Below are 71,833 nucleotides of genomic sequence, written 5' to 3' on the forward strand. Positions count from 1 at the left end.
CGAGTTGCAAAGGGCCTAAGTCCTCGCACGCGGATCCCCTCCCCGGGCTCCGGCTGCAGCGGCGGCCTCGGCCCCGCGCCCGTCCCACCCCGAGCCGGCCCGGCCTCTCCTCGCGGCCCCTTCCCGGCCCCGCCGCTCACCGTCCGGCCGAAACTCGAACTCCAGAAACTCGTGGCCGAACTTGCCCTTGTGCCCCACGTAGTAGCGCAGGTAAAAATCGCTGGCCAGGGCCATTCTGGCGCCCCAAAAGCCCGCGGGAAGGCCGGCCAACGTGCCGCCCGGCGCCCGGCAGTGACGTCACGGCGCGGGCCTGCGCGTCACCGCGGGCGCGACGCTTCCGCCTCCGGAAGCCCCGCCCCTCGCGGGAGCCTCGGGGCCGCGGGCGGGGCCTGCGCGGCGAGAGCGTCGCTCCGCCAAACTCGGAAACAGTTATTTTCAGAATTTAGTGGGTTGCGTCACATGAGCAAAGAACTCGGGGTGAAGGGTTCGCAGTCGCTCCGCCGGCCCGGGACGGTCGCTCTTACTTCCGGCCCCCATTCTCGCGGCTCCCTAGGCTTGGGCGTGGCTTCTTAGGCCTTTCACTCTTTGGGTCTCTTACATATTGCGCTTTTTGTCAGTAATTGGTGAGATGGATAAAGAGAAATTTCAGAAATAATGGCCGACCCGGAATGCAGCCCGTTTCTGCCACCTGATTGATTCCTAATAGGAGATTTGATTTTTTTTTTTTCTTTTGGCAATACTGGGGAGCTCCCAGTACCTCCGAGCCACACCCCCCTGCCCTATTTTTTATTCTTTATTTTGAAACAGGGTCTCACTGAGTTGCAGAGGGCCTCACTAAGTAGCTGAGGCTGTCTGTGAACCGCGATCCTGCTGTCTCGGCCTCCCCAATGCTGGGATGACAAGCGTGCGCTACCAAGACCGGCTAGGTTTTTGTTTGTATTGGGGATTGAACCCAGGGGCATTCTACCTCCGACCTACACCTCCAGCCCTGTTTTATTTTTTGCTTGGAAACAGGGTCTCAGAAACTTGCCGAGAGCCTCGCTAAGTTGCTGAGGCTAGGCTCCACCTTGCAATCCCCCTGTCGCAGCCTCCTAGCTACTGGGATTCCAGATGTGCATCACCATAGCCCGGCTCTAATAGGAGACTGGATAATTGCTATTTAGCGCGCAGCTAAAAGCCTGTACTAATAGAGACGAAATAAAAGGAAGTTTTCAGTTTTGAAAAGCACGTGTGAAAGCTGAAAAATTCAGACAGATAAATGAGTTTTGAACAGAACTTTTAAGACAATTCATTCAGTAAGGTTTAACTTTTTCTTTCTTCTTTTTCTTTCCCTCTTTTTTTTTTTTTTTTTTTTTTTTTTTTTAGTGGGTCTGGGAATTGAATAGAACCCACGGGTTCGACCTCTGAGCTACACCTCAGCCCTATTTTCTATTTTTATTTTGAAACAGGGTCTCACTAAGTTGTGGAGGACCTCACTAAGCCTCTCGAAGGCTGGGATGACGAGCATGTGCCACAACGCCCACCCGGGCAAGTTTAACTTTTAATGATCTGTTTTGGCAATTGGATTTAAGATCAAATAATCTTTTAGTCTATATTTTTCAGCAGATAGAATTAAATTGAGGAAATGAAAGAAAGCTCCAGGATGGGATGGTTTTGAAGAACAGGAAAAGACAGAATGAACTCTTTTACACAAAGTCTGCATACAGTTATTGTTGGTCATCTTTCTGTGCCCAACACCTGGCAGAGTAATCATGTTTGGCGGAAGACAGTCTACACTGGGATTCAGTAGGAAGGCGGGGAATTGATCGGCCAATACTCTCACCACCTCACCTGGGTCGCTATCTCTAAGCCTGTTTGATCATCAACCAAACAGCAAATAAGACCGCAATCAGCTTTGCTGAGCTCACGGATCTATTGAGAAGATCAAAAGAGATAATGTGTGCGGAATTACCTTTCAATATCCTGTGCGTTTTAACAAGCATTCCCTATGTGCCAGAAACGGTGGGACACGGGCAGTAAAAAGATAGAGCCACTTGCTCTTAAAGTCCAGAAAGGAAAACAAGTATCTAAAGGCAAACATTGCCACAAAGGAGGGATGGCTATTATATAGACTGGGTATAAAACATGCTGCCCTATTACAGCAGAGAGAGGAAGTCATTTTATTGCAGATGGAATTTGGAATTTGTAAAAAGGAAAGTAACAAAGAAGGCTTGTGAAGGGAGGTATTATTCCAACCGGATGCTGATGGGTAAGTTCTGTGTATGTTCCGTCGTGGAAAAGCAATTGAATGCGGCGTCTCATAGAATTCGCCAAATGGACGATAACTGACTTTCAAAGGTGCTGTGGGTTATTGAGCTCAAGTTTCTGGAAACTATTCTTGTGGTAAATATGATTCACCCGCTCGCCTTTCTCTTCTTTCTTCTGTAATAGACTTCCATATAGAATTTAGTAAAAAAAAAAAAAAAAAAAAAAAAAAAAAAAAAAGAATTTAGCAACATCCGACTTTTTAACCATTCAATGGTATTGCTTTTTTTTTTTTTTTTTTTTTTTTTGGTGGTACTGGGGTTCCTGGAAACCCTTCTACCTCCGGGCTACACTCCCAGACCTATTTTATATTTTTGAAACAGGATCTCTTAAATCAGCACAGCTGGCTTCGAACCTGCGCGATCCTCCTGTCTCCGCCTCCCAAGCGCGGGGATTACAAGCGTGCGCCACCACGCCCGGCCAATGGTATTGCTTTTTAAATAAGAGAATAACCACCATACAGAAACACCAAACGTTCACACCATTGTTTATCAGATATATTCATATCTGGTGAACACTTGACTCATGAGTCATGATTTATAATTTAATGATACATTTAATTCCATCATTCAATCAAGGAACTTTTTTGTATATAGCATTATTTTATGCTTTACAAATAGAGTAGCCTCTAAAACAAACAAAAACAGTCCATGAAACCAATAATATTAGGCTATCCTCTGGCTCCTTCAAAACAATACTGTACTTGCTACTTTTTTGTTTAAATGAGTATGGTAAAGGAAAAAATGTTTAAGTGATTACCAGATTAAGATTAAGAAAATTTGAGCCAGGCATAGTGGCACACTCCTGTAATCCCAGTACTTGGGAAGCTGAAATAGAAGGATCACAGGTTCAAAACCAGCCTGAGCAACTTAGCAAAACCCTGTTTCAAAAGGAAAAGGGCTGAGGGTGTAACTCGGAGGTAGAATGTTCCAGATTCAGTCCCAATACCGAAAATGAAAATAAAAATATGAAAATTGTATTAACTTTTTTCTTGTAAAATAGTGTGTGAGACTCATTATTCAATTTTAATAGAATGCCTAAATCTGGCCTGGAACCCAGGTTGAGACTATTCTATGGTAATAATGGAAACATCGTTAAGTTTCCATTAGACACTTGACCTAGGTGGATGTGTCTTCAGTTTTAACTGTTGGAATTTTTTCAATCATAAAGCATAGGTTGGGAGAATAAGGCTGTAGGAGGGGACAATCAAAACAATAAAAATTTAGCTGGGCGTGGTGGCTGTAATCCTGGTATTTGGCAGGCTGAGACAGGACCATCACAGGTCCAAGGACCTCGTCCACAGAACAGTAAGACTCAGCAACCTAGTGAAACCTCGTAAAAAAAAGAACTTGGAGCTGGGTGTGGTGGCACACTCTTGTAATCCCAGTACTGGGGAAGCTGAGACAGGAGGATCGCGCAGTGAGCCTCAGCTACTTAGTGAGGCCCTTTGCAACTCAGTGAGACCCTGTTTCAAAATAAAGAATAAGAAGATAGGGCTGGGGGTGTAGTTTGGAGGTAGAATGCCGCTGGGTTCCATCCCCAGTACTACAAAAAGGAAAAAGAAAATAACTCGGGGTGCAGCTTGGAGCTAGAATATCCCTGGATTCAATCCCCAGGACCACAAAAAAAATAAATAAATAATAAATGGTAACTTTTAATTCTCTTTTCTATCATTAGCTTGGGAATACCTAATTTGGCTGATAGGTCAAGGATGCCAAAAATACGATCTAAGAAGTATTATCTTCCTTTTTGACAAAGCCTGAATGAGTGAGAGGAGCGCCACTGTTTACAGAACAAAAGTCACTTTAACCACATCTCCAGACCTGCATTCAGAGAAGCCAATTGGTGAACATTTAAGATGCCAGTTATCTGCTTCTTTCCCTCCCTCCGACCAAAACACACGCCAGCACAGAGTAAGAAAAAGCATCTCTAGGGCGGGGAGAGGAGGGAACCACGCCAAGAGATGTGCCGTGCACGTGTGTCACTCTGAATCTTACGTCCATGCTCAGTTACGCTGCACCAAGAAAATTTTGAAGAAAGAAAGCACGCAGTCCCCCATCTCAGGACGTGTCACCTTCCCTTTAACAGGATGCTGCAACCCCTTCAAACAAGCAAGGCTTTTTGAGGCCTCCATTTAAACACAGATGTGTCCACTCCTGGGAAGTTCTCAGTCTGTCTGGCTTCCCTGCACAATCTTAAAGTCTCCGATTGTTTTTTTTTTTTTAATTTTTTATTGGTGCATTGTAGTCATACATCTTAATGGGGTACAAGATGGCGGAGGCACACATGCACACATCGCTCATTTAGCCCTTCCCTGGTGCCCACCCCGTGCCCTCCCCCTCCCTCCTGCTCATGTGTGGCTTAGTGATTGATGTGTTTGTAAAAGTCTCAGTTTAAATGTCACTTCTTCAGGGAATGAGTAAGTTTGTTTTTCGGTACTGGGGATGGAACCCTTGGGCATTCTGTCTTGTAGCTACACTCCTTGCCCTATTTTATTTTATTTTATTTATTGTGGAGGGGGGGGCTTTTGACCTCTGAGCTACACTCCCAGACCTATGTTATATTTTATTTGGAAACAGGGTCTCACCAAGTTGCTGAGAACCTCACTCAGTAACTGAGGCTGGCTTCGAACCTGCGCAATCCTCCTGTCTCAGGCTCCCAAGTACTGGAATTACAAACATGCACCATCACGCCTGGCTCCTATTTTATTTTTACTTTGAAGTGGTGTTGCTAGGTTGATAGTCTCACTAAGTTGATGTGGTCTTGTTGAGGCCATCCTCAAACCTTCATCCTCCATTTTCAGCCTCCTAGGTACTGGATTTACAGGCGTGCACCACCACACCCGGCCCAGCCCTCTTTATTTTTGTTTTGAAAGAGGTCTTCCTACATTGTGCGCTCCACCATGCCCAGCTTCAGGGAGGTTTTTATTTTTTACACTCGCTTCTACCATCTCGTAATTTTCCCCATAGCATTTAATTTCTGATCAGCAAATGCCCACTTAAATAAATACATAAAGTCGCCTACCTTGTAAACGAATCAAAGCCTCCCTATTTGTTTTATCCAACATCTAGCCCACTGCATGGCATGGTAAACTTTGTTAAATTTTTAGTTGTAATTTAAAAAATATTTAAATAAATGAATACTTAGTCATTTTGATTTAAATGAACGTTTCAAAGACAGCGGCAGGATCGCACGGGGTATTCCCATTTTGTGTGAAGCCCCGCTACCTTCTGTCTCCCTGCTGCCACTTGCTGATTTAAACCTTGATTGTTCCCTGTGGCTGGCACACGGGGCCAGAATCGTCCTTCATTTAGGTGACTCAGAGCCACCAGGATCCTGTTTTCTGTAACATTGTCAGCTTCCAGTTTTCTTTCCTATAGCAGCCTTGCATGTCTCTTCTCGGAAGTCACAGATCACCACATTCAACACCGTTCTCTCATAGTGATATTTTCATTTTGAAATAGAAGGATGCCAGGCACGGTGGCCCACACCTGTGATGCCAGGGTTTAGGAGGCTGAGATCGGAGGATTACAGGTTCCAGGGCAGCATCGGCAAGCAGGGAGACTCTCATCAACCCAACACCCTGTTTCAAAATAAAAATAAAATAGGGGTGGGAGTGTAGCTCGGAAGTAGAATGTCCCTTGGTACCCAGTATCATCCACACACACAAAAAAAAAAAAAAGGAAAAGAAAGAAAAGGGATTACTAGCATCACCATGAGATCGAGAAATTATCACAAAAATAGTAATTTTATGATTTTTAGTCATGTGGTACCTATATTTTACCATCATTTTTAGACATGTTCTTCTCTGCAATATCATAGTTCTTCTCTTGACCACGGTATCTTTTAAATAAAAAAAGATTTGAAGCCAGGCGTGTTTGCACAAGCCAGTAATCCCAGTACTTGGGAGGCGGAGACAGGAGGATCACAGGTTCACAACCAGCCTCAGCTACTTAGTGAGGCCATGTTTCAAAATAAAAAATAAAATTGGGCTGGGGTATAGCTCAGAGAACGGAGAGAGGAAAGGGTTTATTTGTCCAATAATTAGAAGTTTTCCTTTATACTTCTCTGCCAACCCCACATATAGGAACCAGGACTGGAGAATTTTATGTCCCTTGAGGCTTCTCTTTGAAGGGAGTTTTGGTCCACAACTCCATCTTTGAGCAAATAAAACCTTAAATCTTATCATTAATTCTTTTATTGGATTTCTCTTCCTTCATTTCAACCCAGTTTCTTTGAACTTTGTTAAGAGTTCAAACCGATGAGGAACATGTCTCCTGCGTAGATGAAGACATTTTTAAGGAGGAAAGCAGCCTGGTGTGGGCAGAACCAGCCTTTTTGTACCATGCTAAAACAAACCTGGCAGATATTTTTAAAATCTTTGTTGCATTGACACATCCTCCACTTTTACCCAGGACCTTCAGTATTGGGATAGAAATATAAGACCGACAGTATTTCTCTGACATAGAGAGCCTCAGCCAGCATCTGTTCACATTTCTAGGGAAATATATAGGTGGAGATGCGGATCCATGTCCTCCCCCCTCCTTCTGTCTCACTAGAGTCCGTGCTCGGTTCTTCAAGGGATTGGTTCCAAGAGAGTATCTTGGAATGGCTGGAGGTCTTCAAAGGATGCTGTAGCTGTAGGAAAGGCTCTCTGTGCTGATGCCGGCCACCGCTGCGTACAGTTCAGGCACCACCAGCTCTGGGACTTGCAGCACAGCCTTGTCATCCGCAGTTCGAGCAGCAGTTTCTAGGCGAGCACGCAGCTCTCTGGGTAAAGGGCGGTTGTCCTCACTCCAGCGCCAGCAGGACTTCATGATGCTGTACCTGAGAGTGGGTAGGAGAGACAAGCAAACCGATAAGGAACACGTCTCCTCACCAGCAAACCTTGAGGAAACAGCAAAACCCTGCAGCTTTCAGCTTCTCTGTCCTGCATGTCATCTTATTTCCAGAGACTGCAGCTCCATTTCACCTTCCTATCATCTTCTCAATGGGACTTTTATAATAAGCATAACTGGAAAGGCAGGCGTGGTGGCGCACACTTGTCATCCCAGTTCTTGGGAGGCTGAGACAGGAGGATCACAGGTTCGCGGCCAGCCTCAGCTACTTAGGGAGGCCCTCCGCAGCTTAGTGAGACCTTGTTTCAAAAATAAAGAATTAAAAACGTAGGGCTGGGGGTGTATCTCAAAGGTAGAATGCTGCTAGGTTTAATCTCCAGTGCCACAAAAATAAAAGAATGAATGAAGAGTTTTCAAACTACAATAGATGTAATTTCCACTGCACATTGTGTATTGCCTTGTAAACAAGGGCCACACACAAAAGGCTCAGGGTCAGGACTACCCATATCTTCCTCATTCTATTATATGAGATGGAGATTTTAATCACCCTGTACTACTGCACACTGTTGATTTCATATCCATCTCTCCTCATCAAGTGTTAAATTCAAGGTCAGGTAGGCGCTTTGTCAAGTGTCCACTATCAATGACAATCTTTCACGCAGGGAAGGCCTGCAAGAAATACTTGTCTGTAGTTTAATTATAGTATACCCTGCCAGCATTACTGTGTCTGTACATGCATGTTCATGTATGTAGTCAAGACATTTAAACTTTATAATCTGCTTAATGTAGTATTCTGTGTGTGTGTGTGTGTGTGTGTGTGTGTGTGTGTGTGTGTGTGTGTGTTATACTAGGGATGGAACTCAGGGGTTCTACCTTTGAGCCACACCCCAGCCCACTGCATTTTTTTTTTTTTTTTTGGAAACACAGTCTCACTAAGTTGCCAAGACTGGCCTTGAGCCTGCCATCCTCCTGTCTCAGTCTCCCATGTACTGGGATGTGCTATCCCCCCCAGCCTTTGATGCAGTATTCTTTACTGTAGGTAAAAAAAAAAAAAATAGTGTTTACACAGAAAGGGAAATGTATCCTTTCTGTGGTGAAAATTTTACAAAATAATGGCAATTCTAATAGAAATGTTCATTAACATAGTATTTCTCCTGCCTTTGTAAACATAAGTTAGCCTTTTCTTAGTTTCCTTAACAGCCTCTTTTTGGATTTTATTAATTAAAATGTCTGCATTAATTCTTTCCATTTTCTGCCTTTAGATTGGTTTACCAAAATCTCTTTCTTCTGAGAATATTATATCTTCCTTCTGACTTTCTAATTTCTCCTAATTCCTCCCCCAAATTTTTAGTTGGCTTCTACAATGCTAAAAATTGGGGAAACAGAGAGTTGAGTAGTTTTTAAAAAATTAAAAAATAAGAGACAGTGTACTCTGTATGGATAAGTCTAGTGCAATGGATTTTGTGGCAGCTATCTTCAAACTCAGGTTGGTAAAAGACTAGAATTTAGACGAAACAATACTGTATTTACATTGCATTTGGTTCATTTCCTCTGTAATTCAGAAACATCCTGTGGAATTAAACTAATTTTATCAAGATTGGATTCCGAATACAATTCTCAGTGGTCGCCTCAACATGGTATAGGATGTGTGCGTGTATACTTGCTATGTAGGCATACAGGACATACAAGCAGATGTGTTAGGGCAAGGGTTTGGTCTAAGGCTGTGTTTAAAACACAAGGGTAACTAAGGATTGGGATTAGGAAAAGCAGGCCTCCCAAAGCCACTTACATAGTGTGTTTGCAGCTACTGGGTCTCTTCATGATTTTCCTTCTCTGAAGGTACTGTAGGATGCTGGTAGGAGGGACCTCAGGATATGGAGGAGCCCCTGTCAATATGGAGAGGAGAGCAGCAAGATCATTTTAAGGTGTTCTAAAATATAAACTTTACAGAAAGAACTGATGAAAGAAACAATTCAAATTCTGTTATGCCCACATATGGAGGTATCACTACCAATCTCACTGTTACACACATAGCAAGTTTCAAAATGTTTATTACTACTCTTTTAAAAAATATGAATGTCAAACAACACTATTCTACATCTATTTGGGCCAGTTGCCAAAGATAAGGCCTTAGGAAGAATATTAGAAACGATACAGTCGTTCCCTCCTGATCGAGTAAAAATATAACAGTGAATTTTTAGGCAAGGTGATTTGGGGAAAAAAGCCTAAAGGAAAATCTTTAAACTTTAGGTAAGTAATAAAATAAGAAACCAGACCTGCCCTCCACTCTTCATAACAGGGGAAGGTGCTATAGTTTATTAGTTGAATTGATGAATAGAGAACATTTTTATGTTTACACAAGATCACTGTAGGGAATTACCCTGTGAATTTAAAAACATCCCTTGGAATGATATTGTTGGAATAAAAGAGAGGAAGAAAGAAAAAAAGTTAAAAGAAAGTTAAAGACAAGGAGGGCATCATCACTTTACAAGACACGTCAGGAGTCAGGCAGGTTTGGGATTCGACTTAGCCCAATTCAGTCTTTGGAAGTGTTCAATACTTTCTCTCCCGCCCCCAAGGAAAATCACCCCCAAGAAACATACTGCATATTACATATAGATGCACACTCTTTGAAGGTTTTCCTTACCTAGAGTCACCATCTCATAGAGCAGGATCCCAAAGGACCAGCTGTAAAAGAAACAAGCCATCAACTTAACGTCCATTTTCCTTTTCTTAAAGAAACAAGACCTGCCCTCCACCCTTCATAACGTGGGAAGGCACCTAATATCAGCAGCCTTCTGTGAGAGCCCCATAAAGAAAACACTGAAGAATGGTCAAGGGCATCCAAGAAGAATCAGCAAAGCAACGAGACAATTAGAAATCATTTCTAGGTGGATGTGGGGGGATACACCTGGTATCCCTGCAACTCAGGAGACTAGGGCAGGAATATCACAAGTTCAAGGCCAGCTTAGACAACTTAACAAAGCACTGCCTCAAAAAATAAAAAGGGCAGGGCTGGGGACATAACTCAGTGAAACAGTACCTCTGGGTTTAATCTCCAGCATTTGGGGGGCAGAAGAACATTTCTGTTCTGTTCCCTTAAGTTCTGATCTCTTTGGGGACTGGATCTATGTCTTCATTGTATTTCAAATCAATAGATGTCTATTATTACTTTCTAACTCGCATGTGTGTATTGTGTACACGCAGTCACACAAATCCATTCACCCAAACATGGAACTTTTCTGTGTACCTTTCTTATCTTTTTCATCCCTCTCTGCTAAGATTTTAGCCTTTGTTCGTAGCAGAAGGCCAAAGGAGTTTTATCATTTGTTCATTGTTTTCTCAGTAGATCTCACTGACCCACGCTAGGAAAACGTATTAAGAGAGTGAGCTTTAGATATTTTATAACAGGTATTGTGCCTAAGCAATATGACTTGAAAGATGTATATTTCACTATTCTATCATCATTAAATGACCAGTAGCTTATGATTAAGCTTATTGCCTGCAGGTCTCTATAGAAAAGCAGATATGAATGAAGCATCATTTGAAATCTTTTCATTTAGAACATGTTTACTGTTCTAACATCCCTTTGCTACTCATGATGCTCCTACTAATAGGATATTCAACACTTCATCCATGAGCTTCATCAAGCGCTTGAGTTAGATGATTACCAAAAGTCCATTGTGATTCTTTGCAACTCTGGTTATACCAATTGTACATGGACCTGTAATCCCCGCGCTTAGGAGGCAGAGACAGGAGGATCGCACAGGTTCGAAGCCAGCCGCGCTGGCTTAAGAGACCCTGTTTCCAAATAAAAATATAAAATAGGTCTGGGAGAGTAGCCCAGAGGTAGAAGGGTTTCCATGAACCCCAGTACCACCAATAAATAAGGAAGAAAGAAAGAAAGAAAGAAAGAGAATGTAGCTAAAAGGAAGAATGTCCCCGAGTTCAATCTCCAGTGCAGCAAAAATAAATGAATAAATACACATGTGTATGTTTTAAGTTAAAACTAGTTGAAGTGTGCATATTTTTGTTTTAGTAATTCCTAATTTAACTGTTTTTATTTATTTATTTATTTTTATTTCTTGGTACTGGGGATTGAACCCAGGTACATTCTGCCTCTGAGCTATACATCCTTCAACCCTATTTTCTATTTATTATTATTATTATTATTATTACTACTACTACTATTTTGGTGGTACTGGGGGTGGAACCCAGAGGCTTTCCACCTCCGGGCTATACTCCCAGACCTATTTTATATTTTATTTGGAAACAGGGTCTCACTAAATTGCTGAGAGCCTCACTAAGTAGCCGAGGCTGGCTTCAAACCTGTGCGATCCTCCAGTCTCAGCCTCCCAAGCACGGGGATTATAAGGGTGGACCCACCATGCCCAGCTCTATTTTTAATTTTAAAATAAAGTCTCAATATTTGCCAAGGCTGGTATCCACCCTGTGGTCCTCAGGGATTACAGGCTTGCACCACCATGCCCAGCTACTTACTGGCCTTTTGAGTCATAGATTTTCAAGGTCTGTGATACCACCTCCAGGTGAGGTGGGAAGGGGGCTGGACATATGGGGGGCATTAGTGGCCTCAGGTGCCATTAGAAGGCTTTGAAAAATAAGGGGGTGAATAGAAACACACAGGGGGTTGCTGAGTAATTTTTTTTTCAGTAAAGGGGGTGGTACACCAATAAATTTGAGAATCTCTGGATTAAATGGACCCACACCCTTCAAATCAGAGCCAAATTATTAGGATTAAAGTCCTCAAATATTGCTGTATTTACTTTTCATTTTTCTTTTTTCTGTCTTAATGAAAGCTTCTTAGCTAATGCAGAAACAATATTTTTTTAAGAAAGCACTGAAAGGGATTTTCACAGATGCCAGACATGAACTCTGTCCCGAAATACTTGTGCCTGAGAGTGTGCCTGGCTTCCAAGCAGAGATCTCAGCCCTAGACATAACTGACTACACACCCAGTCCTATTCAGGGTGCACACCCAGGTCATCAAGAAAGGAGATCCAAAGGGCAGGGACAGACTTACATGTCTCCTCGGATGCCAGAGGGCCTCAGGAGAAGCCGCTCTGGGGCCAGCCACTTGAGAGGTATGTTCCGAGCAGAGGAGATGGTCCCGTGGGTGTGGACTTCATACGCCACGCCCAGGCCACAGAGCTTAGCAGTCAGATCGCTCTGAATCAGGATATTCCTGGCGGCCACGTCCCCGTGGAACACATGCTTATCCTGCAGGAATTCCTGTCAGCAGAAGATGAAAGTTAATAGGCTGACTGAAGGGCACTGATAAGAGAGACAGTCCTGGGGAGCCTTTTCCACACTAAATAAATTCTCCTTAGCAATGGCTTCAATTTTAAAGTGTGCTGATGATCAGACATTCTTTTGCTTTAGGGTTAGTATTACCATTTGAGCAAATATTCCAGATGACGTTAATACAGGATTTATTTGTTTTTTAATTGGGGACCGAACCAAGGCTTCATGCATGCTAAGCAGTGATATTACATCCCCTAGCCCTAACACTGAATTTTGAAAATATAAGTCTTCTCTGATACTTTCCTTTTTGTAAATTAATTTTTGAGGTATATAAATTATTTGTTTATTTATTTATTTATTTATTTTGGTGGTACTGGGGTTCTTATATCCCCTCCTACCTCCAGGCTACACTCCCAGACCTATTTTTATATTTTTATTTGGAAACAGGGTCTCTTAAGCCAGCGCGGCTGGCTTCGAACCTGCGCGATCCTCCTGTCTCCGCCTCCCAAGCGCGGGGATTACCAGTGTGCGCCACCACGCCCGGCAATTTTTTTTTATTTTTTAATTAATTAATTAATTTTCATTTTTATGTGGCTCATATTGAAAATGGCATACATTCAGACTGTGCTGGGTGCCGTCTCCTCCCCCCACTTCCCCTTCTCCCCTCCCAGCAACGAGAGTCCAGGTTGATCACGCTACATTCATACTTTTATTTCAAACTCCATCTTCAATAAAATGACTTCTTTCCTCTGCTGTACTGGGGCGGCATGATTTTGTGTATAGTCTGTTATAGCAGTGCTCTTTTGCCACACATCTCTGCTTTCTCTTCTGAACTTCAGGTACAAATAGCTCTATCTTCTTCTTAGTAGCGTCCAACCGCTTCACACCTACAGAATGCTTGTTGAGGCTCACTGTGTAAAGTTCAGGGCTTATACTTTACATACATTATCTGTGAGCTTATCAAAGTTGATTAGCATCTATTTGGTTGATGATCAAACAAGCCTAGAGACAGTGATTTGTGTTAGGATTAAACTCCACATCTCGTGCCCAGCACTTTCTACTAAATCCCACTGAAGATGAATTTTTACCCACTACATAGGAACCCAGTTAGATACTGGATCCAGTTAAACTGAAAAGGGGCTGGGTCCCACAGCAAAACCATAGAAAACCTCATAATAATGAGTTTATGCAACGTTTTACATCATCTCGTTTTGTCTCTGGATGTGGTTAGTTAGGGGAATATCTTTTAGGTAAATCCAAATGATAGCACAAATTCACACAGTTACTGTGTGTTAATGACTAGAAACAGGTATTCTAAGAGTCTAATAAAACTCTACTAATAATACTCAAACCAGACTCCAAATTAAAATTGCCTGAGAGCTTTTCACCCTAGATTCACTAAACCCTAACCTACAAAGAGAACCCTGATAGCCTATACTTTACAGAAGTATGAACATGATTTGAATGTGGCCAGCAAAGCATTTGAGATCCACCACAGCTGAGACAAGACCTTCTGGGGCCTCTTCCTCCAGAAAGATAGCACAGGAGATTAAAAGGTTAAACTGAGCCAGGCGTGGTTGGTGCACACTTGTGATCCCAGTACTTGGGAGGCTGAGGCGGGAGGATTGTAGGTTCGTGGCCAGCCTCAGCTACTTAGTGAGGCCTCTGCAACTTAAGGAGACCTTGTTTCCAAATAAAGAATAAAAAATAGGGCTGGGGGTGGTGTAGCTCGGAGATAGAATGCCCCCAAGTTCAATGCCCAGTACCCCCCTCCAAAAAAATAGTTAAGCTGATGGTGTCCAATCCTCACGGAAGAAGGAAACAGTGACTAGCAGTTTTCTGTCTCTCAAGTGGTTTTAGAACAAAAACATTATACTGCCCTGAGAAGAACTAAGAAGTGAACTTTTGAAGTTGTTCAAAATAATAACAGTCTATTTCCTTGTTCCAGGTAACATGAGACCCTCCGTAATGAATGCACCTGTTTGATTGGGAGCCCTGTAGCGCACCTCTGCAGACGTGGTTCAGAAGCCAGGCAAGGCTGCAGGCTGGCATCCTAACTGTACGGAGGGAGTGTCAGCGCCGAGAGCAAACCTCCTCACACTGCAGATAGTATGTGCGCTCTCCTCGTCTCCTGGGAGCGTCAACTCTAACTACAATTCTATTCTCACTTCTCCCCCCCCCTTTGTCTTTCCTGACTCCTCTTAGACCCCTGGTATATTTTAAACACAGGGAAGACAAGACATAACACGTACTTAAAGTCGTAGGTTCATAGAGTCTTGATTTTCTATAGCAGAATGCTAACCTTCAGCAGAATTATCTGGATGATTTCATAGAAATCATCATCTGAATTCCCCGAGTTATTCTAGTATAGGCAAATGTTCTCTCTTAAGCTCAGAGTCCTCTTACCCCTTCTTTTTTTTTTTTTTTTTTTTTTGGTGGTACTGGGGTTCCTGGAAGCCCTTCTACCCTTCTACCTCTGGGCTATACTCCCAGACCTATTTTATATTTTTGAAACAGGATCTCTTAAATCAGCACAGCTGGCTTCGAACCTGCGCGATCCTCCTGTCTCCGCCTCCCAAGCGCAGGGATTACAAGCGTGCGCCACTACGCCCGGCGTTCCCCTTCATTTAAGTTGAGTGAGGCTTGAAGTCGTACAGACAAACCTACCCACAGTGTGATTCTCCAGGTACTGCCCCGCTACCCACCATTCCACGCATATAAAATTGGTAGTAATGATTTCATAGATGGGCAAAGCATAAATTAGATGATTTATTTTATTGATATACTAACAAAAGTATTTTTTAAAAGAAAAAAAAAGAAAGATAATCTTGGAAGAATTAAAGATACTTGAAGAGCCGGGCATGGTGGCGCACATTTGTAATCCTAGTAGTTGGGAGGCTGAGACAGGAGGTTCACACGATTTGGAAGCCAGCCTCAGCTATTTACTTAGTGAGGCTCTTGGCAACTTAGTGAGACCCTGTTTCCAAATAAAATATAAAATAGGTCTGGGAGGGTAGCCCGGAGGTAGAAAGTCCCAGATTCCATCCCCAATACCACAAAAATAAATAAATAAATAAATAAATAAATAAATAAATAAAACTTAAAAATGAGCTAAATATCAGATGTTATTATAAAACAATTATTAATTTTAGGCCATAGTCAAACTATGCTTTTGGTTCTTATTTTTTGAATGTGTATACTGAAATATTTAGGTATGCAAAATAAGAGTGGTCCCACGGTTGCCCCTCCTTCTTCTCTTGCTCCTTAATCTCTCAGGAGATGTTCGATCATGTTTATTATCAACTCAACCAAACATGTTCTGAACCAGTTTGTTTTGTTTTCCAGGTGGACGTTTGTATACTTTGAGTTCTGTAGCCCTTCACCCAGTCAATTTCTCTTTCCATATCACTCAACTTGCTGCCCCTTTTTCTTCTTTTACATCTATTATTAGAAGTGTAGGTGGGCGTGGTGGCACACACCTGTAATCTCAGTACTAGGGAAACTGAGATGGGAGGATCACAGATTTGAGGACAGCCTCAGCAATTTAACAACTTATGGAGACCCTATTTCCAAATAAAATAAAAAATAAAAAGGGCTGGGGGTGTAATTTGGGAGTAGAAAAGTCCTGAGTTCTATCTGCAGCACTACAAAACAATAAAGAAGCATATATGGAGAAGTAAGACTAGCAAGTAAATAGGAATATAGCTCTTAGACCTGGCCTTGGAACCTTCAAATTGATGAGCTTTTAAAATCCTTCCTGCCAGGTGTGGTGGCGCATGCTTGTAATCCCAGCATTCGGGAGGCTGAGACAGGAGGATCATGGTTCTTGGACAGCCTCAGCTACTTAGGGAGGCCCTTTGCAACTCAGTCAGATCCTGTTTCAAAATAAAGAATAAAAAATCACGCTGGGGTATAGCTCAGAGGTAGAATGCACCTAGAATCTATCCCCAGTTCCACAAAAGTAAAAAAAAAAATATGCCACAACAAATCATATGATTATGTATAATTCTAATATATCAATAAAAGTAAATAAGTAAAAAGAAAAGAAATAATTTCTAGCAATACTATTGCCATTAGGCAGGAGAGAAAACAAATTTGTTCCTTTTATATACCATAGGTTGACTACATTCTTCCTGGAATTACTAATCCTATGGTATATCACCTAAATGATTCCATAAACAAAGAACTAAAACCATTTCTCAGTATGTGCTCACCTCCTCGCCACCTAACTTCTACCAAATTTTTCACAATAGATGCCCTATTTGAGATCATGACTATGACACCAAATACAAGTCTAATAAGAAAACCCCCACCACGTATTTGTATTCTGCCTGGGCTTACTTACCAGAGCCAAAAGGACCTGCTTTCCGATGTGATACACTTGTTTTTCTGTGAGATCGTAGAGGAGACCATCCATGGTCATCACATCCTAGTGCAATGGGGATAAAAGTGTTATTTCCAAGTGGCACAAATGAATTTGATTTTTTTGTGTGTGGTACTGACAATGGAATCTAGGGGCATTCTACCTCCAATCTACACCCTCAGCCCTATTTTTTATTCCTTTTATTTTGAAAAAGGGTCTCACTGAGTTGCGAAGGGCCTCACTAAGTAGTAGCGGAGGCTGTCCATGAACCACGATTGTCCCGTCTCAGCCTCCCGAATGCTGCGATTACAAGCATGTGCCACCATGCCCAGCTCAGGTTTGATTTTTATAAAGTGTGATATAGATACTCTGAACTGCAGGGATGAAAGCAAAGACCTATGAAAACAAAAGAAATAAGAATGAAAAAATCCGGGCTTGGTGACGCGTGCTTGTGATCCCAGGACTTGGGAGGCTGAGTCAGGAGGATCCCAGGTTCAAAGCCAGCTTAGCGAGGCCCTCCGCAACTTAGTGAGACTCTATTTCCAAACAAGAAATAAAAGCGGGCTGGGGTTTAGCTCAGAGGTAGAATATCTCTAGTTTCAATCCCCAGTGACACACACACACACACACACACACACACACACACACACGCACACACACACAAAGAATGAGTGAAGTAAAAATAGCTGCTTCCTCCTGGAACTTATGAAGTTTTAGAAATGTGTGGAGTAAATCAAATAACCATAAACAAGTAGATCGTAGCTGGGTGTGGTGGCGCCTGCCTGCAACCCCAGGACTCGGGAGGCGGAGACAGGAAAATTGCAGGTTTGAAGACAGCGTCAGCAACTTAGCCAGGTCTTCAGCAACTGTTTTGAAGTTAAAAAAAATAGTAATAAAGTAGGACTAGGGGTGTGGCTCAGCTGTAGAATGTCCCTGACTTTAGTCCCTAGGACCATGTTAAATAAATAAATGAATAAAGCAGGACAAGGTGGCGCGCACTTGTCATCCCAGCATTCAGGAGGCTGAGACAGGAGGATCGTGGTTCATGGATAGCCTCAACTACTACTTAGTGAGGTCCTCTGCAACTCAGTGAGACCCTGTTTCAAAATAAAGAATAAAAAATAGTGCTGGGGGTGTAGCTCGGAGGTAGAATGCCCCTGGGTTCCATCCCCATACTGAAAAAATAAAATAAAATAAATGAATAAATAAAATAAATAAATAAATAGATACATAGGTGGTTACATGTCTTTACACGTCATTGGGGAAACACACAGAGAGCTGAGAGAGGATGTGGCAGTGGGATAAAGGGAGTGAAGGCAGCTGGACAGATGGGCACCACGGCCAGTGAGATGTGAAAGAGGAGTGAGCATTGACTGCAAAGAGAAGGGAGATGTTTGACGTGAAAAGAAGAGCATCTGAGGACGACCTTGGTGGGATCCCTTTCTCATATGAACGCAGCTTTGAATAATAGACCACAAAATGCAGGTGGCAGTAAATAATAATAATAGTAGCCCAGATTGATGCGGTAAATTGCGGAGGTTCGTTAACCTTGAACTTGCCCATTAGCAGACGAGAAGCTCGGGAAACAGGTAGCGCTTCCCACAGAGCGAGACGGAGAGAGAAGGAGGGGAAGGCGGGGAAGGGGACTTGCATCGGCGCTGGATACTTCTGAATGTTGCAGTTTTGGAAAATGTGAATTTGAGGTTCAGAAACTCACAAACTGAGTCTCTCCCTTGTCAGCGCGGGTGATGTTACAGGATGGGAAAATGCGCTTAACGGCTAACAGTCACCACACTGCAGGCTTTACTCATCATCGTTATGTTTTTACGCAATTATAACAGATACCATTTTGAATGCTTACTAAGCAGCAGTCACTGCTGTGCTTGCAGATACTAATGTCCTTAGCTGTCAGTGATAATTTACTCTTCCTCTCATTTTCTGCATCGACAAACTCAGGGTCAAAGAGGCAACTTGCCAAAAGTCACAGAGCTAATAGGTAAAGCCACGAGCCCACACACTTTTATTTGGGAGAGGGTGGTGCTAGAGATTGAACCATGGGCATTCTACCTCTGAGCTACACTCCCAGTTCCTTTTATTGTATCTTTTTTTTTTTTTTTTTTGGTGGTACTGGGGTTCCTGGAAGCCCTTCTACCTCCGGGGTACACTCCCAGACCTATTTTATATTTTTATTTGGAAACAGGGTCTCTTAATCCAGCAAGGCTGGCTTTGAACTAGAGTGATCCTCCTATCTCTGCCTCCCAAGCGCAGGGATTACAAGCGTGCGCCACTACGCCCAGCGTATCGTATTTATTTTTATTTTTATTTTTTGTGGTACTTAGGATGGAACCCAGGAGCATTCTACCCCAAGCTACACCTCCAGCCCTATTTTTTTATTCTTTATTTCAAAGCAGGGTCTCACTGAGTTGCCAAGGGCCTCACTAAGTAGTAGCTGAAGCTGTCCACGAACTGCGATCCTCCTGTCTCAGCTTCCCAAATGCTGGGATTACAAGCATGTGCCACCACGCCTGTCTTTTATTATTATTATTATTTTTATTATTATTATTATTAATCTTGAAACAGGATCTCACTAAGATGCTGAGGCTGGCTTCAAACCTGTGACCTTCCTGTCTCAGCCTCCCAGATATTACCAGGGATTACCAGGTGTACACCACCACACCAAGCTGAGGCCACACTCTTAACTCCCGCTACCACTATGGTGGCCATTAACACTTGTATCTGTTCAAACGTACATATTTAAAACACAATGAAACGAAAAGTTCAGTTTCTCAGTCACTCCCACCACATTTCAGGTGTCCAGTAGCCACACGTGACTAAGTGTCTCCAGGGGGGCAGAGCAGATACGAGACATTTCAATCACCGCTTAAGAGTTCCTTTGGACACTGATGCTCCGGTAGTCTGCGATGCCACCCACACTGTCCCTTGTCCCTCTATTTTGCCATCTCTGGTGCTACATGACAGGGGAACGGCTACTCAACCAGGTCAAGACTTTCCCGCTCACTCCTCCACCGCTCACCCGGCGACAGGTCCAGAGGAAGCTGAGCAGGTCCCCGTGGACCACATCCTCCAACACCATGTAGAGCGGCGGCCTCTCCGTGCAGCAGCCCTCCAGCTGCACCAGGTTCTTGTGTTTCCCCAGGTGCTGATAGAATTGGATTTGCCCAATGAAGTCCTGCACCTCGCGGAGCCCGGCCGATTCTGCAGAGAACAGAAGAGCGGGGTGAGTGAGCAGTCAGGCATAACCAGAGAGCCAAGGAGCAGGAGACAGCCTCAGAGGGTGACTCGCAAGCTCCCCCGTGGTGTAAGAGAGGACAAAAAGTAAATAAAAGAGGACCAGTGAGAAGAAACTGATACTCGATGTCACCGATCTTTTTTTATCAATGGTAACATAAGAATCGTTGGTCTTAGAAACAGACAGGCTTAGCCAGGCGTGGTGGTGCACACTTGTAATCCCAGCATTCAGGAGGCTGAAACAGGAGGATCATGGTTCGTGGCTAGCTTCAGCTACTTAGCTGCTCTTTGCAACCTCAGTGAGACCTCGTTTCAAAATAAAGAATAAAAAGTAGGGCTGAGGATGTAGCTTGGAGGTAGAATGCCCCTGAGTTCCATCCCCAATACTGAAAAAAAAAAAGGACAGGTTTTCATCTGCATAAAAGACAACTGTTCTGTCCGTATTCAAACATTCTCACTGCCTGGCCTTTGGATTAACATTCTTGCCTGACTTTTCCCTGTTCTGTATTATGCATCCACGATTACTTGCTCATTGCCTGACTATCAGCAAGAGAGAAAGAGAGTAAAAGAGACAGACAGATAGGCAGGCAGATGGACAGACGCATGGAGAGAGAGATCTCCAGGAAAGGGAATCAAAGAGTGAAAAAAATAGGAAGAAACAACCTAAAAAATTTTAGTCCAAATAGCATTTAATCATAAAAGTCGGTTCCACCAGCCCCAGAAGGTCAAGATGAGCTAAGGCTAGAAAAACCCCAAGATGTACATTTCCCTTTATTTATTTTTTTGGTACTGGGGATTGAACCAGGGGCATTCTACCTCAGAGCTACACGTCCAGCCCTATTGGTTTTTAATTTGTATTTTGAAACAGGGTCTCACTAGGTTAATGATAGTCTTGCTACTTGCTGAGGCTGTCCTCAAACCTGTGATCCTCCTGTCTCAGCCTCCCAAGTTCTGGAATTACAGATGTGTGCCACCACACCCAGCTCAGGAGAAGAACATTTTTGTCTCAAAATTCCACTCTCTAATCTCTTCTCCTCTAAAAAAAATGTGATCACAATGTCCGTTAATGAGTATTTAATATTTGCAAAGCCTTTGGGCATTTATTTTGAGGGGCTCACAGTGGAAAATCAAAACAGAGTAACCTGACAATTCCTTTACCTTTTAAAGCCTTGAGGACGACACTTGTGGCCTTAGCAGGGTCCCCAGTGTGCATCCTGGCTCGATAGATGCCCCCCCAGGTGCCAGTCTGGATCTGCTGCAGGTCTTCCGAGAGCTGCTCCCGGGGCACCTGCAGCTCAGCCAGGGCAGGCCTGGTGGCCCGTAGAAAACCTTCCACTGATGTCTCCTCCAGGGGCACGAACACTTTTCCTTCATGTCCTGTGGGTTCCAGGTTCAGGCCCCTGGATTGCGGCACTGGGGAAATAACTAAAAAAAAGAGGTGCTATCAACCGGCTGTTCCCTGCCCTGGGGCCTGCGGAAAAACCAGAGCCGGGAAGAAGCATGCCACGAAGTTCCTCTAGCAGCCTTCTCTCTGGCCAGCGCGGGGATGTCTTCCTGTGCCTCTGTGAATGACCATCAACACCAAGTGTGTAAAGCCCGAAAGATAATTCCCTCCCCTTCCAGGGCAACTCGAGACGGACCTGTGGAAAGAAGCCAGGACCTTTCCTTTTCTGTCTTCCTCAGGACTCTAATTCAGTATCCCCATGAACGCGATATGGCGACAAGGGTGTTCTGGAAAGGTGTCCAAACCACAGATACCTCAACACAGCGGTAACTGCCAGGGGACTGTCATTTAAGTGAGTCGCACGACCTCCAAAGTCGGGGGAAAGGTGTGGGCAACAACTCAGCTATAAGCTCTCAGTAATCTTCCTTCCTCACCGTGTCTTAAAAGTCTAATGATTCCATGTTCCCTTGAGTGTTGGTCTACAGTCTTCTGACAGCCTCTCCCTTTCTTAGCCAGCGTGAACTTTGCTCCATCTCTAAAAGCTCATTCACTCCTCTCATTAAATCACGATCATTCATTAGTTTATCCACTTACTCAACAAACATGGCCAGCTTTGTGCCAGGTACTGTGGTGGGTGCTGGGGATCGGCAAAGTCCTGACTCAAGCGACGGCTCCTCTCTCGTGGTCAGCCCGACAGGAGGCGATGGGTGTTAGAGAGGAAGATGACCGGAAGGAGGGACACGGTGATGACATTTTATCTACCAAGACCAAGAGGCCTTTCTAATGCGGTGACATTGGGAAAGATTTGGAAACAAGGAACAAAGCATGCTGTTATCATGAGGATGTTATAGTCAAATGGGGTGAGATGGGCAGAGATGCCCAAGGTCGAGACCCGAGGACCACGCAGGAAGTCAGCACCCCTGAAGCCCAGCGGGAGCCGGGGCAGCTGCAGGAGAGCCAACCTCAGGGGCAAAGAGGAGCCTGGGAGAATATTGCCCTGGTCTGCTCTGAGCAAGCCGGAAAGGTACTGGGGGTTTTAAGCAGAGAACTGAAAGACTGATTGATGAATGCTTTTTTTTTTTTTTTTTTTTTGGCGGTACTGGGGTTCCTGGAAGCCCTCTACTTCTGGGCTACATTCCCAGTCCTATTTTATACTTTTTTATTTTTGGAAACAGGGTCTCTTAAGCCAGCACAGCTGGCTTCGAACCTGCGTGATCCTCCTGTCTCTGCCTCCCAAGCGCGGGGATTACAAGCATGTGCCACCACGCCCGGCCTGATGAATGCTTTAAGAGAGTCGTTTTGGTTTCTCTGCGAAGAATGGGCCACAAAAGAGTATAGACAAAATCAGGGAAAGCAGTTAGGAGGGTATCACAGTGATCTATGAGAGGTAAGAGTGGCTTGGGTTTAACTCTTTTTGTGTGTGTGGTACTGGGGATTGAACTCAGAGATGTTCTACCGCTGAGCTACACCCTATCCCTATTTATGTATTTATGTATGTATGTATGTATGTATGTATGTATTTATTTATTTTGAATAGGGTCTCGCTAAGTTGCTGGGCTGGCCTTAAACCTGTGATCCTCCTGTCTCAGCCGCCCAAGTATTGGGATTACAGGCGTTTGCCACTGAGACTGGCCACCTTGGGTTTATTTTACAGATGGCATTGATGAGATTTGCTCATGGATTAGATACAGACTGTAAGAGAAAGAGGACGTCAGCAATATCTGCAGGGTTTAGACTTCTGTGGAAACCTAGCTAGCCATTAGTAAGGTAAGAAAGTTGATTGGAAGGGAACAAGTGTAAGGGAATTTCAAAACCTTTGGGGCATACTACCTATAAAATACATATTATTTTAAAACTGTAAACTAGGTAGGCGGTTTAATATAAGAATCTGGAATTATTGGAACTGCAATCAGAGGACAAAATATATTTGAATCCATAAGAATAAACATATCATTTAGGAAGTGAATTTATACTTTTTTTCTCAACAAGTATTTTTAAAAGAGGAAGTACACGCTGAGCGCATCGGCACACATCTGTAATCCCAAGCTAGTGCACGGTAATTTAGCAAGATCCTGTTTCAAGATGAAAAATGAGAAGGGCTGGGGGTACCAGCCCCAGAGGTAAAGTGCCCTGGGTTTACCACACACATACACCCCAAAGGAGGAGTGCAGAATTAGTCAGTGGTTCAGGTTAGAGGAGTACTAAGACTTATCACCGGGCTTGTCAATGTAGCCGCCATCCGTGGGCTTGGAAAGAGTTGCTGGGGGAAGAGGGACGTATAGTCTCACCTCAGTGGGTTCAAAAGAGAACAAGAGGCAACTGCGCCTAAACAACTCCTGTGAGAAGTTTTCAATAAAAGGGAAGTATAAAAGAACTGGCACGCCATCCAGAGAGGGACTGAGGATCAGCACTGCAGGTCTCCATCACCGCCAGGATCTTCTGTCCTTTTCTTTTACTCTGAGTTTCTTGTAGAGCTGACCCTCTCTCATCACGCGGGTTCCAAAAGAACCTAAACACATCTCTATGACATGATGCTTCCAAGTACTAAGCCCAGCCTTTTTCATCTTATATTTTGTAGGCAAAGAGTAGGGTAGGCGTATCCTAGAGTAAAACGGCAGCCTTCCAGGATGCCAATAAAACCTCGAACTTTACGATTCCGGTCTCTTCCTCCTTGATCCTTAGACATTCACAGAGTCAGCACTTGATCATGGAATAGGACTAAGAGAATCGACACAGGTCACAGCGAGGCCTCCCTCGCCTGCTCTCCAACAGGTGCATTGATGTAGCCTGTGACTTCTAGAACAGAGACACCCTCTGAATCACAGAGGCGCCACGCCTCCCCTGCTGGACACTCCTCTCCCTCCTCTCCCCTTACCCATCTCTCCTGAGCCCAGGGCCAATGTTTGAGCTTTACCTCGAGGTCCAGGATGCCGTTGCTGGGATCTTTGCTCTCGCATGAACAGCCACAGGGTGACGGCAAGCAGGATGAGGAAGAGGCCGACCAGGAGCGTGGGCACGATGATCACCTCGTACTGCTGCTCCTGCACGACTGGGCGACCGCAGGAAGAGCGTGAGACCCCGGCCCTCGCACGGGACAGGCTGCTCCTGCCTTCCCCGAGTTCTACTCCGAGACAACTCCCGGGAGCAGCGCTGTGATCTGAAACCTTAGGATCCCTGTTTACCAGCCCGTCCAGTGAGCACTGAGCCAGGATGCCGCCCCTGCGTGCATCTTTATTTATTTTATTTTATTTTTATTTTTTGCACTACTGGGGATGGAACCCGGGGGCATTCTACCTCCGAGCTCCACCCCAAGCCCTATTTTTTACTCTTTATTTTGAAATAGGGTCTCACTGAGTTGCAAAGGGCCTCACTAAGTAGCTGAGGCTGTCATCGAACCACGATCCTCCTGTCTCGGCCTCCCAAATGCTGGGATTGCAGGCGTCCCCCACCACGCCTGACTCTCTGTGTGCATTTTTTATGCACTCCTCTCCCCACCCCCACAAAGACAAAGGCCTCATCCTGTTTTACCATACTGTCTTTATGCCTACTATGAATCAAGCCATCCTCCCATAATCTATCCAGAATCTGAAAGCCTTTGGGCGCGGGTGCTCACCACACAACTTGTCGCTGAGGCTGCATTCCAGAAGCCTCCGTGCCATGCCTGACTTCTCTCCGGTGCTGCGGGGATGCTGGTCCATTGCCAGGCCTGCGGGGATGCACAGATCGAGGCCGCGACCCAGCGGTTTCCAAGGGTGAAGGGTTCTGAGCAGGAAGACAGAGTACAGAGATTGTGTGTGTGTGTGTGTGTGTGTGTGTGTGTGTGTGTGTGTGCGTCCTGGAGATCGAACCCAGCGGCATTCTACCTCCAAGCTACATTCCCAGCCTTTTTTATGTTTTTGTTTTAAAACAGAGTCTTGCTAAGTTGCTGAGGCTGTCTTCAAACCTGCCTTCCTCCCATCTTGGCCTCCTGAGTACTGGGGTTATAGGTGTGCACCACCACGTCTGGCTCACACATAGAATTTAAAAATTCCCCTGTGGATCACTATTTAGGGGGATCTTTCTCTCTCTCTCTCTCTCTCTCTCTCTCTCTCTGTTTTTGGTACTGTGTATTAAACCCAGAGGCATCCTATCTCTGAACTACACCCCCATCTTTTCTTTCTTTTCCTTCCTTCCTTTCTTTCTCTTTTGCATCCTATACGTGAACCTGCAAGCCTCCTGTCTCAGCCTTCCAAATCCTGCGATGATGAAAAAATAAATAAATAAATAAATAAATAAATAAATAAATAAATCCTGCGATGACAGGCGTGTACCACAGCACCCAGCATGCAGCTACTTTTCAAGCTATCCATGTCTCGCTCCATCTACCTGATATACAGACCAGAAGAATCTTTTATTTTTCTCTTCTGGCATTTTCTCTTCTCTTCCACACAGCTTTCCATTCCTCATGTGCCCTTTTATTTACTTATTTATTTTATTGTGGTACTGGGGATTGAACCCAGAGCATTCTACCTCCAAGTTACATCTCCCCCAGCCTTTATTTTCTTTTCCTTTGTGTTGAAACAGGGTCTCATGAGGTTGATGACTCACTACTTGCTGAGGCCATCCTACAACTTGTGATTCTCCTGTCTCAGCCTCCCAAGTACTCGATTTATAGGCATGCACCAACGCACCCAGCCTGAAATTCTTTTTTTTTTTTTTTTTTTTTTTTTTTTGCAGTACTGGGGATGGAACCCAGGGGCATTCTATCTCTGAACTATACCCCGGCCCTATTTATTTTTTATTTTTTATTTTGAAACAGAGTTTCACTGAGTCGCAAAGGGACTCACTAAGTAGTAGCTGAAGCTGTCCTTGAATCTGCCATCCTCCAGATTGCCCCAGCCTCCCAAGTACTAGAATCACAGGTGCGTGCCACTGCCCAGACTGAAATTCTTTTAAAGGCTCCCTTCCCACCCAAGACTTCTGCTACCACACTCAAGCACCAATTCCTAGCACCATGGTTATGTCGGCAAGATCTCCGTCTTCTATGGCCTGTAAGCTCATCACATATTCTCTAGCTGCACACCACGTTTTTTAAACAAGAGAGATCATTTCATTTTTATGCAAATTTAATGCAGAAAATGAAACACTAGGGGCAGACGTCAGGAGGAATGAATTGCGCCTCATTTCTCTTTCTTTACGTCATAGCCTGTCCTTCTCTGACACGTCCACAACCTCACAAGCAAGGAACACTGGGGTTTATCAACAAGAGCTGCTTAAGCCTTGGCTCTCAGGGCTTCAGCGCGATCCCTCTCACACCAAGAATAAACATATACAAACGTTCCTACTAGGATACAGTTTAGAGGAGGAGTCAGCACCAAGCCATCTTTTCTTTCTCCCCTTTATTCACATGGTTCAAAAATAATAACAGAAAATGTTTGGCATAAAAATGTTTTCTCTCCCTATCTTTCTCCATTAACCTAATTGCCAGTTTTCCTCCAAAGGTACCATAGGTATGAATTTCTTGTTTATCTGGCAAGAGAAGAATCATTATATGCACCACTTTTAAGTCTGTATAAACAGCGCATCTCCCTCCCTCCCTCCCTCCCTTTCTTTCTTTCTTTCTTTCTTTCTTTCTTTCTTTCTTTCTATACTGGGAATGGAACCCAGGGAATTCTACCTCTGAGCCACACTCCCAGCCTATTTATTTTTTATTTTGAAACAGGGTCTCACTGAGTTGCAAAAGACCTCACGAAGTAGCTGAGGTGGTCTGCAAACCGTGATCCTGCTGTCTCAGCTTCCCAAATGCTGGGATTACAAGCGTGCGCCACCATGCCTGGCCAACAGTTCATGTTTCAAATGACTCTTTCCTTCTGCAGAATACTGACAGCTATCACTTTTCCAAGTTTATGTTTTGACCCTGCTTAGAGCCTACTTCTTTAATCTGAAACAAAGTATGATGATTTTTATGCTAAATAATCTCAAATATGTGATCTTATTTTGCTGACTTGATGCAATTTAAAAAATCCAAAGTGTGGCTTTTATGCTAGGATACTGTATTGTACATGTGCTACATTAGATATATTACACCATCTTTATTATTACATGACATGCTGCATTTTATTATTGATACTAATAATTGCAATGTTACTTATCCAGACAGAGGTTCTCTGTGCCTGAAAGACCTACTCAGACATCTCCCAGCTCCAGCCTTGCCCCTTTCTTTCCTCTTCCAAAGCTCCATGAGTTAGCACAGGTGTATCATGACAAAACAATTCCCTTACATCTCAGGAGAGGGACAGCTGAGTGGCTGCTTGACATGAGTCCAGGTAAAGAGAAGCCAGAAAGTGTAAAGTTGCACAGAGAAGAGAGAAAGTCTTCTCTGGGTTTGTACATAGCCAGGGATCTATGCGGTCAATGACTAGCTCGATGGTAAAATACATGTCATCTTGTTTACGAACCAAAAAAGCATGAAGAAATGTAGTTGGGAAGGTCTGCACCATTACCCAGATCTCACACAAAGAGAGGAGGCAGCAGAGGAGGGAAGTCTCAGAATTAAACATTAGCCCCGCCGTTTGGAAATCGCCTGTTGCCAGTGTCACTCGTATTTTTTTTTTTTTTCCCTCCTGCTCTCTTTCAGCACATTATCAGATGTAATTATTTTCGTTCAGGGAGCAGCCAGTTCAACAAGTTTGGCTCTCCGGGGAGTGGGTGCTGAGAGCATAGACTTTCTATCTCAGTACAAGAGGGAGAAGCCAGGCTGTACAACCCGAAGGCAAACTGAAGGAAGGAACATGCGCCCCACGTGCACGGCACCCCCGTAACGAGCTGCCCGCGGTGCCCCCCACAACTACCAGACTCAAACTCTTCCTATTCCCTGGCACCTGGAGATGACACTCAACAACTCAACAGCGTCCCGCCTTTGGGTACAATACGGTCTTCTGTTGCATTTCCTGAACTGGGCACCCCATCGCTCTGTGTCCTGGGTACCTTACGAAGCAAGACTTGTCAACGCCCGCAGCCCAGTGGGACTGATGCCAGAGCAGGGAGGGAAATGTAGAGAGGGTACAATGCCCCGGGCTTAATAGTACATTGACTTCTTCTCTTGGCCGGTGTGTTAGACACTGAAGTAGACGCAGCATTAGCCATAGCATCCTGTATCACAAAGTTCAGGATGTTGGAGTCAAGGGTCTGGTGAAGTTGTGAAATTGTTTACGCTGGTGGTTCCCTCGACAGTTGCGAAGGGCATTTGTATGCAGCTTGCCGAGAGTCTACACACCTCTGTATCCATAGCGCTGAGCCTCTCCAGGAAGGTTCTAAATAAAACAGCATCATCGCTCCACTTACGGTTAGTCCTGATTATTTCTTCTCAGTTGCTCTAGGTTTTTCCTAGCATTTCTCTTAGGCTTAGCTCCCTCCTTGAGTTGAGAGCCCAAAGGAAGAAAATAACACAATGACAAAAGAGATATAAATAGGAAGAGGCAGAGAGAGGAACGGGGACTGAAAAATATCCGAAATATTTACAAGTTTATAGTCTGAAAAAGCCAGAGAAGTTAATGATTATAGCTAGGATTGAACTAATATTAACTCTCTGAACTTTTCGTGCGCTCACAATACACGAAACGCCACACTGCACTCTTGCCTCTGTCTTAAGGCACAGCCTGATTTGCAACCGTGACACAGCTCTTACTGGGTTCATTTCTGCTCAGCGGCCACAATAGATTGTTTCCCAGAAGTGATCAGTGATTTACTCACAGGTTTCCAGAAGAAACTCATCTTACCAAAACGCATTTACCTGTAGGACCTTTAAAAGCAGATTCATTCTCCCGGGCTCTGCCTGCTTACAGGCTGTGGAAAATTCCTCTGTTGACCTCAGAGAAACATCTAGTCCGGTTCCAGCTAAGTGTGACTCAGTCAGCTCTGTGGCCAAACCCTGGGCTTACCAACTCAAGTGGACCTGCCTGCCAGCCATGTTCTTCTGAGACAGACAAATGACCCACAGTCCCAGGTGAAAGTGACACTGGGTCCAGGGAGTTATTAATGGTTCTGGGCTATGGGGCAAAGGACTCAAAAGATTTTCAGGGTCTCACTAAGTTGCAGAGGGCCTCCCTAAGTAGCTGAAGCTGTACATGAACCATGACTCTCCGGTCTCAGCCTCCCAGGTACTGGGATTACAACTGTGCACCACCATGCACAGCTTGTTTGTCATTTTAGATGAACAAGATAGCTGGGCAGGTGTGGTGGCGCACACTTGTAGCTCCAGTATTTGGGAGGCTGAAGCAGGAGGATCACACAGGTTCGAAGCCAGCCTCAGCTACTTAGTGAGGCTCTCGGCAACTTAGTGAGACCCCGTTTCTCCATAAAATATAAAATAGGTCTGGGAGTGTAGCCTGGAGGTAGAAAGCCTCTGGGTTCAGTCCTTAGTACCATGAATTAATGAATGAGATCAAGAGAAAATGGCATGAGCATTCAAAAGAATCTTGGGAGCCAAGCGTGGGGGCGCCTACCTCTGATCCCATGATTCAGGAGCCTGAGACAGGAGGATCACAAGTTTGAGGCCAGCCTCAGCAACTTAGCAAGACTCTGCTTCAAAATAAAAATATAAGACAGGGGTAGGGTGTAAGCTCAGAGGTAGAATGCTTCTGAGTTCAACCTCCAGTACTCCCCTCACCAAAAGCAGAAACAAAAAACCATGAAAACCACATGACAAAACTTAGTTTTACCAATAAATGCACCCTAATTTAACATGTAATAAAATCTAAGTGGCAGGTGGCCTCGCTAAGTAGCTGAGGCTGTCTACCAACCGGTGAGCCTCCCATCTCAGCCTCTCCAGTACCGAGATTACAAGCACGCACCACCACGTCTGTTTAAACAGAGGTCTCTTTGACAACGAGACTGAGAGTTATTCGCTCATTTTGCTTCTATTTTGTCCTGTCGGCGAGCATTCCTGGACCACCTGTGATGTAGTCAGGATGGGGATGCCGGCTTTGCATCCCGGCGTCTCTGGGAAGCTCATTTTGTAGAGAAGCAGAGACAGATCAGCCGCAGAACGTCTAGGCAGGCGCTACTGGCTCCCACAGATGCCACCAGCAAACAACGCTGGGTTTTACAGATAATGCCTTACATGAACACCGAGCTGTCGCACAAATTCCAAATCGTTTATTTTCATTATAGCTAGCATTCTGGTTTCTTATGCTCCCGATTCTTTAACGCTCCATCTTCCACTTTCAAACCTCCGAAGCCTAGGAATGATATATCCTAAATTAGATATTGTGGGCACTGTGAGGCCGTGCCAGAGGAAATGGAGAACAAAGGAACACAAGAACTGGTGTGAAAGACAGAGGAACATGCCTGACCATTACCCTGCCCGAGACGACCTGGTCGCTAGCCCACCGACCAGAGGCACACACCGCTACTCCTGCGCCTCCCTGCCTTCCTCACCCCATAAAAAGGCCCCAGTCTGGCCGGGCGTGGTGGCGCACGCTGGTAATCCCCGTGCTTGGGAGGCAGAGATAGGAGGATCCCGCAGGTTCAAAGCCAGCTGCTCTGGCTTAAGAGGCCCTGTTTCCAAATAAAAAAAGTATAAAAATGTGTCTGGGAGTGTAGCCCGGAGGTAGAAGGGTTTCCAGGAACCCCAGTACCACCAAAAAAAAAAAAAAGCCCCAGTCTGGAAGGAAGGGGCTCCCGACTTTCCTGGACTCTCTCTCCTGGTCAGCCCCCCCTCAAGGCTTTACCCCATTTAAAGCCAGTTTTGGTCTGTCAAGCTGTGTCTCCTTTATCTTTATATCCCCAACAGATATTCTCCTGATAATTCTTTTCCTGTGATAAATAATCTACAGTAATTTTTCGAAGCCCCACTTTCATCATCCAGAATCAAGGCTACAAATAAGAGAAAGGGGGGAAAAAAAAACCAGAAGAACAGCTGGGTGCAGTGCTGCACAGCTAGAATCCCAGTATGTGAGAGGCTGAGACGGGAGAAGGTTCAAGACCGGCCCTGGTTTGGCAAGATCCTGTTGCAGGAAGGAAGGACAGATGGAAGGAAGGAAGGAAGGAGAAGGAAGGACGACTCCACCACCACCCACTAAACACAGTCACCGCATGCATCGGGTCCCCTCCCTACCTGACGAGCGCACCAGCAGCCACCTGCTCATGCTGCCGAGGGCTCCTTCCAAGCACCCTGTCGCACTGCTTGGTTGCACTGCGTTCCCAAGGATCGGTCCCCCTCTTTGGGATTCATTCTGGGCTTTTCCATCTAAGGAAACACTTTGGGTTCTTTAAAAAAAAATCTCCCCGCAGTTCTCCCCATAAGTGAGAAGCTCGATTCTATTTGCTGACCACTATTCCGGGCTGTTCCAGCACACTTCCCTCTGGCAGAGATAAGGGCACAAAGACAAAAAGAAAAAAAAAAAAAAAAAAAAAGGACTGCAGGAACACACATACGCATGCGCGTGCACACACACACACACACACACACACGCACGTGCACGCACGCATGCGCACACAGACACACACACATATGTACAAGCACGCACACACTTTCTCATTCTCTGATAAATGAGCCCCAGATTGAGCAGGCAAGAGAGACAGATGGACAGGAGGTTTCACAATCAGGAAATCAACTCTGCTCTACCTCAACCAGCGCCCGGTCATACAGGGCGTGTCCCGGCATAGAGTCTGTACATAAGCTGTAATCCCAGGTAAACCATAGCACAAGCCTGGCACGGTGACAGGGACACTATCATCCTGGGGAGGGGAGCTGCGGCCTGGGGGAGCACCGTGTCAAGGGAGGTTTGAAGTCCTAGGTCTGGTTCTGCAAGGGACTCACCGAGCGTCCAGAATCCCAGCACCTCACCGTGGCGTGCCCTCCCGTCCCACATTAGCAACCAGAAAACCTGCATCTCTCCCGAGGCCATAAGCAAGCACAAAGGGCAGCAGGAAGTGAATCCAGCCACACCAGGAAGGAGCAGAGCCAGCGATTTGGCCGCGGCCAGGTACCCGCCTCGGCCCTCCACTCCACGGAGCACTGAGGTGGGCTTTCCCTGCCCACGCCACGGTGGTCCCAGATCTCATTCCCCACCTGTGATCTCCTACGGTGTAGTTGTAAGAAAAAGAGGCTTTGGAGTGTGACTTCTATTTGAATCTCAGCTCTACCATTCATTTGACCTTGTATTGGGTGGTTTAACTTTTCTGGGCCTCTGTTTCCCATCCATAAAGTACTGATGAGGGTGTCTACCTTCCAGGGTGGTCAGGAGTTATATGGCATGATTCATACAGAAAACCTAATGCGTTGCCATGACCACTGCACATATTTTCTCATGTAAATATTTATAAACTTGGTGCAGTAGTGTACACCTGTAATTCCAATATTTGGTAGACTGAGACATGAGGATCACAGATTAGAGACCAGCCTGGGCAACTTAGATCGTCAGCAACTTAGCAAGACTCTGTTTCAAAAAAACAAACAAACAAAAAACAAATAAGCAGGCGTGGTGGCTCAAGCTTGTAATCTCAGTACTTGAGAGGCTGCGACAGGAGGATCGCAGGTTTGTGGCCAGCCTCAGCTACTTAGTGAGACCTTGTTTCAAAACAAAGAATAAAGCTGGGCGTGGTGATGCACTCTTGTAATCCCAGCATTTGGGAGGCTGAGACAGGAGGATCAGGGTTCACAGACAGCCTCAGCTACTTAGTGAGGCCCTTTGCAACTCTGTGAGACCCTGTTTTAAAATACAGAATAAAAATAGGGCTGGGGGTGTAGCTTAGAGGTGGAATGCCCCTGGGTTCCATCCCTAGTACTGCAAAATAGATAAATAAATATGATAAATAAGGTTGGAACTGTGCTCTATGCTCCCGTTGCAGAGCTCCTGCTATCAAAGGAAAGCTTCCCCAATGAAATCAGCCCTGCTGGCCTAACGTTAGGTTGTCTCAGTCCACCTCAACCCCTCTGCTCACCACAGACCCACCAGCCCTCTGTCCTGCTGACCACACTCAAACCCCGGCTGCTGATTCTTGTCTAAATTTTACCCTCGAGCTGAGTCATCTTCTTCCACCTAGAGTCTACCCGTACCATCCGGCTGAGCTTCTATTATGTGCTCTTAGGGATGTAGGGTATACCACTTTGCTTGCCCAGAGGTTCAACAATGCCTCAAAATCCATTAAAAACATTTTAACTAGTAAGGAGAACTACAGGGTGCCTAAAGAAAAAAAGAAGATGGAAAGGAAGAGGGCGTCAAGATGCTCCTCTAAGTAAGTGGTATTTAAGCTGAGTCGATGAACACGGACACAGGGGCAAAGCCGGAGAGGAGGAGGCGGAATCCAGACCTGGAATCACAGAGCAGAGCCAGTGTCTCGGCCCCGGAAGGTCGGCATTCCAGGTAAATAGCAAGAGAAAAAAAAAAATCAAAAGGAAGCAACAGCGTCCCCCGCCAGCCAGGCAAAGATCGTGAGACTCTGGGGCCAGCCAAGTGTCTTTTGCTTTATTTCACATGCTACTAAAAAGTCTTAAGCAGAGAATTGTATAACATTATTTGGAATATTGCCCTGCAGCCAGGTGCGGTGGTGCTCACCCGTAATCCCAGTACTTTGGGAGGCTCAGACTAGAGGATTGCAGGCTCGAGGTCAGACTCAGCAACTTAGCAAAATCCTGTTCCACTAATACTAACAAAGTGCCAGGGGTAAAATCAGAGAACTACAGTAACATATGCATACCCATGTTCATAGCAGCACAGTTTGTAATAGCCAAAATATGGAACCAACCTAGGTCTCCATCAACAGATGAACGGATTGCAAAATTATGGGAAATACACACAATGGAATTCTATTCAGCTATAAAGAAAAATAAAATAATAGCATTTGCAGAAGATGGAAGGAACTGGAGAACATTATGTAAAGTGAGATTAGTCAAGCACAGAAAGAGAAGGGACATATGTTTTCTCTAATATGCCCAAGCTAGGGAGCAGTGGTAATACCAGAGGGACTCCAGATGATGGAGGGGAAATCTCAGCAAAGCTGGAATGGAAGGATAGGAGAGGAAGAAAGCTGAGGTTGTTCAATGGAGGAGCTACATACGAATATGTGTAATAGCATAAATACAACACGGTTAACCTGGACACTCTCTATTGGGGGGAGGGAAAGGGAGGGGGAAGGGCATGAAGCACAATCTAAATGTACACCACTCTCAATATGTTCCACTTATAAAAAATTAAAATTAAAATAAAAAAAGGGCCAGGGGTGTAGCTCAGAGGTCGAATGTCCCTGGGTTTAACCCCCTAGTATCAAAAAAGTAAAATATTGCTTAGCAATAAGAAAGAACAAAATATGAACACACAGCAGTTGGCTGGAGCTCAAGAGCAAGGTCCTGAGGGAGAAAAGCCCGTCTACACAGGGTCAGCGCTGTATGATTTCAAATCTACATTTTCAGAAGTGATAAAATTAGAGACAGAGAAGGGCTGAGTAGTTGGTAGGACGGGGGAGGCGTGACTATAAAGGAATCACACGAGTCGTTTTCTGTTTCTGGATCGTGGGGCTGTGTATATGAATCTATACATGTGATAAAATATCACAGAAGTATAGCCAGAGAGGGACAGAGGGACAGGTGCACGCAAAGCTGATGTCCAAGAAAGGTCTGCGGTCCAGTTAATCGCGGGGTGATACTGCCTCACCCTGTCGGTCCCCTGGTGTTGATAATATATTATCATATGGCTGTCGCCACGTGGGGACACTGGTGACAGGTGTATCAGACACTGTCAACTATTTTTTTTTTTGCCACCACTCACGCTTCTATAAATTATTTCAAAGTTAATAGTAAAGCTGGGCACAGAAGTGCACACCTGCGAGCCCAGTACTCGGCAGCTAAGACGGGAGGATCCCAGATCCCAGGCCAGCCACAGCAATTTGGACTCCGTTCCAAAATGTAAAAGGGCGGGAGGTGCAGCTAGAAGGTAGAACGCCCATGGGTTCAATCTCTAGTACTCAAAAAATAAAAGTTAAAAAAGTAAAAGACGATAATTACTTTACCAACAGTTGACTAATAAAGGTGATAAAAATGAATACTATCCTATCAGCTATGAAACTAGTAATACTCTCATAATGTTTCTTGAAGCACAATATCAATATTAAAAGTAAGTATAAAAAAGAGATTAAGTAGCCGGGCGTGGTGGCGCACACTTGTAATCCCAGCATTTGGGAGGCTGAGACCGGAGGATCGTGGTTCGCAGACAGCCTCGGCTACTTAGCGAGGCCCTCTGCAACTCAGTGAGACCCGGTTTCAAAATAAAGAATAAAAAATAGGGCAGGGGGTGTAGCTCGGAGGTCAAGTGCCCCTGGGTTCCATCCCCAGACCCGCAAAAAAAAAAAAAAAGAGATTAAGAGATCTTAAGGAAACTGAGCCAACAGGACAGCAGTTGAGGAAAAATAGAACCCAAAGGAAGAAGGAGAACTCCAAGAGGAAGAACCACAGGGGTCAGGTGCCGTCCTCAACATTCTGACCTGAGAGGTCACGGACAGTGTTGGAAACAAGCACTTCAAGCTGGGTGCAGAGGTGCACACCCGTTATGCCGGTGCCTGGGAGGCTGAGACAGGAGGGTCGCAGGTTCAAGGCCAGTTTCAGAAACATACTGAACAACTTAGGGAGACCCCGTTTACAAGTGAAAAACAAAACAGGGCTGGGCTGTAGCTTGGAGGTAGAGTACCTCTAGGTTTAGAAAGAAAGAAAGAGGGAAGGAAGGAAGGAAGAAAAAAAGGAAGGATTGACTTATACAGTTCTTATGATTCACAAGAGATATCAGGACTAGAAATTAATATTTATGAGTCATTAGATAATTCTTAAAGGCTTGAAAGTGGATCAAAGGGAAAAAGAAAAGACAGGAAAGGGGGAAGAGAGGAGAGTTGGAGCCAGTAGAGAAAGCACACAGTTTCCGTGTTCAGGAGCAAGGGAGACAACTGAGGCGGGTGGCAGCTGGCGACAGGTGGGGCGGCCGCCAGAGGAGGTGGCACTGCTGACCCAGATGGAGCAGCCTGGCCCCAGGGCCAGAGGGCAGGGCGCGTCTGGAATGAACTGGCCAAGAGACGCACAGGAGGGAGTGTGTTCAGATAGGAGGACCCCCGCGAGGGGTTCAGAGAGGGCTTGTGAAGTTGGGTTGTTTGGAAGCTTAGGGCTCCAGCAGGTCTGGGGTTCCCGAACCTTTTTGCAGGCTAGAATGGTCTGGGGAGCTTAGGAAAAAAAATACCAATGCTGCTCTTCGTGCCCATCCCTCTCGGAGATGAGGGTCACTTTGGAACGCGTAGCTTAGGACTTCACATATCAGTATTTGGTAACAGGAAGGGGCCACCGTGTAAACACACACCCATGATCCCAGGAATCGGGAGGCTGAGACAGGAGGGTCGCAGGTTTGAGGACAGCCTCAGCAAAGTACTGAGACTCTCAGCAACCTAGTGAGACTCTGTTTCAAAAAATTAAAAAATAAGAAGGGCTAGGGATGTGGCTGGGAGATAGAATCCCCCTGGATCATCCTCCAGTGCCAAAAACAAAGCAGAAAAGCTTCCCAGGAGATGTCAACATACAACTAGGGTTGAGAACTACCAAAATAAATTACTAAGTAAATGGAGTTTAATTTCATTGTTCAATCACATTTTTATCTGCTCAAAAATAACGCATGTTCTTACTGCTTGCCTGTGCGAAATGTATTTTATTTGCAAAAGTAGCTAAATGTTTTAGGAAACATAAAACATTAACATCATAAATGACAAAGAATTGCTGGTAACTTCCTAAACTTAAATGAAGGGATGGAAAAAAGTCACAATTGAAAAAAATCAATCGATAAATAAAATAGTGATTTTATAGTAGTAAGAAAACTAACATGTCTATAAATAAACAGCCAACAGTGAAAAGCAATAGAAAACCAGTTTACCAAACCAAAATGTTTAGCAAATATGAAAGCGGGGTGGAAGGCTATTAATTTTCATCTTAATATAATTAATTTTCATCTTATATAGCAATATATATAATATATAGCATATATACATATACATATATACATATAACATACATATATAATATATATAAATATACTATACACATGCACACACACACACACACACACACACACACACACACATATACTTTTTATGGTACTAGGGAGTGAACTCAGAGGCATTCTACCTCCAAGCTACACTCCTAGCCCTATTTTTTATTCTTATTTTGAAACAAGGTGTCACAAAGTTGATGAGAGTCTCACTACTTACTAAGACTGTCCTCGAACCTGCGATCCTCCCGGCTCAGCCTCCCAAATGTCGGGAGTACAAGCATGCACCACCTTGCCTGGCTATACATATATTTTTAAATAGAACAAGATGCAAATTTTTTTTTGACTGTGCTTTTTTTTTTTAACAGAGAAAACACTCAGAAGAGAATTTTTATTTTTGGAAAAGTGCTAGTTAGAAAGACTACTCGAAAATGATTGACAAGAACTCTAAGTTTATACACTTATGGAAAGTAATCTGGCATAATGGAAACCAAGGATCTTAGTGACATTTATAATCTTCATCCTATATTTTTAGGTGGAAGATGTTTCTGAACACACACACACACACACACACACACACACACATGTTTCTGAACACACACACACACACACACACACACACACACACTTTATTCTACTTAGTTATTTTCTTAAAGAACATAAATAGGAATTGACTTCAACACGATCCAAGGACTTGGGGGTGGAGAAGTAGGTGGAGATATAAGTGAAACAAGATTGTCCATGCGTGGGAAATGGTTGCGTTCACATGACAAATACATAGGCTGACAGTCTAGTTTTGCTTCTTTCGTGCATCCTTGACATTTTCTGAAATAAAAAGCTAAAAATATAAATAAATTTTATCAAGAGGTGGAATGACTCCAATATCTGCTGAAAAAATAGAATACTATAAATCTATTAAATGTGTGCTCAAAATTTTAATAAGTGGACATTTTTGATGTTGGCAAATTAAGTGAAAAAACAAATTTAAAACTGTTTATAGGAGCTGGGAGTAGTGGCGCACGCTTGTAATCCCAGCATTCGGGAGGCTGAGACTGGAGGATGATGGTTCATGGACAGCCTCAGCCACTTAGGCCCTCCACAACTTAGTGAGACCCTGTTTCAATTAAAGAATAAAAACTAGAGCATGGGTTATGTAGTTTGCAGGTCGAATGCCCCTGGGTTCCATCCCCACAACCGTAAAAAAAAAAAAAAAAAAAAAAGTGTTTATAGGAAAAAAAACATAAAAATTAGGGGGAATTGCCGGGCATGGTAGCGCACGCTTGTAATCCCAGCACTTGGGAGGCTGAGACAGGAGAATCGCACAGGTTCAAAGCCAGCCTCAGCTACTTAGTGAAGCTCTCAGCAACTTAGTGAGACCCTGTTTCCAAGTAAAATATAAAATAGGTCTGAGAGTATAGCCCGGAGGTAGAAAGCCCCTGGGTTCCACCCCCAGAACCACAAAAAAAAAAAAGAAAGAAAGAAAGAAAGAAAGAAAGAAAGAAAGAAAGAAAGAGAATTTGGAGGAATCATGTATTTGTACAGCAATGAAGGAAATGGTCATTATGAAAGACTCTCCTGCTTTCTAGTTCCAGATTGGATGAAGTAAACTTTCATTATTTTCTAACAAGGAAATGCAAAGGAGAAACAGATTAGAAGGCAGAAACATTAGCAAGCAGAGCTAATGACAAAGATTGGCTGAAGGTGACAGAAAAGATGAGAAGGGAAGACATTTTTCTGAAGAACTAATGATCAGAACTAATGAGTATGTAGAATCATTAAATCAGGATTTATGGCCTCAAAGTGTCTCCCCTGGCCTGCAGTCAAGGAGGGCGAAGACTGCAGTTTAACAAGCCGTTGTTGTTGTTGTTGTTGTTGTTGTTGTTGTTGTTGTTGTTGTTGTTGCTAAAAGACATTATCTGGTCAACCTGGGAGACAGCCAAGCTGGATCTGCCAAGATCAAAGCTTAGCACAAATGACCTCCCTCCAACTTTGGGCTGGTAGAAAGAATGCAGGGTCGGGAGTCGGAGCCGCAGGACTGACTTATCTCACCCTGCGGAAGCCTCCCTTTTCGAATCTTAGTCAGAGATCACCATGCCTGGTTGCCTCAGAAGATTCTTGTGAGATCTAATGAGAATGTCGGAGTGTTCTTCAAGGACAGTAGTTACAAGAAGCTCTTCTAGTAAGAATTGTTGGTATAACATGGCTGCTCTCCAGACGAGGAGTCCATCTTTGCCTTTCTGAATATTACATTATCTCTAATTTTTTTATGTGTGGAACCCAGGGGCCTTCTAGCTCTGGGCTATACTCTCAGACCTATTTTATATTTTATTTAGAAACAGGGTCTCACTAAGTTGTTGAGAGTCTCACTAAATAGCTGAGACTGGTTTTGAACCTGCGTGATCCTCCCGTCTCAGCCTCCCAAGTCCTGGGATTACAAGCATACGCCACCACGCCCGGCTCTCTCTACTTTTGATGACTGCTTCCCCACTACCATCCACGGTCTCAGGAGAACATGGCGGTCCTTCAACACACTGACCTGAACATGAATAAAATCACTTTCCTCTATTTATTGATGTATTTACTTTGGTACTGGGGATTGAACCCAGGTACGTTCTACTTCCAAGCCACACCCCCAGTCCTCACTAATTTGATAAGGTTCTTGCTAAGTTGCTGAGACTGGCCTCAAATCTCTGATCCTTCTGTCTTAGCCTCCCAAGTACTGGGATTACAGCTGTGCAGCACCACGCCTGGCTCCTTCCTCTTAACACAGCTGCAATGAAATGAAGGTGCCGAAAGTCTTGCATAATATGGAGAGAGGATGGTTGGGAAATAAATTCAGTTTACAAAAAGCACAGGAGTGTGTGTGTGCAGGTGTGGATGTGGGTGTGCGGGTTGTGCTTTTCCCTAAGTAGAAGCTGAGGTTCCATCACACCTGGCTGGTCATCTTAATACACGCAGGAGCCGGGCCAGCCCCACTTAAATGCTGGAGAGGGGTACTATTTCTAGACGCTTCTATACTATTGTCTTTTATGCCTGCGGCGATAAAAAGCAATGATTTACCAAGCATCTTTCTTGGCTTCGGGTCACTTCCAATTTTTGTTCCAAGTCTCAGAAAGCACAACATAGCCCATTTCTGGACTCCAATGTCCCCGTCTCTGTTGCTATCTTAATATCTTACTCTTTTTAAATACTCTCAAATTTTTATTAGTGGATTGTAGGTCTCCATCACGGTGGAGTTCAAACTGACACCGATGTACACACGCACACAGCCCTTGGTGTGCGCCTCCTGCAACCCACCTGCCCCCGCCCCACACGTCAGTGAGATCGGTGGCAACCGCTTCATCTATGGACATCACAGTACTTGAAATATTTTCTTCTTTAGTCCTCCTCCTTTTTCCTCTCCACCTTCTTCCCTTGAATTTACAGTTCTCTCTCTCTCTCTCTCTCTCTCTCTCTCTCTCTCTCTCTCTCTCTCTCATTTATCTGAAGTTCTGATTCCTGTTTTCTTCCTAGTGTCCACATTTGAGTGGGAACACACACCCCTTGACTCTCTGCGACTGGCGGGCCTCCCGTTAGCTGTCTGCTCTTGAGTTAAGTTCTGGAATCTCCCCTAATCCCCAGTTTTCTCATTGGTTAAAATGGCTTTGATTTCTTATTTACTCAAAGAATCAAACTTTCAGATATCATGACCTCAAATGGGCACGTCACCCATCCCAGTAGTATATCTATTTGCTGTCTGTTGACTAAGAGACCTAAAGGAAAATGGAGAATTGTAGGTCCACCCTGCACGGCTGCAGAAGGCCGTGTAAAGCAAAGAGATGTGGCTGTTGCTAGAAACATCCACTATCTTTATGGATTCTTGGCTTGTTCTTGAGTATAAAAATCTAACAGCAGCACTATTATTATTATTTTTTGTGTGTGTGGTACTGGGGATGGAACCCTGGGACATTCCACCTCTGAGCTATACCCCAGCTCTATTTTTTCTTATTTTTTATTTTGAAACAGGGTCTCACTGAGTTGCAAAGGGCCTCACTAAGTAGCTGAGGCTGTCCGTGAACCACAATCCTCCTGTCTCAGCCTCCCGAACGCTGGGATTACAAGTATGCGCCACTGTGCCTGGCTTGGCATTGATTTTTAAAGATGAGTTTGACCTCACTTTTTGAAGTAAGACCAATAAACATCTCACTAAGAAAGAAAGCCAGGCATTGTGGCACAAGCCTGTAATCCCAGTATTTGGGAGGCTGAGGCAGGAGGATCACAGGTTCAAAGCCAGCCTCAGCAACTTGGAGGGACCCTCAGCAATTCAGTGAGACCCTGCTTCAAAATAACCATGCTAAACCAGGCGTGGTGGTGCACACTTGTAATCCCAGTACTTGAGAGGCTGAGTCAGGAGGATCACAGGTTCAAAGCCAGCCTCTGCAAGTTAGCGAGGCTCTCAGCAACCTATCTTAGAACATTTTCATAATCTCAAAAAGAAATTTCTGCCCAATAACGGTCCCAGCCTATTGCTTCCTCCCCAGCCCCTGACAATCAGTTACCTTTGTGGATTAGTTTATTCTTGGCATCTCATACAAACAGAATCATATGTGGCCTTTTTGTTTGGTTTCTTTCACTTAGCAGAGGTTTTCTAGGATCATACATGTTATACTATGAATCAGTATATCATTATTATTATTATTATTATTATTATTATTATTATTATTGCTACTACTACTACTATTATTATCTGTACTAGCGATTGAACTCAGGCGCATCCTACCACCAAGCTACAATCCCAACCTGACTATTTTTTCTTTTGAAAGAGGCTCTCCGCTAAATTGCTGAGGCTAGCCTTGAACCTGTGATCCTTCTTGTTCAGCCTCCCAAGTACTAGGGAGTACAGATGTGTGATGTCATGCCTGATACTTCAGTCCTTTTGGAGGCCAAATAATATTGTGTTATAGAAATACTCCAGCTTTTGCTTATCCATTTATCAGTTGAAAGACATGTGAATAGTTTTCATGTTTGTCTATTATGAATAACACCTTTTTGATCATTCATATACAAGATTTTTTTGAGGGGTGTTTTGGAGATTGAATACAGGGGCATTCTACCTCCAGCCCTCTTATATTTTTATTTTGAAACAGTCTCATTAGGTTGATGAAAGTCTCACTACTTGCTGAGGCTTTCCTTGAACCTGTGATCCTCCTGTCTCAGCCTCCCAAAAACTGGGATTACAAGCATTCGCCACCACGCCTGACTCAAATACAAGTTTTAACATGGGCATGTTACTGTTTCTCTTTGGTATACATGTAGGAGTTGGGTTACTAATATGCTACTCTGTTTTTAAATTTGAAGAACTACCAAATGTTTTCCCACATTTCCAACTTTGGGTATCCAACAGCAATTTATAAAGGGGTCCAGTTTCTCCATGCCCTCAATAACACTGTTTCTGTCCCTTGTATGATAGCCCAGGTAGCTGTATGGAGTGGCGTCTCTTTGTGGTTATGATTTGCATGTCTCTGATGATTGATAAAGCCAGTCCTTCCCTGTGTAGTTTATCCATTTGAATATTTTCTTTGGACTGGTGTCCATTCAAATCATCTGCTTAGTTTTTAATCAGGATACTTGTCTTTTTAGAGTTATAAATGTCCTTTGTATATTCTATTTTCTATACCTTTGTTTGCAATATTATTTGCAGTGTTTTATTTCAATATGTGTGTGGTCTTTTTACATTCTTTTTTAAATGAAAATTGTTCCAAGGGTGTTCTATCCCTGAGCCACACACCTAGTCCTTTTTTTAAATTAATTTTGAAACAGGTCTTCTAAGTTTCTGAGGGTCTCAATAAGTTGCTAAGGTTGGCCTCGAACCTGCGATCCTCCCAAGCACTGGGATTACAGGTGTGCACCACCACGCCCGGTTTGTCTTTTCACTTCTGATAACATCCTTCAAAGTTTCTAATTTGGACATTTTTGTTTGGGGGTTGCTTGTGCTTTTGATGTTCTATTTAAGAAACCAGTGCCTAAGCGATATCATGCAGATGTACGCCTTGTTTTTCTCTAAGAATTTTATGGCTCTAGCTCTTACATTCGGGTCATTTGTATTAATTTTTGCATGTGGTATATGGCAGACATTCAAGTTCATCTATTCACTTGTAGATCTCCATCAGAACTCATTAAAAAGACTCTTTTCCCTCCCAGGGAGTTGAGTTTGGCACTTTTCAAAAATAAATTAGCCACAGTACAAAGGTTTAGTGCAGTCTCCAAGTTTCACTCTGTCCCGACACTGGTACCACGTAGTCTAGATTGCTGCAGCGTTAGAGTGCATTTTAAAATCACCAAGTGTGGGTGTATTCATTTCGAGTCACCCCCCCCATGCCATTTTGGCATGGGGCTGTATTTCTATTTTCTGTATTTCTATCTTTCTAATAAACTTCTTTAAATCTTCAAAAATAAAAAAATAAAAATAAATAAATAAAATCACCAAGTGTGAGTCTTACAGCTTGGTTCCTTTATTCAACACTGTGTTTTGCCTCTTCTGAATCCTTTGTGTTTCCCTGTGAATTTTGCAATTAGCTTGACCACTTCTGGAAAACAAAGAGATGGAATTTGGGTAAGAATGAGGCATGATAGCGAACGCCCTGTAATCTCAGCTATCGGGAGGCCGAGACGGGAGGACCACAGGTTCAAGAACAACCTCCGTACTGAGACTCCCAGCAAACCAGCAAGGCCCTGATTAAAAACAAATAATTAGCCAGGCGTGGTGGCGCACGCTTGTCATCCCAGCATTTGGGAGGCTGAGACAGGAGGATGGTGGTTCGCGGGCAGCCTCAGCTACTACTTTGTGAGGCCCTTTGCAACTCAGTGAGATCCTGTTTCTAAATAAAGAATAAAAATAGGGCTGCGGGTGTAGCTGGAAGGTAGAATGCCCCTGGGTTCCATCCCTAGTACCACAAATTTTTAAAAAGTAAAATAAAATAAAACAAATAATTAAAAAGGGCTGGAGGTGTGGTGTGGAGGTAGAACACCACTGCGTTCAATTTCCAGTATCACACACACACACTCACACACACACACACACACACACACACACACACACACACTTATGCTAAAATCACAGGTTGATTTAAGGAATGCTGCATCGTAACAATATTACATCTTCCTTTCTGATGATACAGGATGCCTTTCCTTCTATCTAGGGACCCTTTGGCCTCTTTAAAGGAGTTGCTGTGGTTTTCAGCTCTCAGCGCTCACCCACTGTTAACACTGACAGATCAATTGCCTTGAAAGGCTGAACAAAAATTTGCATGAGATCTGAGGAGACCACAGAATGTTCTTTCTCTCAACGAATTAGTCCTAGGACGTGTTGGGCAATAAATGCCTCCTGGACACCAGACTGAAGGGCTTGGCCAATGCCATGGTGTGTGCAATCCCAGGGCGCCTGTGACACTCCTCACGGTGGGGAGGTCGACGGTGTCTAAGGCACGTTCGGCAGCTCTCTTGGTATCAGAGCCCAGCTCATTTTCGCCGACAGCTCCAGGGCGATCTGCTATCTCAGGTTGTTACAGATCGGTGGGACGAGGAGGGTGACCAGAGAATGCACACCCCTACCTTCCTACCAACATGGTTGCTCCAACTTACACATCCTCCTCCAGAGACCAATGCTCCCTGCACACCCAAAGCATGATTATTTTGTTGTATTTTCTTTTGGCACTGGGGAATAAACCCAAATGCATTTTATCTACAAGCTACTCCCAACCCTTTTTATTATTTATTTATAATGCATTTACTTATATATGTGTCCATTTATGTATGTATTTATATATGTATGTATATATGTATGTATGTATGTGTGTATGTATGTATATATTTATCTGTTTATGTATTTGTTTATTTATTTTTGTGGTACCAGGGATAATACCCAGGGGCATTCTACCTCTGAGTTCCGCTCCCAGCCTTTTTATTTTGAAGCAGTGTCTCACTAAATTGCAGAGGGTCTCAACAAGTTGCTGAGGCTGGGCGTGAACCTGCTATCCTCCTGTCTCAAGCCTCCCAAGTATTGGGATGACATGCGTGCACCACCACGCCCGGCTTTATTATTTATTTTGAAAAAAGGTCTTGCTAAGTTGCTGTGGAGCTCGCTATGTTGCTAAGGCTGGCCTTGAACCTGCGATCCTCCTGTCTTAGCCTCCTGAGTGGAGAGGCATGTGACACCATGCCCAGGCCAAAGTATGGTTTTTTTTTTTTTTTTTTTTGTGGTACTGGGGTTCCTGGAAGCCCTTCTACCTCCGGGCTACACTCCCAGACCTATTTTATATTTTTGAAACAGGGTCTCTTACGCCAGCGCGGCTGGCTTCGAACCTGCGCGATCCTCCTGTCTCCGCCTCCCAAGCGCGGGGATTACAAGCGTGCGCCACCACGCCCGGCCAAAGTATGTTTGATTGGGGTTTAAATAATAGCCTGCAAGGTGCAGGCCAACTATTGCTGCTAAACCCCTAAGTCATGTGAAAACACTCCAAATAAAGCACAGAGTGTTCTGTCCCAGGGTGCAAGAAATTTCTATTTTTTGAACAATATCTCATGCACTATCTAAATATCTGAAAATCTGTGAACTGTCGTCAGTCATGAACTTGCTGATACTATTGGATATATTGCCTACCTGTTTGCATACAACCTGGCTTCTGCTTTTATCTTCAAGTTACCCCGTTTCCCTTTCCTTCTCATTGTTAATTCGATGTATTTAAAATAACCCATTTTAAGCCAGGTGTGGTGGCACACACCTGTAATCCTAGCACTTGAGAGACAGAAGGATCACAGGTTCGCCACCAGCTTCGGCTACTTAGTGAGGCCCTCGGCAACTTAGTGAGACCCCGTTTCAAAATAAAGTATAAAAACTAGGGCTGAGAGTGTAGCTCAGAGGTAGAATGCCCCTGGGTTCAATCCCCAGTACCACACGTACACACAGAAATTAAAATTAAATAATCCATTTTAATACTAGCCTGAGAAAAGTAGGCTTAGAAAGATAAATGTAACGGTGAGAAAGGAAGAGCACAGATAAGAAGAAGCCATGTTTACAGTAAGTTCTTCCTACAAACTTCGACCATTTTTCAAAATTGTCTTTGTTTTGTTTTGTTTTATGTACTGGGGATTGAACCCAGGGGCATTCTACCTTCAAGTTGCACCCCCAGCCCTCTTTTATTTTTTTTTATTTTAAAAAAGGGTCTTTTGGGTTGCTGAGAATCTCAGTACTTGCTGAGGTTATCAGCAAGTCAGGTACAACAGGCAAAACCATTCTACCGTCCTCAAGGTATCTACGTGCCAACTCCTGGAACCTACAAAAATATTCAGGTTCTTTTTTTTCACACTGAAGATTAAACCCAGGGGCATTCTACCTTTGAGCTATGCCTGTAGTCATTTTTATTTATTTATTTTTTTTAATCAAAGTCTCATAAAGTTGCTGAGCTTCTTGTCGTGTTACCACGCATGGGCATCAAACCTGTGATCCCTCTGTCTCAGCCTCTCAAGTACTGGGCTTACAGGCATGTGCTACCACACCCGGCTCCAAAATATTCAATTAATAGTGTTAAAATAGCAAGGCAGAGCCAGACATGGTGGTGCGCACTTGTAATCCCAGCATTGGGGAGGCTGAGACAGGAGCATCGCTGTTTGAAGACAGCTTCAGCTACTTAGTGAGGCCCTGTTTCAAAATAAAGAATAAAAAATTAGGGCTAGGGGTGTCGCTCAGAGGTAGAATGCCCTTGGGTTTCATCCCCGATACTGAAAAAAAAAATAGTGTTAAAATAAGAAATGGGAATTAGGATTGCATAGGAAATATAAAGAATCAATGTACTATCTGAAGAAGGTTATCTTGGTTTGCCCAGTGGGTCATCAAGAGGGTCCTCAGGAGGAGCAGAGGAAGGTAGGTGCATCCTTAGAAAGGGAAAGGAGATGTATTCACTCAACAGGTGGAGAGAGGGAGCCAGGAGCCCAAGAGAGTCAGCAGCCTCTGAAACCTGCTCTCTCCTGGAAGCTCCAGAAGAAACCCAGACCTCTCGCCTAGGGTGGCTGACTTCTGACCTCTATAATTGCAAGATGAAAAGCTGTAGCCATGAAGTAGGTGGGAACTCTTTACAGTAGCCACAGGAAAGGTAAACATTTGTGGTTAAACAAAACAGAGCTGCTGAGTCAAGAGGACACCCATGGATGTTTGGAACACATCCTCATCGGGGCTGGGAGTGAGGGACTGGGAAAAGTGGGGCCACCGTTTCTGCAGAAAACAACCAAAGAAGATGTGTGCAATGCCCCCAGCTAACGGAGCACATGTGTCCTCAGAGACCCAGCAGCTGTTATGGTTAAACTGTCCCCCCATTCAGATGTTGAAATCCTGAACCTCCGTACCCCATGGTGTGACATATTGGAGAGAGGTTCTTGGGGCTGACTGTCCTCAACTTTGCAGGTAGAGAGAGGGAGCCAGGAGCCCAAGAGCTCATTGAATGGGGCAAAGGAGAATCTTTGAGATCATCAAATGAGGTAATGAGAAACAGGCACCAGAATCGGATTCACCTGGTGTTCATATAAAAAGGGTAAATTCAAAGGCAGATATATACAGGGATAAAACACCATGTGTATGAAAACAGCCAGCTACAAACCAGAGAACAGGTCGACAATAAGTCTTTCCGGCACAGCCCTCAGAAGCAACCAAGCCTGATAATACCTGAATTTTTTGAACTTCTAGCCTCTACAACTTGATAAAGTGTGTTTATCCAAGTCCCCGAGTTAGGTTACAGCTGCCCTCAAACGCATCCAATCAGGGAGGCACCAGGAAGAGTGTATGATTTTCATCAAAACAAACATTCCACGGTGTTGTACTGGACAGATGCGTCCTAGCTGGCTCTGAGTAGGGTCTGGCGTTCCCGCCCTCCAGGGTCAACCAGGGAGGCAGCGGTTGGCAGGCGGATTTCAGTCTGTGTGTGCTACGCTTCCCAATCGCCGGAACTCCTTTCTTCCCGCACATTCTGGGGGCTCCCGCTAAGCGGTGGGAAGGGAGCTCTGTCTTATGTGTACCAGAGACTCAGACAGACAGAGGATTCATTACACAATTACACGATTGAGAAAGAAACAAAGGAGACAAAAATGGGAATGAGGTTCAGGGTTCGGTTGTGCAAAAGGAGAGAGACAGACAGACAGAGACAGAAGGAGGAGGAGGAGGAAGAGGAAGAGGAAGAGGAGGAAGAGGAGGAAGAGGAGGAAGAGGAGGAAGAGGAGGAAGAGAAGGAAGAGGAGGAGGAGGAGGAGGAGGAGGAGGAGGAGGAGGAGGAGGAGGAGGAACGATTAAGAAGAAAACAGATTTGGTGAAAGCGCAGCACGATTAATACTGACATTATCTCATTTAAATACACCACCGCCCCGGAGGTTCATTTCAGTGCCATTTAGGAGTTGCCGACGAGGAAGCCAAAGCTGAGGCTTTCCTGGCGATGACGACGGTGGGGTCCGCCACTAGTAATCACCGTGCCCTTATTTCCCCCCCCACCGCCTCCACCCCTCCATCCCGATCGGCTCTCCAGGGACAAACAGAGGCCCCTGGTCGCTGCCCCTGGGCTGCCTCCCGCTGCGCTCGCCACCAAAATCCCCACGACACCCGCTAGTCAAACCGAAGCCCAAAGCCACACGGGGCGCGACCCGAAGCCACGCAGGTGAATTCACCTGGCGGCCCCCGTCCGCACCCAACACACCGGTCACCTGGCGGCCCTCCCTCCCTCGCACGCCGCTCCCTACCTGTCCCTCCCGGTCCCTTCGGTTTCGGTGTCAAGTGCCGGGATGGGCCGAGCGAGGTCTGTGGCGCGCCCGGCCGGGATGGTCAGGATGCCAGGGCGGGCGCTGGGGACCCTGGGCTCGGGACCCGCCGCAGGACCCGCGGGGAACCTGGGGACTGTGGAGCTGGACGGCGCCCAGCGGCGGCGAGCTCACCTGCTCCGGGCCAGGTGTGATGGGGACGGCGCCCAGGTGAGCGCGGGGCCGTGACGCAACAGCGCCGCCTCGCGGCCACCCGAAGCAGCGGCGCTCGGGGGCGCTGGACCCGTCAGGATCAGAGGTCCGGGCGCTGATGTGCACGCTCCACCCAGGGCTTGCAGGGGTTGCAAGGTAGGATTGACCCTGAGGAGGCCCAGAAGGAAGAAGCGAAAACTAAATCCCAGGAGTAGATAAGAAATCGTACATTCAGCAAACCTTTTTTTTTTTTTTTTTTTTTTTTTTTTTTTTGCAGTACTGGGGATGGAACCCAGGCGCATTCTGCCTCAGAGCAACCCCCCAGCCATATTTTTTATTCTTTATTTAAAAACAGGGTCTTACTAAGTTGCAGAGGGCCTCATAAGTATCTGAGGCTGTCCTGGAACCATGATCCTCCTGTGTCAGCCTCCAAAGTATGGGATTACAGCCATTCACCACTACGCCTAGCTTATTTTTGTTTAGTGATTTTGGTAATACTGGGGACTGAACCCAGGGCACTCTACTTTTCTAGGCTGCACCCCCATCCCTTTTTATTTATTATTTATTTTTATTTTATTTATTATTTATTTATTTGTGGAAATGGCATTCCTGGAAGCCCTTCTACTTCCGAGCTACACTCCCAGACCTATTTTATTTTGTTTTGTTTTGGTTTTAATTTGGAAACAGGCTCTCCTAAGCCAGTGCGGCTGGCTTCGAACCTGCCTCCCAAGCATGGGGATTACAAGCGTGCACCACCACACCTGGCCCTTTTTATTTTTTAGCTTGAAACAGGTTCTTGCTAAATTACCATATGCTGGACTTGAACCTGTGATCCTCCTCTTTGTCTCCCACATACTAGGATCACACAGGGGTCACATCATGCCCAGGGTGCATGCCTACTTATAAACCCATCTGTGTGGGCTCTCCTCTGAGGAAAAGTATAAAGGGTGCTATGGTACCTGCCAATGTGGGATTTAAGATGGCAGAAAACACTCGAGAAAAATACATAGTTGAAGGAACTCCAATTTTTGTTTTTTTTTAGGATGGAACCCTGGGGCATTCTATTTCAGAGCTGCCCAGCCCTATTTTTTATTCTTTATTTGAAACACGGTCTCACTGGGTTGCAAATGGCCTCATTAGGTAACTGAGGCTATCCTCCTGTCTCAGCCTCCCAAATGCTGGGATTACAAGTGCGTGCCACCACCCCCGGCAGATATTCACACAGTACTTGGTGCCCCCCTGACTCCCCTCCCCACAACAATGAGTGTCCAGGTTGCCCAGGCTACATTCACACTTAGACACATATTCGGATGTAGCTCCTCCATCAATCAACCTCAGCCTTCTTCCTCTCCTACCCTTCCTTTCTAGCTCTACTGAGGTTTCCCCTCCATTGTCTGGAGTCCCTCTCGTATCCCCAATACTCCCTAGTTTGGGCATATTAAGAAAACATATGTCCCTTCTTTTCTGTGCTTGGCTGATCTCACTTAATATAATGTTCCCCAGGTCTTTCCATCTTCTTGCAAATGATATGATTTTGTTCTTTATTTCTGAGTAGAATTCCATTGTATTTCCCTCAATTTTGTAATCTATTCATCTGTTGATGGACACCCAGGTTGGTTCCATATTTTGTCTATTGCAAACCGTGCTGCTACGAACATGGGTTTTGAAATAGGATCTTGCTAGGTTGCTGAGAGTCTAAATTGCTGAGGCTCGTCTTGAACCTCAACAATTTAGTGAGGCTCTCTGCATCCTAGCAAGATCCTGTCTCTACCTTCCAAGTATTGAGATTACAGGCGTGGGCCACAGTAAGAGGTGACATATGTTCAGGTCAGTTCATTTGGCTTTTATTTACTAGTTATGACAGAAGGAATGGTAAGAACAACCGATGAATAAAACTTTATTTTCTTTTCTATATTTTGGTTTTGCGATACTGGGGATTGAAACCAGAGGTATTCTACCTCTGAGCTGCACCCCCAGCCCTACTTTTTATTATTTTATTTTTATTTTTTTCTTGGTAGTACTAGGGTCCCTGGAAACCCTTCTACCTCTGGGCTATACTTCCAGACTTATCTATTATGGTTTTTTTTTTAAATTTGGAAACAGGGTCTCTCAAGCCAGCGAGGCTGGTTTCAAACCTGCTCAATCCTCCTATTTCTGCCTCCCAAGCGCTGGGATTACAAGCGTGTGCCACCACGCCTGGCTATTTTTTTTAAAAGTTTGAAACAGGATCTCACTAGGTTGCAGAGAGCCTCACTAAATGTTAAGGCTGGCTTTGAACCTGCCATCCCCCTGTCTCAGTTGCCCAAGTACTGGGATTACAAGTATGTGCCACCATGCCTGGATGCGTGCGTGCGTGCGTGTGTGTGTGTGTGTGACTGGAAATCGAACCCAGGGGCTTCCAAATCAGAGCTACACCACCCCTATTTTATATAGAACGGGGTCTCACTAGGTTGCTGAGGGTCTTGGTAAGGCTAACCTTAAACCTGCCATCCTCCTGTCTCCAAAGTTCTGGGATTACAGTTGTGCGCCACCATGCTCAGCTTTTTTTCTTTTAATTGAGGTCAAATTTATGTAACATAAAACCAACCGTTAGCCAGTACACATATGTGTGTCTGTACACGGGTGTATACATGCATAGTATTTAGTATTGAACCAAGGGGCACTCTGAACTATCTCTGCAGCCCTTTTGATAGTTTTTGACTGGAAACAGGGTCTCACTAGGTTGCCCAGGCTGGCCTTGAACCTGCAGTCCTCCCAAGTACTAGAGTTACAGGTATGCATCACCATGCCCGGCAATCATTAGCCATTTTAAAATGTATAATTTGGTGGCATTTAGTTCAATTTATTGTTTTACTTTTTATCTTTAGTTTTCGCAGTGTGGGGATAGAACCCAGGACCTCACACATGCCAGGCAAGTGCTGTACCACTGTGCCACACCCCTAACTCCCTATCCTCTTTTAAAAGATTTCTGAATAAAATAAAAATTTCAACAGAAAAAGAAATCTAGAGAACAGAGCACCTCAACCTCTAAACATTCTGTATTGCACTACAGCCAGATTCATCCTGTCCAGTTGGAGGGCGGTTTCTATTAAGTGCTCTCAGTGCTCAACAAATTGACACCTATTCCAGTTACCTAGGACCCCTCTGCCTTTTTTTGGGAGAGGGATACGGGGATCTGAACCTAGGGTATTTCTACTTCTGAGACCCTGTTTCAAAATAAAGAATAAAAATAGGGCTGGGGGTGTAGCTTGGAGGTAGAATGCCCCTGGGTTCCATCCCCAGTACTGCAAAAATAAAATAAATAAAATAGGGGTGGGGGGTGTAGCTTGGGAGACGAATGTCCCTGGGTTCAACCCACCAGTACCACTGGTGGCAGCGGGGGGATCCCGGGAACCAGGAGTGGTGGCACATGCCTGTAATCCCAAGTACTTGGGAGGCCGAGATAGGAGAATCAGTTTTGAGTCCAGCCTCAGCAATGTAGGGAGACTCTGAGCAACCTAGTGAGGCTGTTTCAAGTCAAACCTAAAAAGGGCTGGGGGTGTAGCTCAGGGGTAAAATGCCCCTGGGTTCAAGCCTCGTTACCACTCTCTCCCCGCACCTTGACACACACACACACACACACACACACACACACACACACACACACACAGGGACAGACTGATTCTGTACAGTGAGTTCAGTAACTGGCAGATGGACAGACAAACTCTACCCATGGAACCTAAGAGACCCCAGCAACAGACTCATACAAGTATGGCCGTATCTGTTTTTGGCCAAAGTAGAAGAGCAATTCTACAAAGAATTTTCAACAATGGTCCTGGAATAATTGAGACATCCACAGGTAAAAACCTGATGTGCCGGCTAAATTTCACATCTTACATAAAAATTATCTCAGAGAAAAGAAAACACGGGAGAAAATCTTTTAAGACCTAGATTATATAGTTTTTGTGCTATGACATCAAAAACACAAACCATAAAACAGTCAGTAGATTTCACCAAAGTCAACAATTTTTGCTCTGAAATTCTCTTAAGAGAGCAAAAAGACCTGCTACAAACAGGGAGAAAAATGTTTACAAAACACATATTGAACAAGACTCATCGGGATTACATGAAGAACTCATAATTTGGACTAAAAATTCTCATAAAGCTGCTGTGGTGGCGCATGTCTGTAACCCCAGTACCTGGGAGTTTGAGCTAGGAGGATCGCAGGTTCAAGACCAACAGCAACTTAAAAATATACCTTGTTTCAAAATAAAAACTAGAGAGGGCTGGGGTTGTGCTTGGAGGTAAAATGCCTCTGGGCCCAACCCCCAGTGGCACATTCACATACATGCACACACAAAAAAAGTCTAATAAAAAATTGGTAAAAGGCCGGACGTGGTGGGGCACGCTTGTAATCCCAGTACTTGGGAGGCTGAGACAGGAGGATCACGCAGGTTCAAAGCCAGCCTCGGCTAGTGAAGCTCTTGGCAATTTAGCGAGACCCTGTTTCCAAATAAAATATAAAATAGGTCTGGGAGTATAGCTCGGAGGTAGAAAGCCCCTGGGTTCCACCCCCAGTCTCACACACACACACACACACACACACACACACACACACACACACACACAATGGTAATTAAGACATTTTATCAAAGAGGATCACAGATGATATCAAGCACATAAAAGGCATTTTTCATTAGCCGAAAGATAAAAGTGGCAATAGCAAAAGCTGACGGGAATGTGGTGCGGCGGCGTCCCCAGGCTTGCTGCCGTGACGCTCAGAGGACGTGGCTGCTGGGTGCTCCTCCAAGCCGGCCAGAGCAGGGCACGGGCTGGCGTGGCGCGGACGGCAGCGCTTCATTGTCAGTTCTGAAGGCTGGGTGTCGGAGGACACATGCTGGAGGGTTTGCGACCCCGAGGCCTCCCCCCGGCTGGAGATCACCCCGAACGTGAGATCACCCCGTACGCGTGCGGCCCCCGCCCCAGGACACCAGTCATACTGGACAGGCCCTGCCCCGATGGCCCCATTTTAACACAATCACTCCCTAGGAGACCTTATTTCCAAATATGGTCACATATTCTGGGATACTGGGGGTCAGAACTTAGGCTTATGAATTTTGAAGACACCGTTTTGGAAATTATCATAGGACTTTTATCCTGAGAGATGCACATACACACACTTGAATTATTTCCAGTATTTTTATTGCTTAAGAAGTTCTCAACTAGAGAGAGGGACTTTTGGAGATACTGGGGATTGAACCCAGGGCCCCATGCACACGAACCCAGCACTCCATCAGGGAGCTACCTCCCCAGCGCTGAGCACTCTTACGGAAGTCGCCTGGCCCCTGCTTGTGCAAGGCCTGGTGAATTCAACAGATCAAGGTATGCAAGGACGGTACAGATGCCTCTCCACTCACCCCCTTGTCAACAGAATCCTGTCTTGCGGGGCTGCAGGCAGCGACCTGCCAGCTAAGCTCTGCAGGGCCTCCGTCACACCACAGACTCCCGTCCCCAACTCAAACTCTGGGCGATTCTCATCAAATCAAATCAAAACAAAGCACTCGGGGCAAGGCACAGAGCTGATGAGTCCACCACTGCTGCTGACAAGATCCCGCACTTCTCGGAGACTGACATTAGCACCCGTTTCTAGAGTATACTGTGCTTCTCTGGAGGCAAGAGTTAAGTTTTAACTTTCCCTTTCAAGGGAGCCAAGAGCTCGCTTGGTTTCCAGGAGCTCCTGTCTAGGTCGGCTCTGATAGCTCAAAACCTCAAACAAAATATTAGCCTTTTTCTGTTCCAAGAAAGTACTTCCAACAATGGCACCTTTGCAGTGAACACAAAGCTCTGTAATACTCTCCCAACTGAGGTTCCCAAGACAGGAAAACATTAGGTGTGTGTGTTACTGGGGGTTGAAACCAGAAGCACTCTATGCGTGCGTGCGTTTTACTGGGGGTTGAACCCAGGGACACTCTATCTCCAGCTGCACATCTAGACATTTTTGTTTTGTTTTGAAACAAGGTCTGGCTAGGTTGCTGAATCTCACTACGCTGCTGAGGCTGTCCTCAAACCTGCAATTCTCCTCTCTCAGCCTCCCAAGTACTAGGATTACAAGCGTGCGCCACCACACCCAGCCCAGGGATCAGTCTTAATGTACATTTATGAGCATATAGTAGGCTCTTAAGTATTTTGAGTTGTGTAGTGTTACTTCCTAATAGGTGCTGTGCCATCAAATACGCCCAACTCCTGGGCTTCAAACTAACACTGACCACAGCCCCTCGTCCATTGGGGCTCTTCCCTCACGAGAAAAGTCTGTATTTATTGAAAGGACGAGTCAGAGCCTTGTTCCCTGCTGTATCTGACTTCAGCCCATCCTCACGCCTGTCACATCCAACTTGTGTCCTTTACAATGGCACTGGTACTCACTGCCAAAGCTTGTTCTTTCCTCAACTCACTGCTTCGTCATGATTTTTCTCTAGAAATGGGATAGCTATAACCCTGAAATGGAAGTAAGGTAGTATTCAGTGTTCACAAGTGCAACTTTAAAAAACCCTCAATATTCAAGACTCGCAGAATTATGAAGAGCCATATCCTATAGTCAACACAAACCAAGAGCACCGTATAGGTGCTGATAACAGGAAAGATGCTAGGTGGAAAAATTTCACTGACACAAAGTGTACAGTACATTTTCAAAACATCTTTATGTTTTAACTACTCCATGCTAAAATTGCTTTCAAATGAGCAGGAACAAGTTGGGTGTCTTGGCACATGCCTGTGATCCCAGTACTTGGGAGGCTGAGACGGGAAGATCACAGGTTTGAGGCCAGCCTTAACAATGTAGTGAGGCCCTGTTTCAAAATAAAAAATAGGGCTGGGGTTGTAGCTTGGAGGTATAGTGCCCCTGGATTCAATCCCCAGTCTCAGTATCTGTCTGTCTCTCTCTCTCTCACACACACACACTGGCAGAAGAGGAAAATGTAGAAAAGGCTTGGCTGGGCAATACAGTAGAATTGCTGTACAGAATTTTAAAGACAAGTATCGAACGATTGTTTTAATTCATCAAGGTAAGCACCATTAAATTCTCTCCTATAATGTGCACGGTTTTGCTAAACACATACAGACTCAAGAACCGTTTTGTAGCTTGTAAGGTAACAATGTGCTGACCCTCCACTCCACTTGCTCTTAACATGCCACCTCTGAAGCCTGCTCACTCCGCCTGCAACCTTCTTCCCTCTAGACAATTAAAGGCCAATTTACTAACTTGCTCCTCCTCTCAGAATCCCATTTGTCAGGGAGGCCTGCCCGGATTAGAACAAGCACCCCTCCAGTCAGCTCCCATCTCCACGGCCCTCATCAAGTCCTATTTCCCCTGACAGCACAGACTGCCATCTGGTGCCACTTTTCTACAGGCAACTGGTCAACCCAGGCTCCCCGCACTTGCCTAGGGCAGAGGCCTGGGGAGAGTACGGCAGATCTGAGAGTGACGCGCAGCAGTGACAGGGCCTTGCCTTGAGGAATGAGGACAGTATCCCTGGACAGGAGCCTGGAGTGTGGTCAAAAGAGCTCCCGTCTCATCTCTGAAACACGCACAGTCACGTGACCCCTCATGGCAGCAGGTTCTGCACCCATAGATTCATCCAGTCACGGATCAAAAGTACTTAGGGTAAAATTTTTCCCCATTATTACTGCAGGTCATGGTGGTACATGTTTGTAAGCCCAATACTTGAGAGGCTGAGACAGGAGGAGCAAAGGTTTGCTGCCAGACTCAGGAATTTAGCGAGGCTCTCAGCAACACGGTGAGAGCCCATTTCAATAATAAAGTAAAATAGGGCTGGGGGTGTAGCTCAAAGGTAGAACACCTCTGGGTTCAAGCCCCAGCACTAAAATAACTAAATATTAAATATGACAATGTAATAACTATTCACATACCATACATATGTAAACTGTCTTAGATATTACATGCAATTTAGATGTGATTTAAAGAATACAGGAGAATGTGCACAGATTATATGCAAAACTATGCCATTTTATATAAAGGATTTGAGCATCCTCAGATTTTGGAACCCAAAGGAGTCCCAGAAACAATGCCCAGTGGTATCTAAGGACCAAGGATCTACATGGATTGCTGCTGCAACCCTCGGACTGGACGTTCAAGGGTGTTGACTACTTCATTCATCAGTGGGAAACCAACAGTGGTTCTGAAGTGAAGGCCACTGAACTGTCCCAGGGAAGTTATCTCAAGAGTCAGAGAGCAAACAGTGTGTGCCTACCACCCAGCTCAGACACGCTCAACCCCCAGTGCTACTTTCCAAAGAAATCCCATTTCCTATGACCTCAAGCTCACATAACCAGATCTGCTAAACAGCACTAAGTCACCTTTACATTTGGCTTGAATTTCACCAGTGACAGGTCAAGTGCATGGTGTGTGTGCTGGGGGAGGGCAAAGCGTGCAACCCCGGAGCAACGTACACTCAGGTCACACACCTCTTCCTTTGAAGGGTAAAAATTTTATTTCTGAGGAACTTCTTGCTGCACACTTTCAGAGAATCACATGAGAAAGCAAAATGTTATCCTCCCTCATCCTCGAAATAAATAAGAAGGGCATAAAATTTCTTTTTAAATCATGACACTTGTAGTTTAGCACCAGCATCCAAAATGAACAAAAAGGAAACAAGGTGCTGACTAGAGATTTCAGATTTCTTTGGTTGGGGTCTTCCCCATGTGGTATTCATATTTCTTCTTTCAATTCCTATTACCAAAACAGTAAAAACCAGGAAAAAATTATAAACCTAGTGCTTGCTGACACCGGGGAGGTGGCTTCCCGTGCGGCGTGCAGGCGTTCCCGGGAGCGCAGCCTGCTGGGAAGCGCGCCGACAGTGTCTCTGCAGCTGTTAGTTTCTCAAAGAGTAACAGTGAGCATTCCAATGTCCAAATCTTGGTTAATCTTCCCCTTTATTGCTGAGATGTTTCTTTGGTGTTATAAGGTCGTGGGTGTGCTTTTTGCTGGATTTCTGAATGGCCCTTAATTGTTTAGGTCACCTGGAGAAAAAATAAAATCGAACTTAACACTTTTATATATCAGGAAAATTGTACATAATAGTAAAGTTTTTATAAAATTGTATAAAATTGAATCGCTACCATGAGGCCTTACCAGTAAATACCAGAGCGGCAGTAACTCTCCCAGCATAAGTATTTTATGCCTGCACTATACCTCCTAATATGGATATACCGTCATTTAGTCTCGTCCTCAATGCCAAACAAACTCTTAAGGAGTAGAAAGATTTTTTCCTCCCATATTTTGGATTCATTTTTAGGAATAATACCTAGAAATAACACCAATCAATAAAAGGCTACAGCCACTTTTAAATGGTTAATATGTAATTCTTAAGTCAGTTAATGCAAGTTTGGATAGGGAGTTTGTCTATAATAAATTGTCCATGCTAGGCAGAGATCAAATAAGCTGTTACCAGCAAAGGACATCTACCTGACGAAAGGCTCATTTAAGACCCAGAGCAGACTGTATATAAAATACAAAAACAGATGGCCAGCCAGGCCTGCTGGTGCACGCCTGTAATCCCAGTACTTGGGAGGCTGACAGAGAAAGACCGCAGGTTGGAGGACAGCCTCAGGAGCACAGCTAGACTCTTAGCAGCCTAGCAAGATCCTGCTTTAAAACAAAACAGAAAAAGGGCTGGGGAGGTAGCTCAGAGGTAGAATGCTCCTAGGCCCAATCCTGGTGAGGAAGAAAGGAAGGAAGGAAGGAATGGTGGGCGGGCAGATGGCCTTAAAAAGCAAGAATTTAGCCAGGTGTGGTGGTGCGCGCTTGTAATCCCAAGATTTGGGAGGCTGAGACAGGAGAACGGCGGTTCAAGGACAGCCTCGGCTACTTATTGAGGCCCTTTGCAACTCACTGAGACTCTGTTTCAAAAATAAAGAATAAAAAATAGGGCTGGGAGCATAGCTCAGAGGTAGAATGCCCCTGGGTTTCATCCCCAGTACTGCCAAAAAAAAAAAAAAAAAAGGGGGGGGGGCAGGAATTTATAACCCAAAACTTGATGAATTTTTAACAATTTTAAAAAAATAACAAGACATTAAGGGTTTAACAATCCTTCTTTTAACCAAAAGCAAATGAAAATGGCACTAGGCAAGAAATATATAAAAACGAGAGGAAGTAGTAGGTGAGAAAGGCAGCACCAAGCCATTTCTCAAGCCCGCTGTCCACTTCCTTACTGTGACGGAGGAAGGGGCCAGGAGGCTGAAAGCCAGCAGCTGACCACAGGGCGGCCGCCTCCAGCAGGCTCCAAGCGCAGCGCGGCCCTGGCCCTTGCAGGAAGCCCGGACACGGCGAGCTCTCCCCTCCACCAGGGGAAACGTTATCCAGGCAGGGGAGAGGCGGGGCCTGCGCTGCGTGGACACTCTGTGGGCCTCACGCACTGCACGGCCGTGCAAGACAAAGAGCGTGTCGCAGGGAGACGCTCAGTGGCCTCACAGATACGGCTGCTGTTACTAGAACCAGGCCCTTATCAGGAAAGCCATCAAACTGGCCCCGGCTGCCACATGCCACAAAATCAACAGGTTTCCAAGAGAGTTAAGAGCTGTCTGTCTAGATGTTTACAGCCCCAAACTAATCCAAGTAGGGTCAATCCAGACTCAGCCACAGAACAGTTCTCCCCACAATCCCACTGGGACCAGGGTCGGCACAGAGGACCACAGAGCTAGCTGAAGCCCTCTTCTGCCGCTCGGAGGGTCACGCTCTTGGGGACGGGCTCCGGGTGGCCGCGGCTCTCACCCTGCTGGCGGCGAAGGGGCCTGGGGGCCGGGCGGGCATCACTCGGCGCTGCTCTGCTCGGTGGCGGGAGCAGGGTTCTCAGTCGGCGCTCCACCTGCCTTGGTCTGAAACGCAAAACAGAACTGTAAAGCACAAAGCAATCCCTCCAGATGCTCTGCGGGGCTTAAGACGAAAGGTCCAGAAAGTGAGTTTTCCTGCCTATGGAGAACGGCCACGGAAAACGAACTACTCTCATGCCTATAAGTCAAGAGGGGCTTCCACAAGGCCACTGCGTGTCACTACTCGCCGCTAAGACTCTGGCACGGGGCACTCGACTCCCTCGTGCTTAGAGGCGCCCCTGCACAAGTGCCGCCCTGCAGTGTAACTCAGAGAATGCACTAGCTGAATTCAAGGACCTACGTGATCATAAGCAAAACAGCGCATGTCAGGTTTCCGGCCACCTCGTCACAAGCCCCTCCTGGACGCTGGGGTGCGCACGGGGGGCGTGGCAGGCGGCCCCAGGCTGGCTGGCTTTACCTCTTTGCCATCTTGTGAAGGAGTGTTCGGGGGCCGGGGGCGGCGCCGTAAGTTGTAAGGCCGCCGGTAGCCGCGGCGGGCGGGTGGCTGGTTCGGCCCGTTGGCTGCTTGCTGGTTCTCCTTGTCTTCGGCTTCTCCGGCAGCCGGGGCGGGTCGCGGGCGAGGAGGTCCCCTAGAGCGGAACACAAGACAGCTCGAGTGCTACGAGGCTGGGTTCTCAAGACAAAAGCAAGAGGCCGGTGCTTCCTGCTAGAATTACTCAGGCCATCCACACACGGAACAAGAGCTTGGTGAAGAAAACTAATTTCCCCAGCATTTTCCCCTTACATTTAAATACACAACTGTAGTGCGCAGATACTGATCACACGATGATCCTATCAGGCACCCGGATACTGGCGTGAGGACAGGAAATCGCAAAAAGAACGGTGGCCTGATACCCCTTCACGCAGAGTCTGGTGGAGACTGGGGGAGAAAACTAACACTGGTTGGAACCAAAGCCTGAGACAGCATGTTTTCACATTCCATGATTAACTTCAATGATAATTCTGTCAGAAATGTACTGAGAAAACCAACAGGTGCTCGAACCACATAGAATTGCTTCCTGCTTCCATCATTTAGTACTGGGGAGGCTGAGACAGGAGGACTGCAGCTTTGAGGCCAGCCTCAGCAATGTACCAGGCTCTCAGCAACCTAGCAAGACCTTGTTTCAAAAAAAAAAAAAAAGGCCTGTGTGTGAATGTAGCAGCTTGAAGTGCCCCTAGGTTCAATCTCCAGTGCCACAAAAAGGTGGGGGTGCTTTTCCAAGCTAGGGACTGGCAGGGCTGCACTGCCAATCCTATCTGCTTCAAGAGTTTGTTTTATGAGGTCTCCTACTTTGAAATTCTTTAGTAATTTTTCATTCGTGATTATGCTTAAATCTGGAGTGACCTTGTGAGGAAGGCAGACGGACAGCCTGGTATAAGTCCTTTCGCAATAGACTTACTCTACTTTCATAAGTCCATATTGACAAATTTCAAGGTACAGACGGGCGCCCTGACCTGGAACCCTGAAACCCTCCAAAACGCAAACACTCATGCATTCATCTATTATACTGGGGACGAACCCAGGGCATTCACCTCTAAGCTACACCCTCAGTCCTATCTTACTTTTATTTGGAAACAGGGTCTTGCTAGGTTGATGAGAGCCTCACTACTTGATAAGGCTGTCCTCAAACCTGTGATCGTCCGTCTCAGACTCCCAACTACTGAGATTACAGGCAAGCGCTATTGTGCTCAGCTTGGAAAGACACAAATTTCAAACACTTCTGGTGACAAGCACTTTGGGATACTCAGCCTGTAATTTGGGAAATTCTACTTTTCCACCTACCTCAAGGGTAAGGAAAATGAACGGGCAAAAGGGGTTTAAGGTATGTGCCCAATTTGCAGTCTTTGGAAAAAAGAAACACAAATAAAATGATATAGTCTTTCACTAATATTGACACAAAAGTAGTAAAAATATTTAGTATTGATTAAGGGCACCATCCTAACTAAACAAAACAGTATACCTAAACTTATTGGCCGCTGGAGAAGATTCTCCATGTTATAGACTCTCAATTATAGACTTGGTGGCCACAACTTAATGAAGCGCAGAAACTGGCTCAAGGACGTGCAGCTACTAAACTGCAGAGTAGAGTTTGGTGCGGGCCATGTGAACCTTAGCCCACGTCAAGGCTGAGCCGACACACACGTGGGTTATAAGACATTCAGTATCCGTCCCAACCTCTGTCCTGCAAGCCGTCGTCCATCTGTTGCGCGGCTGCTGGACTGCAGACTAGCTCAGACCACATGGAAGCTACGGAGGGTCTATTAATGGTCTGGTCCGGGGCTAATTAAACTTTCTAGTTGCTAAAGAGGAGGAAAAGGTCACATCGCCTTCTGAAAATACACACTGAGCTCTCAAAAGACTTGGGCAAGTGGTTAGCACAGCTGCGTCTTCCAATCACACGAACCCTCAAAGCAACCCGGCGCCCTCTTCCACTCTGCGGTCCCTCCCGCCCGGCTGGCCCCACGCCCCGGGCAGCGGCACGCACCTGCGGTACCTGGAGCGGTAGGTCGGGTTCCGGTGGACTGGCCCCTGAAGCTGCGCTCCCTCGGGGACGCCATCCTTCATCTCTCCAACCTCACCGGCCTAGAGGGCAGCGAGAGCTGAAAATGAGTCCTAGCTCAGGGCCTGAGGAGCAGAGCGCCGCGGCCAGGGCCAGTGTCAGAAGGAGACACGTAACGGGCCTGCTGGCAGAGCGGGCACTCAGACGGTTTACTGCTCAGACTGTCGCTAGCGATAGGAAAGGAAGACAAACTCAGTCCTCCAGCATTAGCCTTCGTCTCGCCCCGGGGCACTAACTTTATTGTACAGTATTAACGTTTTTAAACCCTACATGTTTAACTCTTGGAAGAACACTTAGTTTATAGAAAGCAAAGTAATGATACATTGAGCAGTGTGACTTTTCCAATTGTTTCAGAACCAGATCCACTAATTCTACCAGCCGGCTTCCCTCAGTACCGCCAAGGGTCTGTATAGAAGTTTCCTCCGAGTCTCAGGCCCGGGTCAGAGCGCTGGCTGCCTGCAGGTGTGAAGCCTGGGCCCAGCCCTGCAGCAGCACACCTGAGCCGCCTCAGCCCCATGGCTCCCTCTCAGGGTTGTAGCCTGTTTGCATTAGGGATAACATTTAAAAATGCCTTCTTGATGATACACTGATTTTAATCCGGGGAAATAAAGTTAATTTACGGCTTGTAAGGGGAAGATAAAAAAAGCCACCAATCTCTGAGATTCTTTTCAAGACAGGCATATATCTACATTCTTGTCTTTCTCAAAGCCGAATCTCTTCCTCCATTTCAGAGGTGACTAATGGGCATCTCCATATTTCACTGAGAAAATAAAAACCGACTCCTACCTCCCCAGCAAGAGCACACTCGCTGTTCACCCGTCTCCTCCTCCCCCGTCACTGCTGTTCTCCGTCTACTACCACATCTCCACCAAGGCACGCAACTTGCTCAAAGAGCATCCCTTTGTCCTGGTTTTCATTCCGAAGTAACACACATTTATAGACAATTTGGAGGTATGGGATCTGATTCTATACTTCCCAATTCAAGTTTCACCAATTGTCTCAAATAAAATGTTTCACAGTAAACACGCCCATTTAGGATCATGGATTGAGTATATTTGCGTCGCTTTGTCTGGAGCACTTTGCCAGTCTTCACTTGGCTCTCATGACCACTACAGGCCAGTCCGTGTGCAAAGCCCACAGCCGGGGTGGTCTGCAGTCTGTCTCGGGCCCGGGCCAGGACGCCACAGGCGCCCCGGGGCTGTCAGGGCGCACTCGGGTGAGAGGGGAGGTCAGTACCAGCCAGGCTCCCCGGCTAACCCCTCACTCTGTTCCCTGTTTATAATTAGTATTTTGTCAAGAAGTACTCTCAAAGTTCATAAGTACCCCGCTTCTCATCAGACGTCTCAGCACGTGCGTTTATTTACTTCTAGCCGCACAGACTCACAGTGCTGGGGCCGCTCAGTGAGCTGTACTGCTGCTGCCACTACCGGCCGGCCGAGGTGCGTGGCCAGCATTCTCTGTGTTGGAGAGTGGTCTATAGAAACGGGAAGCTGGGGGCCTGCGTGCACAGGACTACGGAGCATCCCTGCCTTGAGGCTCCTTCAGCAGGCAGAACTACAGAGGCGCGCGCGCACACACACACACACACACACACACACACACACACACGCATTACGTGTGCAAGTGTATACAAACGTGTGTGTGCTTCACCTGCCCCACCTGATCCAAGACTTTGAGAAGTGTTGCTGGTGAGGTACAGGGTGAGGGAGACCAGGGAGAACCATTATAAAAAGAAATCAAACAAAAATCTTGCCCGGACCCCACATTTCTTTGAGCTCCTCTGTAGATACCCACACAAAAGCAAAGCCACCCCTCCCTACCCACCAGACACCTGCTGGGAGAGGGACACCTCCTTCCCACTCGTGCCTCGTTCTCACCCAGCCTCCACCCTCAGCACACCAGCAGCCAGCCAGCCTGGGCCCAGGCATCGTCTCTCTCCTTTGTCTTCCTAAAGTTTACTTGCTCTTATGCCCACAGCTCAGGCTGCCCACCCGCACTCATCCCGCACTTACCCTCGCCCTGCCCTCCCTGGCTTTAAACATCATTCCTACACCTGCAGTCCAGTCGGGCCTTGGCATGGCGCTCCCCCTGCCCCAGGGCACCAGTTTCCCCTGCTCCGTTTAGGCGTCTTCTTCAACAGTGCTTACTGAGCTCCGAGACGCTGGAAGATGCCGGCCACGGCCTGTCTGAAACCCTTCCCTCCTTCCGTGACCTGCTTTCTACCTCTGACTCGGCTTTATTTGGCTCCCAACGTGACATCTCCACTTGAAGGTTTTGGGTTGTTTTTGCAGTAATGGGGATGGGATCCAGGGGCATGCTACCTCTGAGCTAAACCCCCAGCCCTATTTTTTATTCTTAATTTTGAAAGAGGGTCTCATTAAGTTGTGGAGGGCCTCACTAAGTAGCTAAGGCTGGCTGCGGACCACGATCCTCCTGTCTCAGCCTCCCAAGTACTGGGATTACAAACTTGAAGGTAAATTTTAATAGGGGAAAAAGATCTCCAACATTTTTTTTAACCTTTCTCTAAACCCACCCTTTCTTCACCCTCTTCATTTCAGGCAAAGCCCACAGAGGCCCGTTTTCCCTCGCCCTCCATCATTGCAGGCACCTTCCTTCAAGTTCAGAAGGTCTCCCAACCCCAGCCTCCAATTCTGCTTCCAACTGTCCACTGGTAACTCCCGTGGCTCCTGTCTGCTTCTGCGGCCCCCACAGAGCAGCATCGCTATCTCCTAAAATCGTTTCTTTTCTCTTCATATCCTTCTCCTGGCTTCTCCTCACACTGAGAGCACAGCAAAATGCCTCATCTCCCTCAGTACCTGCCAATCACTGCCGATTTCATCAGGCTAGATGCCAGTGCTCATGAAGTCGAGAGGACGGAAGAGGAACCGACTCCAAACATCGGCCACTAGGAAGATGCCAAGCAATGATGCTCTCTCCCTTGAAAATAATTCTTTTCTTGAAGACTACAAATAGTTGGTATTAACTCAGTGACAGAGTCTACTTAACTTTCTCATATGCAGAACTATTTATCTTTCAAAATGTAAACCATGCCAGGCATGGTGGCACACGTCTGTAATCACAGGACTTAAGAGGCTGAGACAGGAGGATCGTGGTTCGCAGACAACCTTAGCTACTTAGCGAGGCCCTCAGCCACTTAGTGAGACCCCGTTTCAAAATAAAAATTTTAAAAAAAGCTGGGAGATATACAGCTAGTGGGTAGAATGCTCCTGCATTCAACCCCAGCACCCAAAATTATATATGTAAAAAAAGAAACCATTCGGTTACTGATAGATTTTTTCCTTAACACAAACACTTCTGGCCTGGACGGCACCACTTACCCCGCTGTGTCCAGGAAGCGTCTGTGTTGCATAGAGAAGAAAATGTTGTCAAAGACTTTTCTATTTACCTCAGCAGCTTTCAGTATCCTGGAGATCTGCCTACCGTTTAAAGATCTTATACTGACAGCCAGGATGCAGCCGAGTTGTAAGGAAGAAGCTTTTAGGAAGTTTCATTTTTTGCTGTTGGTTTGGCCTAAGCAGACATCTTAGTCACCGAATTCCCAAACATGGTAGTGAACTCTGGAAACATCCTAGGGGAAACTGCTGATGAGATCCGAGAAGCTTTCGCTTCCCACTCACTGGGGGAGACCAGCCTGCAGCAGGACGACCGCGCAGCAGCTTGCAACAGGCACGGACACCGTGCGCAGCGTCTGTGCTAGCTGCTCTGCACCCAGGAGCACTTTGCTGGGCGTTCCCCTCCTCAGGTGAGATCTGCTCTGAGAGACACAGAAAGAGCCCCCATGCGCTCACACAGCTCTGAGCAGCACTACTCCTGTGGGAAGGCACTAACGGTGTGCACCAGCACCTCCCTCACTCCCGTCCTCATCTCCTAGAAGCCCGGCACTGCCCTAAAGAAACCCACTGTGCCGTGGACCCAACTGCGCACACACAAGTCTACTTGTTATTTTTAGCACATGTGTCAGGGGCAGCTGTTGAAGAGAAGAAAAAAATAAAAAGCGTAGAAAGAGCACAGTCATACAGGGGGGCAAGAGAAGTGCAGCAAACACAGACCGAACATAATGTTCAGTCAAAACACTTCTGGGGCGGGGGCGGGGGCACTGGGGGAGAGTTAGAGCTGGAGATAAAAGCGAGGCTCGAGCTCCGTCTTCCACGCCTCCCGGGAACTGCAAAGGGCGCCAGGCCTTTCAACAGAACAAAGTTAGTATGAGGCTCATTAACAGAACAAATTTGCAATAGTTTTACTATTTTCCAGTAAAAAAGGAGAATCAGTGACCAATAATCTCCATTCTAGGCCAGTTTTTTAAAAAACAAAATGCCTCCACAGCATGTAAATTTGGTAGTTTAAAATGCTCCCTGTTACAGGGGCGAGGATACGCCCTGGTATTTAAGTCATGAGCTTTGGTGTAGATACTTTACTCCCACTTAGTACATCAACTACTTCATCTCTCTAAAACTTGCTTTTCTGAAAAACCTCACAGATTTTCAGAAACAAGATTCACATTCAGACTCTGTCTTCAAAGTCCAAGCTCTTCAACATGCCACCTTTCTCCCGAGTTTATTTCTCTTGTTCTACTAGAAACTGGAAACGCTCCCCTCACCTCCGGGGTCACCTCCAGGGTCCCCAGGAGCTTGGCTGTGCACTTGTGTTTCTAGAGATGCTTCTGGAGCGACTGCTCCGAGAGCCCCAAGGCCTGCCTCTGCTCTGCGGCTCAGGAGGCCCACAGCAGGCGCGGGCAAGGCAAGGCGTTACTTGCAGCAGCTGGTGTTGGAGGAGGAGGAAGAGAAGGAGGAGGAGGAGGAGGAAGAGGAGGCAGAGGAGGACGGAAGGGTGAGGACTGCTGAGAAGAAGTTCCAGGTGCAATTTTACCTGCATTCTGCTGGGATGGGGAAAGACCCGTGAGCGACGGTCAAAGGTCTGTCCCACGTGGTAAGGCGGGAACCGCCGCTGCCGGTACTGAGGGCGATACTGGGGGCGGCGCAGCTGACTCCGAGCCCCAGAGAACTGCCGGTCAGGGGCAGGGGGGTCAAATCCTTCACTGCTGCCGCTCCCTTCCTCCTCCTCCTCCCCAGCGTACTAGCGAAGCAAAGAGACAGAGGTTCAGAAGAAGTTTCAGCGAAGAGCCACAGAACACCACTTAGGAAGAATACCACCAACAGGGGAAGAACCGCCCAGAGCAATAATCCCTTTTATTGCACAGCAAGATGCATCTAGCCCAGATTATCACGTGATTACCTGGGATAAATTACAGTAAGGTTAAAGCAGATCTATGCAGATAAAACACCAAGAAGCAGAAAAGCAAGAGCAATCTATAACAAATTTAACAGTCATCTAATTAGAGCCACTAAGGGTATCTACAAGGTTAATCCTATGAGGCTCCTTCAATGTGTATCTCAACGTTTACCATCCCCTGGGAGAAGGCCAGGGCAAGCCAGGAAAACCCTACTGTGTGCTGTCATTAGACAGGTGCCGTAGGTGGTACACTCCCCACAGCACTGCTCAAAGCGCGGCAGCGCCTCCAAAATCTTCCAGGCAGTCAACTTGCTGGTGTTCGAGTTTCTACATTGCTATCTGCCTGTATCCTGAGTGTGCCATGGGGGCTCCCGGGGTGACATGAAGTATCTCTCAGCAGATGAAATGTAGTAATAGACATGAGAATCCAGCTATATTCTATTAAACCATACACCAACACAACATACAAAGTATAAAGCAATACCACTCTTCTCACTTGATTAGATTTTTCATAAATGTTATTTATATCAACACATTAAAAAGTTATTAAGTCAAATTTATTTATTAATTAAAAAAATTTTTTTTTCTGTGGTACTAGGGATGGAACCCAGGGGCATTCTACCTCCGAGCTACACCCCAACCCTATTTTTTTCTTTAATTTTTTTGAAACAGGGTCTCACTGAGTTGCGGAGGACCCCACTAAATAGCTGAGGCTGCCCGCGAACCACGATCCTCCTGTCTTAGCCTCCCAAATGCTGGGATTACAAGCATGTGGCACCACACGTGGCTTAAGTCAAATATGTTTAAACCAAAAAGTTTGAAAACCAATGACCTATGGCATTACTCCATGCTTAGAAATAATTTTAATTGTATTTTCATAAACAGTAGCAAGCTCTAATGATAAGTATTTCTAAATAAGTCCTTATTAATAAAAGGAATTACTGGCTCATTCTATATTTAACCTATCACATACAACCACTTATATTTTAATAAATTAAGCATCAAAGAGTTTGTAACTTCAAATCTTACTTTAAAGAGGAATATGTAAATGGCGAATATGCTAATGATGTCTCTATGGAAGGTAACTCGTTTTTAAAATAGTAAATTAAAAATTAGCAAGATAAGGGCCCCTTTGTTTCAGAAGGTGGGACACCTGCTACAAAGCCCTCCAGAACAAACCTGTGTGCGCAGCCCAAGTTCCCACAGGGAAGCCTTGTCTGGGCTGATCTCAAAAAGTCAGTCATTCTGCACTGCACTAAATCTGTGTCAAAAACTGATTCACAATGATGTAGATACACTGGCATAGAAAATGTTAACAGAAATATGAAGAGTTTGACTACATAAATCACGTTATAAGACACATCCATAAGCCACCAATTTTCCACTGAGAACTTTTCCAGACATCACTGCCAGTGGGGACCATCCTCTGAGACATCCCACATGTATCTCTTTTGAGATACCCCAAGCCAACCAGTGTCAGGATTTAGATGTTAAACAGAAAGCTTGCATTTATATATACTTTAAGAGCTTGGGAAGTTTTGATTTCTAGATATTTTTCCAGCTTTTGAAGGGAAACTTTTCTCTGAAGCCCTTTCTATCACTTACTTCTGAATTGAGCTAGGAGTGAGTCTGAGAACAGCTGGAGTTCTGTGACCAGAAGGAAAACACAAGCTTGAACAGTCAGCAGTCACCAAAGCTCCCCTCGCCACCCTCCACGGCTGTCAGTCAGAGGGCGAGCGCACCAGTTAGCGAAACAAACAGATGAGAGTACTAAGCAACATGACACACTCAGTCTGGGAGTAAAGATGGCAGAAGAGCAAAAATATTTGGGACAGCAGAAAGAAATAAAGCTATCAAAACAGAGGCATGGGATTCTCTGAGATGTTTCAAAGGCTTTCCTTTGAATGGTGCACGTAGCCACGACGCTGTGCGCACCCAGCATCCTCAGTTTTATTCTACGGTGCTGGTTCCGATTCTGAAAACACCAGAAGTCTCCATGATTTCACTTTCTGACTCTTGTTAGTTCAACTCTAATAAGGTTCTCACAACCACAACCGAAGCGAGTTCATGAGGTGTGCCTCGAGAAGGCACCATTAGGTTGACCTCCGAAGCAAGCTCCAGCAGATCTGCTTCTGATTCCCTTCAGCTCTTTCCCCTGCACTGGCAGCGCTCTGAGGAACCAAGGCAATCACTCCTGCTTCTCTACTGTGAAAGAGCAGCCAAGTGCTACGCTAGGTCAAACAGCTCCCTAACTGAGGCAAAGGCCTTGATACTTCTGCGGCCGGCACTTATTTTATTGCCTGTCCTCAACAATTCCCCATTCTCTCTTTTCTTAGAGGGCAACAGTGTCAGTGCTTGTGAAGAAAAAACAGTTCCAGCCATGAGGAGCTCCACTCCCTGTACCAGCCAACGCCACCTAACGAGCGCCGGCCCAGAGGGCCAGGGGAAGGAAAAGCGTGCCAGACAAGGCAGGCGCTGCCCACCTGAAGATGTCTCCGCAAGACAATTAAGGGTCTCTGACTTGCAGCCAAATCCAACCTGATACAGCTTTTGCCCGGCAAGTTTCCAATGAGACCAATGGCTATGGATAAAGTCTGGGCACTAAAACATTTCCTTAAGAAAAATATCAGCCAGGCAGGGTGGTACCCATAATCCGTAATCCCGGCAGTTGGAAGGCTGAGAAAGGAGGATCCCCGATTCAAGGACAGCCTCAGCAAGCAGTGAGACTCCCAATCAACCTAGAGAAAGCCTATTTCAAAATAAAAATAAAATATAAAATAGGGCTTGGGGTGTAGCTTGGAAGTAGAATGCCCCTGTGTTCAATTCTCAGTAACAACAACAAAAAAAAAAAAAAAAAAAAAAAGGAGAAAAAAATCACTTGTAAACGGGTGTGGTAGTGAATACTTGTAAAGCTAAGACAGGAAGATCACAGGACTGAGGACAGCCTCAGCAAGTGGTAAGACTCATCAACCTAACAAGACCCTGTTTCAAAATAAAAATAGGGCTGGAGGTGTACTTTATCTCACACACACACACACACACACACAAACAATTTGTCCCATCTCCAGGAAAAATATGGCATTTATATCTGCTCCAGTACATACACTTAGTTTTAGACATGAAGAAATGTTCAGTCATTGCATCAGTTAGGAACAGACACGACTCACGTTGCGGGGAGGCCCACGGCGTCTGCCATAGTAGCCACGTCTGTAGCGGCGCCGATCAGCAGCGTAGCGGCTCCCTTCCACGGGCACTCCATCTGGGCCGGTCACGTTGGCTGCCTCAGCACCCTGAGACAGAAAACAGCCGGCCTCCACATTGAAAGGAAGCTCAGTCCACCCCCGCCAGACACCAGCCTTAGACAGCAGAGTGTAAGAGAGCAAAACATACTGACGATTCCTCCTACCTCAAAAACGTCTAGACAAGCTTTAACAAGGCACAAGGACCTGATGCTGATTTAAATGCATCTGCTTGTTAAGCCTTGCCTTCTTGGCTAGTTATGATAAGTTAAAGAGCACTATGGACCACTTTAAAGAATATAAACTAGTAAACAAAACAATCATAAAACTAAAATTAATGTGATACGAGGAAGAATATTCATCAATGACAAGGAATGAAGATAATATTAATCTCCCTAGAATAGGCCAAGGCCTATGTTACCTTAAAAGGTACCAAGAGGCCCTACTCACGGGCTCCCAGGGCTCTGCCCAGCCGCTCATTCACTCATTCTCTTATTTTTA

The 71,833-nt window shown here is 45.6% G+C and overlaps 3 protein-coding genes across 3 annotated transcripts in view; all 3 read right to left on the reverse strand.

Annotated features, from left to right (window-relative positions):
- Positions 1–234, reverse strand: part of LOC308269740 (protein mago nashi homolog 2) — a gene marked incomplete at its 5' end in the record, with an annotated part of 4,755 nt that extends 4,521 nt beyond the window's left edge. Inside the window, one exon of the mRNA XM_080705122.1 lies at positions 141–234. Coding sequence (XP_080561248.1) covers positions 141–234 — 94 coding nt within the window. The remainder of the gene's footprint in view (positions 1–140) is intronic.
- A 6,692-nt stretch (positions 235–6,926) lies between these two features.
- Positions 6,927–25,128, reverse strand: STYK1 (serine/threonine/tyrosine kinase 1; the record flags this gene model as incomplete). Its single annotated transcript, XM_080705688.1, has 9 exons — positions 25,074–25,128; positions 24,375–24,509; positions 21,175–21,441; positions 19,802–19,983; positions 16,750–16,833; positions 12,184–12,392; positions 9,790–9,830; positions 8,932–9,028; positions 6,927–7,131 (listed from the first exon to the last, which is right to left on the reverse strand). The coding sequence occupies exons 1-9, from the start codon at positions 25,117–25,119 to the stop codon at positions 6,927–6,929; spliced, it is 1,266 nt and encodes a 421-aa protein (XP_080561814.1). The 5' UTR covers positions 25,120–25,128.
- Positions 25,129–58,391: 33,263 nt separating this feature from the next.
- Positions 58,392–71,833, reverse strand: part of YBX3 (Y-box binding protein 3) — a 22,736-nt gene continuing 9,294 nt past the window's right edge. Inside the window, exons 5-10 of the mRNA XM_080706698.1 lie at positions 71,261–71,383; positions 67,731–67,937; positions 62,769–62,866; positions 60,701–60,872; positions 60,185–60,288; positions 58,392–58,434 (exon numbers count right to left, since the gene is read on the reverse strand). Of these exons, the coding sequence (XP_080562824.1) occupies positions 60,223–60,288; positions 60,701–60,872; positions 62,769–62,866; positions 67,731–67,937; positions 71,261–71,383 (666 nt within the window). The 3' untranslated portion in view covers positions 58,392–58,434; positions 60,185–60,222. The remainder of the gene's footprint in view (positions 58,435–60,184; positions 60,289–60,700; positions 60,873–62,768; positions 62,867–67,730; positions 67,938–71,260; positions 71,384–71,833) is intronic.

Source organism: Muscardinus avellanarius (genome assembly GCF_963383645.1).
Source record: "Muscardinus avellanarius genome assembly, chromosome: 11".
NCBI lineage: Eukaryota > Metazoa > Chordata > Mammalia > Rodentia > Gliridae > Muscardinus > Muscardinus avellanarius.